We start from the raw sequence: 71052 nt of genomic DNA, 5'->3' as shown, positions 1-71052 counted from the left end.
ATTAGTTTAGAGTCCCTGGGACTGGAAAATATCCGAAAAGCTCCAGGAAATCGAGCCAAAATTGGTCAAAATCACGATGCTCATAAGGCGGTCTCGGCTACTCAATCAGTCCTTAAATGAAGTGACGTGGAGCTATCTTTCGGCCTAGAACCTCGAAACCGAGCGTTCAAATATTTTCCTCTGTCCATTTCACTAAAACCCAGGCCATCACAAGTTAAGTTTAGAGTCCATGTGACTAGAAAATATCCACCAAGTTCCGGCATATCCAGTCAAAGTTGGTCAACATCCCTATGCCTGTAAGGCGGTCTCGGCTACTCAATCAGGATTAAAATAAAGTGACCTGGGGCTAAATTTCAACCTAGAAGCTCGAGATCGAGCGTTCAAATATTTTCCTCTGTCCATTCTACTAAAAACCAAGGCCATCACCAGCTACTTTAGAGTCCCTGGGACTGGAAAATATCCCCGAAGTTCCGCAAAATCGAGCCAAAATTGGTCAAAATCAAGATGCACGCAAGGCAGTCTCGGCTACTCTATCAGTCTTAAAATGAAGTGAGGCTATATCTCGCCCTAGAAGCTCGAAACCGAGCGTTCGAATATTTTTCCTCTGGCCATTTCACTGAAAACCAAGGCCATCACCAGCTCGTTTACAGTCCCTGGGACGGGAAAATATCCCTGACGTTCCGACAAATTTAGCCAAAGTTGGTCCAAATTACCGTCGATGCGCGTAAGGCGGTCTCGGCTACTTTTTTAGTCTTAAAATGAAGTGGGGCTATAGTTCGGCGTAGAAGCTGGAAACCGAGCGTTCAAATACTTCTCCTGTGTCCATTTCACTTAAAACCAAGGCCATCACGAATTAGTTTAGAGTCCCTCCCACTGGAAAATATCCCCTAAGCTCTGCCAAATCGAGCCAACGTTAGCCAAAATTACGATGCGCGTAAGGCGAGCTATATTTCGGCCTAGAAGCTAGAAACCGCGCATTCAAACTTTTTTCCTCTGCCAATTTAACCTAAAACCAAGGTTATCACGAGTTAGTTCAGAGTCCCCGAGACTGGAAAATATCCCCCAAGTTCCTGGAAATCTACACAAAGTTGTTCAAAATTACGCTGCGCGTAAGGTGGTTTCGGCTATATTTCGGGGCTATATTTCGGCCTAGAAGCTCGAAAAAGAGCGTTCAAATATTTTCCTCCGCTTATTTCACACAAAACCAAAGGCCATTATGAGTTAGTTTAGAGTCCCTGGGACTGGAAAATCTCCTCCAAGCTCCTGGAAATCGACCCGCAGTTGTTCAAAATTACGCTGCGCATAACGCGGTCTCGGCTACCCTTTTAGTCTTAAAATAAGTGAAGCTATATTTCGGCCTAAAAGCTCGAAATCGAGCGCTCAAATATTTTTCCTCTGCCCATTTCACTGAAAACCAAGGCCATCAGTATTTAGTTCAGAGTCCCCGAAACTGGAAAATATCCTCCAAATTCCTGGAAATCGGCCCAAAGTTGGTCAAAAGTACGCTGCGAGTAAGGCGGTCTCGGTTACCTTTTTGCTCATGGATGTTAGACATCCATGAGCTTATAAGGCAGTCGGATGGCGTTCACTCACTCACTCAGTCCATTGTGATTAATTTATTCATTAAAACTGGATTAAATAGTTTTCACCTATCCCTCCCCTGCTAAGTATAATTTTTGTCCCAGACACTTCGTACTGTTTGTTTGGCTTGTTTTAGGGGGGACAAGAAAGGCGAAATTTTGTCCTATAACACGGAGTTTATACAGGGGAGTTTATACATGGCGGTTAAGACGGCACGAAGATGGGTTTTGATTCAATCCGTGGAGTTTTAAAATGGAAAGTTGTTACGCTAATCAGCAGTAGCTGCGACAAATACACATGGAAAGACTAGAAGGACATACTATACCATTTTTGTGCGGCATTTTGAGGAGACCTTCGTGGAGTGGTAAAATGGAAAATTATCAAGCTAAGGAACACTAGCTTCGGCAACGGACATTGAAATCCTGAAAGCTACGATGCTCGTTTCGAAATCTTTAAAGCTACGATGTTAAAAAGCGACGATGTCATGTCACGACCGAGGACAAAAAGTCTTTTAAAATGTCACCCGGAGGAGGAAACAATCCTATGGGCCATGAATTCTGTATCATCTGGAACCTAAGGTGAGCCTCCTTGTTGTGTCGGAATTTTTTTACTACGTCTTTTATACGAGGGGGATTATTTCGTTCGGAAAGTAGCTCTGGTGCAGGGTCGACCGCTCTTTGAATGAAAAACAAAGACAGTTTTTTATCGTGTCTTATCAGATTTCTAAATAGTATCACTGGAGAAAATCCAGATGATGTGAAAAATGTCAAGACTGCCCCAACTAGTAAAGCAGCATTCAGCATTAAAGGCAATACACTACATGCTGCTTTTAAGATACCTGCCAATAGAGGTTTTGAGAATTTTGCACTGGACAGTGATAGACTGAATACCATTAGAGCAAAACTAAACAAACAGGGTGATTTTCATTGATAAGATTTCTATGGTTGAAAGTGGCATGTTCAACTTTTTGACTTAAAGATTACAACAAATTATTGGAACTAATGAACCATTTGGTGGAATAAGCTTGGTAACTGCTGGAGATCTTTTCCAGCTTAAGCAAGTTTTTGATAAGTGGATCTTTGAAAATTCCCAATCTGGCTGTAATGAATTTGCAACAAAAATTTGGACAGAGTACTTCACCCTCGTTGAATTGACAGAGGTAATGAGACAAAGAGATGACAAAGAATTTGCTCAGCTACTCGATCGTTTGAGAGAGTGAAAGCACTCTGAAGATGATATAACCATTTTGAAACAAAGACCTCTGAATGTAAGGCCTGGACAAGATAATTACAATATGAACATGGCACATTTATTTACTAAAAATGCATCCGTAGATGCTCACAACAATGCATTGTATGCCCTCTCTAAAGCTGATAAAGCTCAAACTAAGGCTTTGGACATTGTAATCGGGGACATCTCTGATGATCTCAAGAAACAAATGAAAAACAAAATCCCAGATGATCCAACAAAGACAATGGGTTTATATTTGCTCATGTCAGTAGTAACTGCAACAAAATATGACTGACAACTACATTGATGTGACTGACGGACTCACCAATGGTGCAGAGTGTGTCACAGAACACAGAGACTACAGAGTTGAAATTATACCAGACCAATTATTATTTGGGTGTCATTTCCACATCCTGACATAGGCAGAAACCAGCTTAGAGAAAATGCACATTTATACAAGGCAACTATAAATAGAAATTGGACACCAGTATTGGAAGTAACAAGACAATTTTGAGCCAACAAAAAAAGTGAGGTCCAAATTCTCCGGCGCCAATTTCTACTTAGACCTGCTGCTTCCAACACTATTCACCGTTGTCAAGGCGATACATTAAATGAGGTAGTTGTTGATTTTCCAGTATCCAGGAGAGAGCACATACATTATGATGGCTTGAGCCATGTACGAAACAGCTCTGCAATGCATATTTTTAATTTGAATGAAAACAAACTAAAGGTTAGTGAGAAAGTTAAAAGTGAGATGAGCAGACTAAGAACACAAGTAAGCCTTGTGCCTTAAGCAGTGTTACGGACTGACGATTCACCCCAAACAAAAACAGTCTTGTTTCAGAATGTTAGATCTCTCCACCTCCACCTAGATGATGTACAAAGTGATTACAACATTCAAGAAGCTGATGACAACATTTTTGTTGGATCAAAACTTTGCTTGTTAGATAGAGATGATACATATCAGCTTAGTAAATTAACTCTTTACAGAAATGACTTTAATCAGTCTAACATAAGAACTTGCTATGGAACTGCTTTGTACATTAAGAATGATTTGAATTGTACTAAAATTCCATACAGATATAACTTTTAATTAATAATTTGGAAATCACTGTAATGGTGTTGAGCCAACCAATTCCAAATATTAATGTCATTGGTATCTATCGATCGAAAACTAGTTACAATTTCACAGTTGATTGATCCTCTTACTCATCTTCATGACTTAGTATTCACAGAATCTAACACTCCGAATGTACTGCTTGGGGGTTTCAATACTGATCTAATGCAGGCAAATTCAGAACAAATGGCTCTGAAAAATATCTTATAACAGACAAAGGATACACTCAGCTGATTAACCAGTTTACTACTGACTACAGTACACAGATAGATCATGTATATACCAATGTATTACAATGTGTACAATTAGCAGGTACCCTGGAGTCTTACTACAGTGATCATAAACCTATTTACATTTTCATGAAAGCTGTTTGAATATTTCCCTGTATTTATCATATGAGATCATTATTAATATATAATTTAGCTGAATTTGGAAACTTTACATACCAAAGAAATACATGTGTCTAAATGTATCAAGCAACTATTTAAATCACACAGCAAAACAGTCAGAAAATTTATTTGCAGAAACAAAGAATGGTTTGAATTTACTGTGCTATTAATGTCCCTAAATTCCTAGTCTTCATAGAGATTCAAAATTACATGTAACTCTACCAAACTTTACAGATGCTGTACATGACAATACCTTTTTTCTAGGTTAAAAGAATTATTTTAACTCCAGTGTTTCTTTAGAGAGAGCACGGCATTATAGCTAACATTTTCTTTCTTAACCCTTTCCAGAAAAGAAAGAAATATCACTTGGACACCTTAGTTAGGTAGGTAGCTTATTTTTATTGGGGCAGCAGGGGGGGGGAGAGAATAGAAAGGAAAGCAAATTAAAGAAATACAATATTTTTTCTGCATATAATCATTTATACACTTTTAAAATGTGTCACTATTACATTCATTGTGTATTGCAGGTTAGGCAAGTTGTACTATTGTACATGTGCATATAACCCAGATGAACACTGCAATAACAACTACAGTATGATATGCAAGTGACAGTAAGCAGATGTTACTATTAACACAACATTACTGATGCTATACAGGTTTATTAGCCGTCAAAAATAATATCAAAAGACTTAGTAGAAACTGGCCTTAACAACACAAATCACCATTTAAACTTCATGGAATTAATCTGAGAATTACAGATGGATGTGGAATTCTCCTGCTTACAAAAAGAATAAGATGTTTTCAAGACTTAAGTCAGCTGACACTTGAACTTTTGAAACTCACTCTTTGCAAAATACATTGGGTGCAAGCATATAAAATGGCTCTCCAGGCTGCATGTATAATTACAGAGTTGGAAACACTTTAGAAATTTATCCATATATGTTTCTTAAAGTCAAGAATGTTGACAATTGAAATCCATCTGAACTTGCTATGCGTGTCAAAACTTAACTCGAGAAATGAACTTATAGCTTTACACTGAAATACAGAAATTATATAACAGAAGCTTAAAATTAGCAGTTCTATACCATGTTCATATACATGAACATATACGTGTAGAGTATCGCAATCAGTCTTAATATTAGGACTACAATTAAATGAAACTCCTAGAACCCATCATTAAGGAACACAAAAGTTGAATGTTTTAATCTGTCTCTATTCATAAAATACAAATCTTGCAATGTTTATTCGAAGTATAAGCTGTCCTAACTGTTCCAGCTTATACCTTTTGAATTTCCATTCAGTTCTTAAAATGGTGGTTATCATGCTGTACTTCTACTGCGTGTATGTCCTGCTGCTTTAAAGATTGTTATTTATAACTCAGCAAAAATTGTAAAATCTGTATCAGTAGGAGACTGCTGGCTAGAATGTCTCCTCTTACCTTTTATGTGCTACATTATGGTAGTCAGTATTTCAGTGGACTTAATAACAAAGAAAATGCTCCTAATAAAAGCAGTGTTCCTCTTGATTTTTGTTGTTGCACTCTGTTGAAAACCATTTTCAATTATGTAATAAATAATTATTTATAATTTATAAAGTAATTTTAACGGAGAGCAAATTCAGCCACCTAAAGGGTGGGAGGCGTGGTAGCCTCATGGTTAGTGCACTCGTCTCTGGATCAAGTGGTCCAGGTTCAGGTTCTGACCGTGGACATTGCGTTGTGTTCTTGGGCAAGACACTTTATTCTCACAGTGCCTCTCTCTACCCCGTGTATAAATGGGTACCGGCGAACCTAATGCTGGAGAAAACCCTGCAATGGACTGCATTCCATCCAGGGGGGAGTAGAAATACCCCTAGTTGCCTCACACTACAAAAACCGGGATAAGCTCCAGCCTGGTGGGCCACTTGGCCTGTATACAGACTTTATTTATTACAATTTAGTGGCTGATTTACATAACAATGAGAAAAATCTATCTAAAAAATCTATCCATTAAGTGGCTTGACCCTTACCTATCGATCGCCTTGGTTTGCATTGAAATGGACAGAGCAAAACATTTTAAACGCTCACCTTCAAGCTTCTGAGCCGAATATAGCCCCACTTCACTTTAAGACTGAAAGAGTAGCCGAGACCGTCTTACGCGCATCGTGATTTTCACCAACTTTGGCTTGATTTTCCGGAACTTAAGGGATATTTTCCAGTCCCGGGAACTCTAAACTAACTCCTGATGGCCTTGCTTTGCAGTGAAATGGACACAGCAAAACTTTTTGAACGCTCACTTTGGACCTTCTGGGCCGAAATATAACCCCACTTCACTTTAAGACTTAAAGAGTTGCCGAGACCGCTTTACGCGCATTTGACCATCTTCGGCTTGATTTCCCGGGACTTGGGGGATATTTTCTAGTCCCGGGGACTATAAACTAAGTCCTGATGACCTTGTTTTGCAGTGAAATTGAAACAGCAAAAGGTTTTGAAAGCAGAGTTTCGAGCTTCTGGGCCGAAATATAGCCCCACTTCACTTGAGGAGTGAAAGATGAGCCGAGTCCGCCTTACGCGCATCGTGATTTTGACCAACTTCGGCTCGATTGGCCGGAACTTAGGGAATATTTTCCAGTTCTGTGGGCTCTAAACTAATTCCTGATGGCCTTGGTTTGCAATGAAATGGACACAGCAAAACTTTTTGAACGCTCATCTTCGAGCTTCTGCGCCAAAATATAGCCCCACTTCACTTGAAGACTGAACGAATAGCCGAGACCGCCTTACAGACATCGTGATTTTGACCAAGTTCAGCTCGATTTCCCGGAACTTGGGGGATATTTTACAGTCCGCGCGACTTTAAAATACCTCCTGATGGCCTTTTTTTGCAGTTAAATGCACGAAGCGTAACTGTTTAAACGGTCACTTTCGAGCTTCTGGGCTGAAATATAGCCCCACTTCACTTTAAGACTGCAACAATACCCGACCGCGTTTCGCGAATCGTGATTTTGACCAACTTCGGATCGATATCCCGGAACTTGGGGGATATTTTCCAGTCCTGGGGACCCTAAACTAACTATTGATCACCTTGGTTTGAAGTGAACTTGACAAGGGAAACCTTTTTGAACGCTCACTTTCGAGCTTCTGGGGCGAAATATAGCCCCACTTCACTTTAAGACTGAAAGATTAGCCGAGACCGTCTTACGCTCATGGTGATTTTGACAAACTTAGGCTAAATTTCCCGGAATTTGGGGGATATTTTCCACTCCGTGGATCTCTATACTAACTCCCGATGGCCTTGGTTTGCAGTGAAATTGACACAGCAAAACTTTTTAAACACTCAGTTTCGAGCTTCTGGGCCGAAATAGTGCCCCACTTCACTTTAAGACTGAAAGAGTAGCCGAGACCGCGTACGCGCGTCGTGATTTTGACCAACTTGGGCTAAATTTCCCGGAACTTGGGGAATATTTTTTAGTCCCGCGGACTCTAAAGTAACTCCTGATGGCCTTGGTTCGCATTGAAATGGACACAGCAAAACTTTTTGAAGGTTCACTTTCGAGCTTCTTGGCCCAAATGTAGCCCGACTTCACTTACAGACTGAAAGAGTAAGCGAGAGCGCCTTACGCACATCGTGATTTTGACCAACTTTGGCTCGATTTCCCGCAACTTGGGGGATATTTTTTAGTCCCGGGGACTCTAAACTAACTCCTGATGCCCTTGGTTTGTATTGAAATGGACATAGGAAAACATTTTGAACGCACACCTTCGAGCTTCTGGGCCCAAATATAGCCCCACTTCACTTTCAGACTTTAAGAGTAGCAGAGACCGCCTTCCGCGCATTGTGATTTTGACCAGCTTAGGCTCGATTTCCCGGAACTTGGGGGATATTTTCAAATCCGGCGGACTCTAAACTAACACCTGATTACCTTGCTTTGCAGTGAATTGGACACAGCATAACTTTTTCAACGTTCACTTTCGACCTTCTTTGCCGAAATATAGCCACACTTCACTTTAAGACTGAAAGAGTAGCCGAGACCGCCTTACGCGCATCGTGATTTTGACCAACTTCGGATCGATTTCTAGGAACTTGGGGGGTATTTTCCAGTCCCGAAGACTCTAAACTAACCCCTGATCGCCTTGGTTTGTATCGAAATGGACAGAGGAAAACATTTTGAACGCTCACCTTCGAGCTTCTGGGCCGAAATATAGCCCCACTCTACTTTAAGATTGCAAGAGTAGCCGAGTCCGTCTTACGCGCATCGTGAGTTTGACAAACTTTGGCTCGATTTCCCGGACCTTAGGGGATATATTCAAGTCTCGGGGACTCTAAACTATCTCCTGATTGCCTTGGTTTGCAGTGAAATGGACACAGCAATTTTTTTTGAACGCTCACTTTGGACCTTCTGGGCCGAAGTAGAGCCTCACTTCACTTTAAGACTGAACGAATAGCCGAGACGGCCTTACGCGTATCTTCATTTTGACAACCTTTGTCCCCATTTTCCCGCACTTACAGGATATTTTCCAGTCCCTGGGACTCTAACCTAACTTCTGCTCGCCTTTGTTTGCAGTGAAATTGACACAGGAAGACCTTTTGAACGGTCACTTTCGAGCTTCTGGGCAGAAATATAGCCCCACTTCACTTTAAGACTGAAAGATTAGCCGAGACCGCCTTACGCACATGGTGATTTTGACCAACTTCGGCTAAGTTTCCCGGAATTTGGGGGATATTTTCCACTCCCTAGGTCTCTAAACTAATTCGTGATGGTTTTGGTTTGCAGTGAAATTGACACAGCAAAACCTTTTTAAACACTCACTTTAGAGCTTCTGGGCCGAAATATTGCCCCGCTTCACTTTAAGACTGAAAGGGTAGCCGAGACCGCCTTACGGGCATGGTGATTTTAACCAACCTCGGCTCGATTGCCAGGAAGTTGGGGGATATTTTCTACTCCCGGAAACTCTAAATTAACTCCTGATGGCCTTCGTTTGCAGTGAAATAGACAGAGAAAAACTTTTTAAACGCTCACTTTCAAGCTCTTGGGCAGCAATGTAGCCCCACTTCAATTCAAGACTGAAAGAGTAGCCGAGACCGCCTTACGCGCATCGTGATTTTGATCAACTTTGGCTCGATTTTCCGGAAATTGGGGGATATTTTCCAGTGCCAGAAACTCTAAACTAAACGCGGATGTCTTTATTTTTTGCTGAAATGGACACAGGTTAAAGAAGCGCAAGCTAGGTGTCGAGCTTCTAGGCCGAAATATAGCCCCACTTCATTTTAAGACTAAAAGAGTAGCCGAGACCGCCTTACGCGAATGGTGATTTTTGAGCATCTTTGGCTGGATTTGCGGGGACTAGGGGGATATTTTTCAGTCCCGGGGACTCTAAACTAACTCTTGATTGCCGTATTATTAAGTGAAAAGGACAGAGGTAAACGAAGCGGACGCTAGGTGTGGAGCTTCTGTTTGAACGCTTCCTTTCGAGCCTCTGGGCCGAAATATAGCCCGACTTCACTTTAAGACTTAAAGAGTAGCCGAGACCGCCTTACGCGCATCGTGATTTTGACCATCTTCGGCTTGATTTCGCGGGACTTGGGGGATATTTTGTAGTCCCGGGGATTTGAAAATATCCCCCAAGTTCCGGGAAATCGAGCCTAAGCTGGTCAAAATCACGATGCGCGTAAGGCGGTCTCGGCTACTCTTAAAGTCTTAAAGTGAAGTGGGGCTATATTTGGGCCCAGAAGCTCGAAGGTGAGCGTTCAAAATGTTTTCCTATGTCCATTTCAATGCAAACCAAGGCCATCAGGAGTTAGTTTAGAGTCCCGGGGACTAAACAACTATTCCCGAAGTTGCGGGAAATCGAGCCGAAGTTGGTCAAAATGACGATGCGCGTAAGGCGCTCTCGCTTACTCCTTCAGTCTTTAAGTGAAGTGGGGCTATATTTGGGCCAAGAAGCTCGAAAGTGAACGTTCAAAGAGTTTTGCTGTGTCCATTTCAATGCGAACCAAGGCCATCAGGAGTTACTTTAGAGTCCGCGGGACTAAAAAATATTCCCCAAGTTCCGGGAAACCGAGCCGAAGTTGGTCAAAATAACGATGCGCGTAAGGCGGGCTCGGGTATTCTTTTATCCTTAAAGTAAAGTGGGGCTATATCTCGTCCCAGAAGCTCGAAAATGAGCGTTCAAAAACCCTTGCTGTGTCCGGTTTACTGCAGACCAAGGACGTCGGGGGTCAGTTTAGAGTCCCCGGGAATGGAAAATATCCCCCAAGTTCCGGGAAATTTAGCCCAAGTTAGTCAAAATCACGACGCGCGTACGCGGTCTCGGCTACTCTTTCAGTCTTAAAGTGAAGTGGGGCAATATTTCGGCCCAGAAGCTCGAAACTGAGTGTTTAAAAAGTTTTGTGTGTCAATTTCACTGCAAACCAAGGCCATCAGGAGTTAGTATAGAGACCCAGGGAGTGGAAAATATCCCCCAATTTCCGGGAAATTTAGCCTAAGTTTGTAAAAATCACCATGGGCGTAAGACGGTCTTGGCTAATCTTTCAGTCTTAAAGTGAAGTGGGGCTATATTTCAGCCGAGAAGCTCGAAAGTGACCGTTTAAACAGTTACGCTTCGTGCATTTAACTGCAAAAACGGCCATCAGGAGGTATTTTAAAGTCCCTCGCACTGGAAAATATCCCCCAAGTTCCGGGAAATCGAGCTGAACTTGGTCAAAATCACGATGTCTGTAAGGCGGTCTCGGCTACTCTTTCAGTCTTCAAGTGAAGTGGGGCTATATTTTGGCGCAGAAGCTCGAAGATGAGCGTTGAAAGAGTTTTGCTGTGTCCATTTCATTGCAAACCAAGGCCACCAGGAATTAGTTTAGAGTCCACAGAACTGGAAAATATTCCCTAAGTTCCGGCCAATCGAGCCGAAGTTGGTCAAAATCACGATGCGCGTAAGGCGGACTCGGCTCATCTTTCACTCCTCAAGTGAAGTGGGGCTATATTTCGGCCCAGAAGCTCGAAACTCTGCTTTCAAAACCTTTTGCTGTTTCAATTTCACTGCAAAACAAGGTCATCAGGACTTAGTTTATAGTCCCCAGGACTAGAAAATATCCCCCAAGTCCCGGGAAATCAAGCCGAAGATGGTCAAAATCACGATGCGCGTAAAGCGGTCTCGGCAACTCTTTAAGTCTTAAAGTGAAGTGGGGTTATATTTCGGCCCAGAAGGTCCAAAGTGAGCGTTCAAAAAGTTTTGCTGTGTCCATTTCACTGCAAAGCAAGGCCATCAGGAGTTAGTTTAGAGTTCCCGGGACTGGAAAATATCCCTTAAGTTCCGGAAAATCAAGCCAAAGTTGGTCAAAATCACGATGCGCGTAAGACGGTCTCGGCTACTCTTTCAGGCTTAAAGTGAAGTGGGGCTATATTCGGCTCAGAAGCTTGAAGGTGAGCGTTTAAAATGTTTTGCTCTGTCCATTTCAATGCAAACCAAGGCAATCGGGAGTTAGTTTACAGTACCTGGGACTGAAAAATATCCCACAAGTTCCGGCAAATTGAGCCAAAGTTGCTCAAAATCACGATGCGCGTAAGGCCGTTTCGTCTATTTTTTCAGTCTTAAAATGAAGTGGGGCTATATTTCGACCTAGAAGCTCGGCACCGAGCGTGCGCTAATTTAATCTGTGTCGATTTCACTGAAAACTCAGGCAATCAGGAGTTAGTTTAGAGCTCCCAAAGCTGGAAACTATCCCCCAAGTTCCGGGAAATCGAGCCGTAGAGGCCCAAAATCACGATGCGCGTAAGGCGGTCTCGTCTACTCTTTCAGCCTTAAAATGAAATGGGCTATATTTTGGGCCAAAGGCTCGAAAGTGAGCGTTCAAAAAGTTTTCCTGTGTCCATTTCACTGCAAACCAAGGACAAGAGGAAATACGTTAGAGTCCACGGGACTGTAAATTATCCCCCAAGTTGCGCGTAAGGCGGCCTCGGCTACTCTTTCAATCTTAAAATGAAGTGCGGCTAAACTTTTGGGCCCAGAAGCTGGAAAGTCAGCGTTCAAAAAGTTTTGCTGTTTCCATTTCACTCCAAACCAAGACAAGCAGGAGTTAGTTTAGAGTCCCCGCGACTGGAAAATATCCCCCAAGTTCCGGGAAATCAACCCGAAGTTTGTCAAAATCACCATGCGCGTAAGGCGGTCTAGGCTACCCTTTTAGTGTTAAAGTAAAGTGGGGCTATATTTTGGCCCAGAAGCTCGAAATTGAGCATTCAAAAAGTTTTGCTGTGTCCATTTTACTGCAAACCAAGGCCATCAGGAATTAGTTTAGAGTCCTCAGAACTGGAATAGATCCCCTAAGTTCCGGCAAATCGCGCCGAAGTTGCTCAAAATCAGGATGCGCGTAAGTCGGTCTCGGCTACTCTTTCAGCCTTTAAGTGAAGTGGGGCTCAGTTTCGGTCCAGAACCTCGAAAGTGTGCGTTGAAAAACTTGTGCTGTGTAAATTTCACTGCAAACCATGGCCATCAGGAGTTAGTTTAGAGTCCCCGGGACTGGAAAATATTCCCCAAGTTCCGGGAAATCGAGCAGAAGTTAATCAAAATCACGATGCGCGTAACGCGGTCTCGTCTACTGTTTCAGTCTTAAAGTGAAGTATGGCTGTATTTCGGCCGAGAAGCTCTACAGCGAGCGTGCGCTCCTTTTGCCTTTGTACATATCACTGAAAACTAAGTTCATCGTGAGTTAGCACAGAGTCCTCGGGACTGGAAAATATTCCCCGAATTACGGCAAATCGAGCCAAAGATTCTCAAAATCAAGATGCGAGTAAGGCGGTCTCGGCTACTCTTTCACTCTGAAAATGAAGTGGGGCCATATTTCGGTTCTACAAGCTTAACACCGAGCGTGCGGTGCTTTTGCCTGTGTCCTTTTCACTAAGAACTAAGTCCATCAGGAGATAGTTTAGAGTCCTCGACACTGGAAACTATCCTCCAAGTTTCGGCAAATTGAGCCATAGTTTCTTAAAATTACGATAAGCGTACGGCAGTTTCGTTTACTCTTTCAGTCTTAAAATGAACTGGGGCTTTATTTCGACCTAGAAGCTCGACAGGGAGCGTGCGCTCCTGTTACCTGTGACCATTTTACTGAAAACTAAGGTTATCAGGAGTTAGCTTAGAGTCCCCGGGACTGGAAAAGATCCCCCAAGTTTTCGCAGATCGAGCCATAGTGGCTAAAATTTGGACGCGCTTAAGGCGGTTTCGTCTACCCTTTACGTCTTAAAATAAAGTGGGGCTAGATTTCGGCCTACAAGCTGGAAACCTAGCGTGCGCTCCTTTTACCTGTGTCCATTTCACTGAAAACCAAGGCAATCAGGAGTGAGTTTAGAGCTTGCGGGACTGGAAAATATCCCCCAAACCCCGAGAAATCAAGCCGAAGTTGGACAAATTTACCATGCGCGTAAGGCGGTCTCGGCTACTCTTTCAGTCTTAAAGTGAAGTGGGGCTATATTTCGGCCCAGAAGCTCGAAAGTGAAGGTTCAAAAAGTTTGGCTGTGTCCATTTCACTAAAAACCAAGGCCATTAGGAATTAGTTTAGACTGCCCGGGACTGGGAATTATTTCCCAAGTTCCGGGAAATCGAGCCGAAGGAACCCAAAATCACGATGCGCGAAATCGAGACGGAGTTGGTCAAAATCACGATGCGCGTAAGGCGGTCTCGGCTACTCTTTCAGTCTTAAAGTGAAGTAGGGCTATATTTCGGTCTAGAAGCTCGAAAGTGAGCGTTCAAAAAGTTTTGCTCTCTCAATTTAACTGAAAACCAAGGCCATCGTGAGTTAGTTTAGAGTCCCCGGGACTGAAAAATATCCCTTAAGTTCCGGAAACTCGAGCCGGAGTTGGTCAAAATCACGATGCGCCTAAGGCGGTCTCGGCTACTCTTTCAGTTTTAAAGTGGTGGGGCTATATTTCTCCCCAGAATTTCGAAAGTATGCGTTCAAAAAAATTGGCTGTGTCCATTTCACTGCAAACCAAGGCCATCAGGAATTACTTTAGAGTCCTTGGGACTGGAATATGTGCCCGAAGTTTCGGGAAATCTAGCCGAAGTTGCTCAAAACCACGATGCGCGTAAGACGGTCTCGGCTACTCTTTCAGTCTTAAAGTGAAGTGTGGCTATATTTCGGCTCAGAAGCTCGAAAGGGAGCGTTCAAAAAGTTTTGCTCTCTCCATTTCAATGCAAACCAAGGCAATCAGGAGTTACTTTAGAGTCCCCGGTACTGGAAAATATCCCCCATTTCCCGGGAAATCGAGCCAAAGTTGGTCACAATCACGATAAGCGTAAGGCGGTCTCGGCTACTCTTTCATTCTTAAAGTGAACTGGGGCAATATTTCCGCCCAGAAGCTTGAAAGTGAGCGTTCAGAAAGTTTTGCTGTGTCCATTTCACTCCAAAGCAAGGCCATCAGGAGTTACTTTAGAGTCCGCGGTACTGTAAAATATCCCCCAAGCTCCAGGAAATCGAGCCGAAGTTGGTCAAAACTAGGATGCACGTAAGCCGGTCTCGGCTACTCTTTCAATCTTAAAGTAAAGTGGACCTATATTTCGGCCCAGAACCTCGAAAGTGAGCGTTCAAAAAGTTTTGCTCTGTCCATTTTACTGCAGACCAAGGACGTTGGGGGCCAGTTCAGAGTCCCCGGGAATGGAAAATATCCCCCAAGTTCCGGGAAATTTAGCCAAAGCTGGTCAAAATCACGACGCGCGTACGGCGGTCTCGGCTACTCTTTCAGGCTTAAAGTGAAGTGGGACAATATTTCGGCCCAGAAGCTATAAAGTGAGCGTTCAAAAAGTTTTCCTGTGTCAATTTCACTTCGAACCAAAGCCATCAAGAGTTAGTTTAGAGTTTCAGGGACTGAAAAATATCCGGTAAGTGCCGAAAAATCGAGACAAAGTTTGGCAAAATAAATAAGCGCGTAAGGCCGTCTCGGCTACTCTTTTAGTGTTAAAATAAAGTGGGGCTCTATTTCGGCCCAGAAGCTCCAAAGTAAGGGTTCAAAAAAATTTGCTGTGTCCATTTCACTGGAAACCAAGGCCATCAGGAGTTAGCTTAGTGTTCCCGGAACTGGAATATATTTCCCAGATTCCGGCAAATCGAGCCGAAGTTAGTCAAAATCACGATTTGCGTAATACAGACTCGGCTACTCTTACTCTTAAAAAGAAGTGGGGCTATATTTCGGCCCAGAAGCTCGAAGGTGAGTCTTCACAACGTTTTGCTCTGTCAGTTTCAATGCAAAGCAAGGCGATCAGGAGTTAGTTTAGAGTCTCCGGGACTGGAAAATATCCCCCAAGTTCCGGGATATCGATCCGAAGTTGGTCAAAATCACGATGCGCGAAACGCGATCTCGGCTATTGTTTCAGTCTTAAAGTGAAGTGGGGCTATATTTCGGCCCAGAAGCTGCAAAGTGATCGTTAAAAAAGTTATGCTCTGTGCATTTCACTGCAAACCAAGGCCATCAGGAGTTAGCTTAGAGTCCCCCAGACTGGAAAATATCTCCCAAGTTCCGGGAAATCGAGCCGAAGTAGCCCGAAATCACGATGCGCGTAAGGCGGTCTCGGCTAGTCTTTGAGTCTTAAAGTGAAGTAGGGCTATGCTTCGGCCCAGAAGCTCAAAAGTGAGTGTTCAAAAAGTTGTGCTGTGTCCATTCTACTGCAAACCGAGGAAATCAGGAGTTAGTTTAGAGTCCCCGGTATCGGAAAATATCCCCCATTTCCCGAGAAATCGAGCCAGAGTTGGTCAAAATCACGATGCGCGTAAGGCGGTCCCGGTTACTCTTTCATTCTTAAAGTGAACTGGGGCAATATTTCCCCCCAGAAGCTCGAAAGTGAGCGTTCAAAAAGTTGTGCTGTGTCCATTTCACTCCAGAGCAAGGCCATCAGGAGTTACTTTAGAGTCCGCGGGACTGGAAAATATCCCCCAAGTTCCGGGAAATCGAGCCGAAGTTGGTCAAAATTACGATGGGCGTAAGGCCGTCTCGGCTGCTCTTTCACTCTTAAAGTGAAGTGGAGCTATATTTCGGCTCAGAAGTGAAAGTGAGCCTTCAAAAAGTTTTGCTGTGTCCCTTTTACTGCAGACCAAGGACGTCGGGGCTCAGTTTAGAGTCCCTGGGACTGGAAAATATCCCCCAAGTTCCGGGAAATTTAACCGAAGTTGGTCAAATCACGACGTGCATACGGCGGTTTCGGCTACTCTTTCAGTCTTAAAGTGAAGTGGGGCAATATTTCGGCCCAGAAGCTCGAAACTGAGTGTTTAAAAAGTTTTGCTGTGTCCATTTCACTGCAAAACAAGGCCATCACGACTTAGTTTAGCGTCAAAGGAACTGGAAATATCCCCCAAGTTACGGGAAATCCACCCGAAGTTAGTCAAAATCACGATGCGCTTAAGGGGGTCTCGGCTACTCTTTCAGTCTTAAGGTAATGTGGGCTTAGATTTAACTCCAGAAGCTCGAAAGTAAGGCTTCAAAAATTTTTGTGTCTATTTCACTCACATCTTAGACAATCAGGAGTGAGTTTAGAGACTTTGGGACTGGAAAATATCTCCCAAGTTTCGCCAGATCGAGCCGAAGATCCTCAAAATCACAATGCGCGTAAGGCGCTCCCGCCTACTCTTTCAGTCTTAAAAAGAAGTAGGGCTATATTTCGGCCGGCAAGCTTAAAAGTGCGCGTTCAAAAAGTGTTCCTGTGTCCATTTTACTTGAAAGCAAGGCCATCAGCAGTTAGTTTAGAGTCCCCAGGACTGGAAAATATCCCGCTATTTCCGGGAAATCGAGCCGAAGTATCCCAAAATCACGATGCGCGTAAGGCGGTCTCGGCTACTCTTTCAGTCTTAAAGTTAAGTGGGGCTATATTTCGAGCAATAAGCTCGAAAGTGAGCGTTCAGAAAGTTTTGCTGTGTCCATTTAACTGCAAACTAAGGCCATCGGAGGTTAGTTTAGCTTCCCTACGAATTGAAAATATTGGTCAACTTCCGGGAAATGGAGCCGAAGTTGGTCAAAATTACGATGCGCGTAAGGCGGTCTCGGCTACTCTTTCAGTCTTAAAGTGAAGTATGGCTATATTTCGGCCGAGAAGCTTGAAAGTGAGCGTTCAAAAAAATGTGCTGTGTCCATTTCACTGCAAACCAAGGCGATCAGCAGTTAGTTTAGAGTCCCCGGGACTGGAATATATCCCCAAAGTTCCGGGAAACCGTACAGAAGTTGGTCAAAATCACGATGCGCGTAAGACGGTCTCGGCTACTCTTTCAGTCTTAAAGTAAAGTGGGGCTATATTTCGGCCCAGAAGCTCGAAAGTGAACCTTTAAAAAGTTACGCTTTGTGCATTTAACTGCAAACCAAGGCCATCAGGAGTTAGTTTAAAGTCCCCCGGACTGGAAAATATCCCTCAAGTTCCGGGAAATCGAGCTGAACTGGGTCAAAATCACGATGCTCCTAGGGAGGCCTCGGCTACTATTTCAGTCAAAGTGAAGTACGGTTGTATTTCGGCCCAGAAGCTCGAAACTGAGCGTTCAAAAAGTGTTCCTGCGTCCATTTCACATCAAACCAAGGCCATCAGGAGTTAGTTTAGAGTCCCCGGGCCTTGAAAATATCGCCAAAATTCTAGAAAATCGAGCGGAAGTTGCTCAAAATCACGATGCGCGTAAGGCGGTCTTGCCTACTCTTTCAGTCTTAAAGTGAAGTGGGGCTATATTTCATCCCAGAAGCTCGAAAATAAGCGTTCAAAAAGTGTTACCTTTTTCATTTCACTGCAAACCAAGGCCATCAGGAGTTAGTTTAGACTGTTCGGGACTGGAAAATATCGCCCAAGCTCGGGGAAATGGAGCCGAAGTTTGTCAAAATCACGATACCCGTAAAGCAGTCTCGGGTACTATTTTAGTCTTAAAGTGACGTGGCTGTATATTTCGGCCCAGAAGCTCAAAAGTGAGCGTTGAAAAAGTTTTGCTCTCTCAATTTAACTGAAAACCAAGGCCATCATGAGTTAGTTTAGAGTCCGCGGGACGAAAAAATATCCCTTAAGTTCTGGCAACTCAAGCCGAAGTTGGTCAAAATCACGATGCGTCTAAGGCGGTCTCGGCTACTATTTCAGTCTTAAAGTGAATTGGGGCTATATTTCGGCCCAGAATTTCGAAAGTAAGCGTTCAAAAAAATTTGCTGTGTCCATTTCACTGCAGACCAAGGCCATCAGGGGTTAGTTTAGAGTGCCTGGAACTTGAATATATCTCCGAAGTTTCGGGAAATCCAGCCGAAGTTGGTCAAAATCACGATGCGCGTAAGACGCTCTCGGCTACTCTTTCAGTCTTAAACTAAAGTGGGACTATATTTCGGCTCAGAAGCCCGAAGGGGAGCGTTGAAAAAGTTTTGGTCTCTCCATTTCAACGCAAACCAAGACAATCAGGAGTTACTTTAGAGTCCCCGGTACCGGAAAATATTCCCCATTTCCTGGGAAATCGAGCCAAAGTTGGTCAAAATCACGATGCGCGTAACGCGGTCTCGGCTATTCTTTCATTCTTAAAGTGAACTCGGGCTATATTTCGGCCCAGAAGCTCGAAAGTGAAAGTTCAAAAAGTTTTGCTGTGTCCATTTCACCGCGAACCAAACCACATCAGGAGATAGTTTACAGTCTCCGCGAGATCAAAATATCCCCCAAGTTCCGGGAAATCGAGCCGAAGTTTGTGAAAATCACGATGCGCGTAAAGCAGTCTCGGCTACTCTTTTAGTCTTAAAGTGACGTGGCTGTATATTTTGGCCAAGAAGCTCGAAAGTGAGCGTTCAAAAAGTTATGCTGTGCCCATTTCACTGCAAAGCAAGGCCCTCAGGAAGTAGTTTACAGTCCCCGGAAATGGAAAATATCCTCCAAGTTCCGCGAAATCGAGACGAAGTTGGTCAAAATAACGATTCGCGTAAGGCGGTCTCGGCTACTCTTTGAGTCTGAAAGTGAAGTAGGGCTATATTTCGGTCCAGAAGCTCGAAAGTGAGCGTTCAAAAAGTTTTGCTCTCTCAATTTCACTGAAAACCAAGGCCATCATAAGTTAGTTTAGAGTCCCCGGAAGTGGAAAATGTCTTTTAAGTTCTGGCAACTCAAGCCGAAGTTGGTCAAAATCACGATGCGCCTAGGGCGGCCTCGGCTACTCTTTCAGTCTTAAAGTGAAGTGGGGCTCTATTTCGGCCCAGAAGCTCCAAAGTGAGCGCTGCAAAACATTTGCTGTGTCCATTTCACTGCAAACCAAGGCCATCAGGAGTTAGTTTAGAGTCCCCGGGACTGCAATATATTTCCCAAGTTCCGGAAAATCGAGAAGACGTTGCCCAAAGTCACGATGCGCGCAAGACGGTCTTGGCTAGTCTTTCAGTCTTAAAGTGAAGTGGGGCTATATTTCGGCCCAGAAGCTCAAAAGTGAGCGTGCAAAAAGTTTTGCTGTATCCATTTCAATGCAAACGAAGGCCATCAGGGGTTACTTAAGAGTCTTCGGGACTGGAAAATATCCCCCCAAGTTCAGGGAAATTTAGCCGAAGTTGGTCAAAATCACGGTGTGCGTTAGGCTGTCTCGCTTACTGTTTCAGTCTTAAAGTGAAGTGAGGCTTTATTCCTGCCCAGGAGCTTGAAAGTGAGCGTTCAAAAAGTTTCCCTGTGTTTATTTGACTGCAAACCAAAGCCATCAGAAGCTAGTTTAGAGTCCCCGGAACTGGAAAATATCCCCCAACTTCCACGAAATCGAGCCGAAGTTGGTCAAAATCACGATTTGCGTAAGGTAGTCTCGGGTACTCTTTCAGTCTTAGAGTGAAGTGGGGCTATATTTCGGGCCAGAAGCCCGAAAGTGAGCGTTCAAAAAGTTTTCCTGTGTTCATTTCACTGCAAACCAACGCCATCAGGAGTTAGTTTAGCGTCCCCGGGACAAGAAAATATCCCCCAAGGTCCGGGAAATTGAGCCGCAGTTGGTCAAAATCACGATGCGCGAAATCCGGTATCGGCTACTCTTTCAGTCTTAAAGTGAAGTGGGGCTATATTTCGGGCCAGAAGCCCGAAAGTGAGCGTTCAAAAAGTTTTGCTGTGTTCTTTGACTGAAAAACAAGGCCATCACCAGTTAGTTTAGCGTCCCTGGGACTGGAAAATATTCCCCAAGTTCCGGTAAATCGAGCTGAAGTTGGTCAAAATCACGATGCTCCCAAAGCGGTCTCGGGTACCCTTTGAGTCTTAAAGTGAAGTGGGGCTATATTTCTGTCCAGAAGCTCGAAAGTGAGCGTTCAAAATGTTTTGCTGTGTGCATTTCACTGCAAACCAAAGCTATCAAAAGTTAGTTTAGGGTCCCCGGGACTGGAAAATATTCCCCAAGTTCCGGGAAAGCGAGCCCAGGTTGATCAAAATCACGATGAGCGAAATAAGGTCTCGGCTACTGTTTCAGTGTTAAAGTGAAGTGGGGCTATATTTCGGCCCAGAAGCTCAAATGTGAGCGTTCAAAAAGTTTTGCTGTATCCATTTCAATGCAAACCAAGGCCATCAGGGGTTACTTAAGAGTCCTCGGGACTGGAAAATATCCCCCAAGTTCCGGTAAATGCAGCCGAAGTTGGTCAAAATCACGATGTGCGTAAGGTGGTCTCGGCTACTCTTTCAGTCTTAAAGTGAAGTGGGGCTATATTTCGGCCCAGAAGCTCAAAAGTGAGCGTTCAAAAAGTTTTGCTGTGTCCATTTCAATGCAAACCAAGACCATCAGGGGTTACTTAAGAGTCCTAGGGACTGGAAAATATCCCCCAAGTTCCGGTAAATGCAGCCGAAGTTGGTCAAAATCACGATGTGCGTAAGGTGGTCTCGGCTACTCTTTCAGTGTTAAAGTGAAGTGGGGCTATATTTCGGCCCAGAAGCTCGAAAGTGAATGTTTAAATAGTTTTGCTCTGTCACTTTCAGTACAAACCAAGGCAATCAGAAGTAAGTTTAGAGTCCCTGGGACTGGAGAATATCCCCCAAGTCCCGAAAAATCGAGCTGAAGCTGATCAAATTCATGATGGGCGTAACGTGATCTCGGCTCCTGTGTCAGTCCTAAAGTGAAGTGTGGCTATATTTCGGCCCACAAGCTAGAAAGTGAGCGTTCAAAAACTTTTGTTGTGTTTATTTGACTTCAAAACAAGGCCATCAGGACTTAGTTTAGCGTCCAAGGGACTGCAAAATATCCCCCAAGTTCCGGGAAATCCATTCGAAGTTCGTCAAAATGACGATGCGCCTAAGGCGGTGTCATCTACTCTTTCAGTCTTAAAGTAAAGTGGGGCTATATTTCTGCCCAGAAGCTCCTAAGTTGTGCTCTGTCCATTTCACTGAAAATCAAGGCCATCAGGAGTGACTGTAGAGTCCCTTTGACTGGAATATATCCCCCACGTTTCGGGAAATAAACGCGAAATTGCTCAAAATCACGATTCGCTCAAGACGGTCTCGCCTACTCTTTCAGTCTTAAAGTAAAATGGGGCTCTATTTCGGCCCAGAAGCTCGAGAGTGAGCATTCAAAACCTTTCGCTGTGTCCATTTCACTGCAAACCAAGACAAGCAGGAGTTAGTTGAGAGTCCCCGGGACTGGAAAATATCCCCCAAGTTCCGGGAAATCAACCCGAAGTTTGTCAAAATCACGATGCACGTAAGGCGGTCTCGGCTACTCTTTCAGTGTTAAAGTAATTGGGGGGCTATACTTTGGCCCAGAAGCTCGACATATAGCGTTCAAAAACTTTTGCTGGGTCTATTTTACTGCAAACCAAGTCCACCAGGAATTAGTTTAGAGTCCTCAGAACTGGAATATATCCCCTTAGTTCCGGCAAATCGAGCCGAAGTTGCTCAAAATCACGATGCACGTAAGGCGGTCTCGGCTACTCTTTCAGTCTTCAAGTGAAGTGGGGTTCTATTTCGGTCCAGAAGCTCGAAAGTATGCGTTCAAAAACTTTTTCTGTTTCCGTTTCACTGCAAACCAAGACCAGCACGAGTTAGTTTAGAGTCCCCGGGACTGGAAAATATTTCGCAAGTTCCGGGAAATCGAGCCGAAGTTGATCAAAATCACTATGCGCGAAACGTGGTCTCGGCTACTGTTTCAGTCTTAAAGTGAAGTATGGCTAAATTTCAGCCCGCAACCTCGAAAGTGAGCGTTCAAAAAGCTTTGCTGTGTCCATTTCACTGCAAAACAAGTCCATCGGCACCTAGTTTAGCGTCCAAGGGACTGGAAAATATCCCCCAAGTTCCGGGAAATCCATTCGAAGTTCGTCAAAATCACGATGCGCGTAAGGCGGTCTCATCTACTCTTTCAGTATTAAAGTAAAGTGCGGCTATATTTCTGCCCAGAAGCTCTAAAGTTGTGCTCTGTCCATTTCACTGAAAACCAAGGCCATCAAGAGTTAGTTTATAGTCCCTGGGACTGGAAAATATCCCCCAAGTTCCGGAATATCGACCTGAAGTTGGTCAAAATCACGATGTGCGCACGCCGGTCTCCGCTACTCTTTAAGTCGTAAGTGATGTGGGACTATATTTCGGCCTAAAAGCTCGAAAGTGTGGGTTCAAAAACTTGTGCTGTGTGAATTTCACTGCAAACCATGGCCATCAGGAGTTCGTTTAGAGTCCCCGGGACTGGAAAATATTCCCCAAGTTCCAGGAAAGCGAGCAGAAGTTGCTCAAAATCGCGATGCGCGTAACGCGGTCTCGGCTACTGTTTCAGTCTTAAAGTGAAGTGTGGCTATATTTAGGCCCACAAGCTCGAAAGTGAGCGTTGAAAAAGCTTTGCTGTGTCCATTTCACTGCAAACCAAGGCAATCAGGAGTTAGTTTAGAGTCCCCGGAACTGCAAAATATTCTCCAAGCTCCAGGAAATGGCACCGAAGTTGATGAAAATTACGATGCGCGTAACGGGCTCTCGGTTATTCTTTCAGTCTTAAATTTAAGTAGGGCTATATTGCGGCACTGAAGCTCGAAGGTGAGCGTTCAGAATGTTTTGCTGTGTTCATTAAACTGCAAACCAAGGTCATCGGGAGTTAGTTTAGCGTCCCCGGGACTTTAAATTATTCGCCAACTTGCGGGAAATCGAGCAAAAGTGGCCCAAAATCACGATGCGCGTAAGGCGGTCTCGGCTACTCTTTCAGTCTTAAAATGAAGTGGGGCTATATTTCGGCCGACAAGCTCAACACCGAGCGTGCGCTCCTTTTGCCTGTGTACATATCACTGAAAACTAAGTTCATCAGGAGTTAACATAGAGTCCTCGGGACTGGAAAATATTCCCCGAATTCCGGCAAATCGAGCCAAAGATGCTCAAAATCACGATGCGCGTAAGGCGGTCTCGGCTACTCGTTTACTCCGAAAATGAAGTGGGGCTATATTTCGGTTCTACAAGCTCGACACCGAGCGTGCTCTCCTTTTACCTGTGTCCATTTCACTAAGAACTAAGTCCATCACGAGATAGTTTAGAATCCTCGAGACTGGAAGCTATCCTCCAAGTTTCGGCAAATTGAGCCATACTTTCTTAAAATTACGATAGGCGTACGGCAGTTTCGTTTACTCTTTCAGTCTTAAAATGAACTGGGGCTACATTTCGGCCTAGAAGCTCGACACCGAGCGTGCGCTCCTGTTACCTGTGACCATTTTACTGAAAACTAAGGCCATCAAGAGTTAGGGTAGAGTCCCCGGGACTGGAAAATATCCCCCAAGTTTTGGCATATCGAGCCATAGTGGCTAAAAATTTCGATGCGCTTAAGGCGGTTTCGTGTACACTTTCAGTCTTAAAATAAAGTGGGGCTACATTTCGGCCAACAACCTGGAAACCGAGCGTCCGCTCCTTTTACCTGTGTCCATTTCACTAAAAACCAAGGCATTCAGGAGTTAGTTTAGAGCTTCCGGGACTGAAAAATATCCCGCAAGTCCCAGGAAATCAAGCCGAAGTTCGACAAAATTACCATGCGCGTAAGGCGGTCCTGGCTACTCTTTCAGTCTTAAAGTGAAGTGGGGCTATATTTCGGCCCAGAAGCTCGAAAGTGAACGTTCAAAAAGTTTGGCTGTGTCCATTTCACTGAAAACCAAGGCCATCAGCAGTTAGTTTAGAGTCCCCGGGAGTAAAAAATATCCCCCTATTTCCGGGAAATCGAGCCGAAGTATCCCAAAATCACGATGCGCGTAAGGCGGTCTCGGCTACTCTCTCAGTCTTAAAGTTAAGTCGGGCTATATTTCGAGCATTAAGCTCGAAAGTGAGCGTTCAAAAAGTTTTGCTGTGTCCATTTAACTGCAAACTAAGGCCATCGGAAATTAGTTTAGCTTCCCTAGGAATTGAAAATATTCGCCAACTTCCGGGAAATGGAGCCGAAGTTGGTCAAAATTACTATCGCGTAAGCCCGTCTCGGCTGCTCTTTCAGTCTTAAAGTGAAGTGGGGCTATATTTCGGCCCAGAAGCTCCAAAGTGGGCGTTCAAAAATTTATCTTGTGCGCATTTCAGTGAAAACCAAGGCCATCCGGAGTTGGTTTAGAGTCCTCCGGACTGGAAAATATCCCAAAAGTTGCGTGAAATCGAGCTGAACTTGGTCTAACTCACGATTCGCGTGAGGCGGTCTCGGCTACTATTTCAGTCTGAAAGTAAAGTGGGATTCTATTTCGGCCCAGAAGCTACAAAGAGAGTGTTCAAAAAGCTTTCCTTTGTCCATTTCACTGAAAACCAAGGCCATCAGGAGTTAGTTTAGAGCCCGCGGAAATGGAATATATCCCCCAAGTTTCGGGAAACCGACCCGAAGTTGGTCAAAATCACGATTTGCGCAAGACGGTCTCGGCTACTCTTTTAGTTCTTAAAGTAAAGTGGGGCTATATTTCGGTCCAGAAGCTCGAGAGTGAGCGTTCAAAAAGTTTCGCTGTGTCCATTTGACTGAAAACCAAGACATTCAGGAGTTAGTTTAGAGTCCCCGGGACTGGAGAATATCCCCCAAGTTTCCGCAAATCGAGCCGAAGTTGGTCAAAATCACGGTGCGCTTAAGGCGGTCTCGGCTACTCTTTCAGTCTTAAAGTGAAGTGGGGCTCTATTTCGGCCCACAAGCTCAAAGCTCAAAAAAAATTACTGTGTCTATTTCACTGCAAACCAAGGCTATCAGTAGTTAGTTTAGAGTCCCCGCCAGTGGAATGTATTTCCCAAGTTCCGGAAAATCGAGAACACGTTGGTCAAAATCACGATGCGCGTAAGACGGTCTCGGCTACTCTTTCAGTCTTAAAGTGAAGTGGGGCTATATTTCGGCCCAGAAGCTCAAAAGTGAGCGTTCAAAAAGTTTTGCCGTATCCATTTCAATGCAAACCAAGGCCATCAGGGGTTACTTAAGAGTCCTAGGGACTGGAAAATATCCCCCAAGTTCCGGTAAATGCAGCCGAAGTTGGTCAAAATCACGATGTGCGTAAGGTGGTCTCGGCTACTCTTTCAGTCTTAAAGTGAAGTGGGGCTATATTTCGGCCCAGAAGCTCGAAAGTGAATGTTTAAAAAGTTTTGCTCTGTCACTTTCAGAGCAAACCAAGGCCATCAGAAGTTAGTTTAGAGTCCCCGGGACTGGAGAATATCCCCCAAGTCCCCTGAAATCCAGCCAAAGTTGATCAAATTCATGATGCGCGGAACGTGGTCTCGGCTACTGTGTCAGTCCTAAAGTGAAGTGTGGCTATATATCGGCCCACAAGCTCAAAGCTCAAAAAAAATTACTGTGTCCATTTCACTGCAAACCAAGGCTATCAGTAGTTAGTTTAGAGTCCCCGGGAGTGGAATGTATTTCCCAAGTTTCGGAACATCGAGAAGACGCTGGTCAAAATCACGATGCGCGTAAGACGGTCTCGGCTACTCTTTCAGTCTTAAAGTGAAGTGGGGCTATATTTCGGCCCAGAAGCTCAAAAGTGAGCGTTCAAAAAGTTTTGCTGTATCCATTTCACTGCAAACCAAGACAAGCAGGAGTTAGTTGAGAGTCCCCGGGACTGCAAAATATCCCCCAGGTTCCGGGAAATCAACCCGAAGCTTGTCAAAATCACAATGCACGTAAAGGGGTCTCGGCTACTCCTTCAATGTTAAAGTAATGCGGGGCTATAGTTTCGCCCAGAAGCTCGACATTGAGCGTTCAAAAACTTTTGCTGGGTCCATTTTACTGCAAACCAAGGCCATCAGGAATTAGTTTAGAGTCCTCAAAACTGGAATATATCCCCTTAGTTCCGGCAAATCGAGCCGAAGTTGCTCAAAATCACGATGCACGTAAGGCGGTCTCGGCTACTCTTTCAGTCTTCAAGTGAAGTGGGGTTCTATTTCGGTCCAGAAGCTCGAAAGTATGCGTTCAAAAACTTTTTCTGTTTCCGTTTCACTGCAAAACAAGACTAGCACGAGTTAGTTTAGAGTCCCCGGGACTGCAAAATATTTCGCAAGTTCCGGGAAATCGAGCCGAAGTTGATCAAAATCACGATGCGCGAAACGTGGTCTCGGCTACTGTTTCAGTCTTAAAGTGAAGTGTGGCTATATTTAGGCCCACAAGCTCGAAAGTGAGCGTTCAAAAAGCTTTGCTGTGTCCATTTCACTGCAAAACAAGTCCATCGGCACCTAGTTTAGCGTCCAAGGGACTGGAAAATATCCCCCAAGTTCCGGGAAATCCATCCGAAGTTTGTCAAAATCACCATGCGCGCACGCCAGTCTCGGCTACTCTTTAAGTCGTAAGTGATGTGGGACTATATTTTGGCCTAAAAGCTCGAAAGTGTTCGTTCAAAAACTTGTGCTGTGTGATTTTCACTGCAAATCATGGCCATCAGGAGTTCGTTTAGAGTTCCCGGGACTGGAAAATATTCCCCAAGTTTCAGGAAAGCGAGTAGAAGGTGCTCAAAATCACGATGCGCGTAACACGATACCGGCTACTGTTTCAGTCTTAAAGTGAAGTGTGGCTATATTTAGGCCCACAAGCTCGAAAGTGAGCGTTCAAAAAGCTTTGCTGTGTCCATTTCACTGCAAACCAAGGCCATCGGCACCTAGTTTAGCGTCCAAGGGACTGGAAAATATCCTCGAAGTTCCGAGAAATCCATCCGAAGTTTGTCAAAATCACCATGCGCGTAAGGCGGTCTCGGCTACTCTTTCAGTATTAAAGTAAAGTGGAATATATTTCGGCCAAGAAGCTTGAAGGTGAGCGTTCAAAAAGTTTTGCTGTCTCCATTTCACTGCAAACCAAGGCCATCAAGAGTTAGTTTATAGTCCCTGGGACTGGAAAATATCCCCCAAGTTCCGGAATATCGACCCGAAGTTGGTCAAAATCACGATGCGCGCACGCCAGTCTCGGCTACTCTTTAAGTCGTAAGTGATGTGGGACTATATTTCGGCCTAGAAGCTCGAAAGTGTGGGTTCAAAAACTTGTGCTGTGTGAATTTCACTGCAAACCATGGCCATCAGGAGTTAGTTTAGAGTCCCCGGGACTGGAAAATATTCCTCAAGTTCCAGGAAAGCGAGCAGAAGTTGCTCAAAATCACGATGCGCGTAACGCGGTCTCGGCGACTGTTTCAGTCTTAAAGTGAAGTGTGGCTATATTTAAGCCCACAAGCTCGAAAGTGAGCGTTGAAAAAGCTTTGCTGTGTCCATTTCACTGCAAACCAAGGCCATCAGGAGTTAGTTTAGAGTCCCCGGAACTGGAAAATATTCTCCAAGCTCCAGGAAATGGCGCCGAAGTTGATGAAAATTACGATGCGCGTAACGGGCTCTCGGTTATTCTTTCAGTCTTAAATTTAAGTAGGGCTATATTGCGGCACTGAAGCTCGAAGGTGAGCGTTCAGAATGTTTTGCTGTGTTCATTAAACTGCAAACCAAGGTCATCGGGAGTTAGTTAAGCGTCCCCGGGACTTTAAATTATTCGCCAACTTGCGGGAAATCGAGCAAAAGTGGCCCAAAATCACGATGCGCGTAAGGCGGTCTCGGCTACTCTTTCAGTCTTAAAATTAAGGGGGGCTATATTTCGGCCGACAAGCTCAACACCGAGCGTGCGCTCCTTTTGCCTGTGTACATATCACTGAAAACTAAGTTCATCAGGAATTAACATAGAGTCCTCGGGACTGGAAAATATTCCCCGAATTCCGGCAAATCGAGCCAAAGATGCTCAAAATCACGATACGCGTAAGGCGGTCTCGGCTACTCGTTTACTCCGAAAATGAAGTGGGGCTATATTTCGGTTCTACAAGCTCGACACCGAGCGTGCTCTCCTTTTACCTGTGTCCGTTTCACCAAGAACTATGTCCATCAGGAGATAGTTTAGAATCCTCGAGACTGGAAGCTATCCTCCAAGTTTCGGCAAATTGAGCCATACTTTCTTAAAATTACGATAGGCGTACGGCAGTTTCGTTTACTCTTTCAGTCTTAAAATGAACTGGGGCTACATTTCGGCCTAGAAGCTCGACACCGAGCGTACGCTCCTGTTACCTGTGACCATTTTACTGAAAACTAAGGCCATCAAGAGTTAGGGTAGAGTCCCCGGGACTGGAAAATATTCCCAAAGTTTTGGCATATCGAGCCATAGTGGCTAAAAATTTCGATGCGCTTAAGGCGGTTTCGTGTACACTTTCAGTCTTAAAATAAAGTGGGGGGTATATTTCGGGCTACAATCTGGAAACCGAGCGTGCGCTCCTTTTACCTGTGTCCATTTCACTAAAAACCAAGGCATTCAGGAGTTAGTTTAGAGCTTCCGGAGCCGAAGTTCGACAAAATTACCATGCGCGTAAGGCGGTCCCGGCTACTCTTTCCGTCTTAAAGTGAAGTGGGGCTATATTTAGGCCAGCAACCTCGAAAGTGAAGGTTCAAAAAGTTTGGCTGTGTGCATTTCACTGAAAACCAAGGCCATCAGGAATTAGTTTAGAGTGCCCGGGACTGGCAATTATCTCCCAAGTTCCGGGAAATCGAGCCGAAGTAGCCCAAAATCACGATGCGCGTAAGGCGGTCTCGGCTAGTCTTTCAGTCTTAAGGTGAAGTAGGGCTATGCTTCGGCCCAGAAGCTCAAAAGTGAGCGTTCAAAAAGTTGTGCTTTGTCCATTTCACTGCAAACCGAGGAAATCAGGAGTTAGTTTAGAGTTCCTGGTACCAGAAAATATCCCCCATTTCCCGGGAAATCGAGCCAAAGTTGGTCAAAATCACGATGCGCGTAAGGCGGTCCCGGTTACTCTTTCATTCTTAAAGTGAACTGGGGAATTATTTCGCCCCAGAAGCTCGAAAGTGAGCGTTCAAAAAGTTGTGCTGTGTCCATTTCACTCCAGAGCAAGGCCATCAGGAGTTACTTTAGAGTCCGCGGGACTGGAAAATATCCCCCAAGTTCCCGGAAATCGAGCCGAAGTTCGTCAAAATTACGATAGGCGTAAGGCGGTCTCGGCTACTCTTTCAGTCTTAAAGTTAAGTGGGGCTATATTTCGAGCCATAAGCTCGAAAGTGAGCGTTCAAAAAGTTTTGCATTGTCCATTTAACTGCAAACTAAGGGAATCGGAAGTTAGTTTAGCTTCCCTGGGAATTAAAAATATTCGCCAACTTCCGGGAAATTGAGCCGAAGTTGGTCAAAATTACGATGCGCGTAAGGCGGTCTCAGCTACTCTTTCAGAGTTAAAGTTAAGTGGGGCTATATTTCGAGCCATAAGCTCGAAAGTGAGCGTTCAAAAAGTTTTGCTGTGTCCATTTAACTGCAAACTAATGCCATCGGAAGTTAGTTTAGCTTCAATGGGAATTGAAAATATTCGCCAACTTCCGGGAAATCGAGCCGAAGTTGGTCAAAATTACGATGCGCGTAAGGCAGTCTCGGCTACTCTTTCAGTCTTAAAGTGAAGTAGGGCTATATTTCGGCCGAGAAGCTCGAAAGTGAGCGTTCAAAAAAATGTGCTGTGTCCATTTCACTGCAAACCAAGGCCATCAGCAGTTAGTTTAGAGTCCCCGGGACTGGAATATATCCCCGAAGTTCCGGGAAATGCAACGGAAGTTGGTCAAAATCACGATGCGCGTATGACGGTCTCGGCTACTCTTTCAGTCTTAAAGTAAAGTGGGGCTATATTTCGGCCCCGAAGCTCGAAAGTGAACCTTTAAAAAGTTACGCTTTGTGCATTTAACTGCAAACCAAGGCCATCAGGAGTTAGTTTAAAGTCCCCCGGACTGGAAAATATCCCCCAAATTCCGGGAAATCGAGCTGAACTGGGTCAAAATCACGATGCTCGTAAGAAGGTCTCGGCTACTATTTCAGTCTTAAAGTGAAGTACGGTTGTATTTCGGCCCAGAAGCTCGAAACTGAGCGTTCAAAAAGTTTTCCTGCGTCCATTTCACATCAAACCAAGGCTCTCACGAGTTAGTTTAGTGTCCCAGGGACTTGAAAATATCGCCAAAATTCTAGAAAATCCAGCGGAAGTTGCTCAAAATCACGATGCGCGTAAGGCGGTCTCGCCTACTCTTTCAGTCTTAAAGTGAAGTGGGGCTATATTTCATCCCAGAAGCTCGAAAATAAGCGTTCAAAAAGTGTTACCTTGTTCATTTCACTGCAAACCAAGGCCATCAGGAGTTAGTTTAGACTCCTTAGGACTGGAAAATATCGCCGAAGTTCGGGGAAATCGAGCCGAATTTTGTCAAAATCACGATGCGCGTAAGGCGGTCTCGGCTACTCTTTGATTCTTAAAGTGAACTGGGGCTATATTTCGGCCAAGAAGCTCGAAAGTGAAAGTTCAAAAAGTTTTGCTGTGTCCATTTCACCGCAAACCAAGCCACATTAGCAGATTGTTTACAGTGTCCGGGACATCAAAATATCCCCCAAGTCCCTGGAAATCGAGCCGAGGTTTTTCAAAATCACGATGCGCGTAAAGCAGTCTCGGCTACTCTTGTAGTCTTAAAGTGACGTGGCTGTATATTTCGGCCCAGAAGCTCGAAAGTGAGCGTTCAAAAAGTTTTGCTCTCTCAATTTAACTGAAAACCAAGGCCATCATGAGTTAGTTTAGAGTCCGCGGGACTAAAAAATATCCCTTAAGTTCTGGCAACTCAAGCCAAAGTTGGTCAAAATCACGATGCGTCTAAGGCGGTCTCGGCTACTATTTCAGTCTTAAAGTGAAGTGGGGCTATATTTCGGCCCAGAATTTCGAAAGTAAGCGTTCAAAAAAATTTGCTGTGTCCATTTCACTGCAGACCAAGGCCATCAGGGGTTAGTTTAGAGTGCTTGGAACTTGAATATATCCCCGAAGTTTCGGGAAATCCAGCCGAAGTTGGTCAAAATCACGATGCGCGTAAGACGGTCTCGGCTACTCTTTCAGTCTTAAACTGAAGTGGGGCTATATTTCGGCTCAGAAGCCCGAAGGGGAGCGTTGAAAAAGTTTTGCTCTCTCCATTTCAACGCAAACCAAAGCAAGCAGGAGTTACTTTAGAGTCCCCGGTACCGGAAAATATTCCCCATTTCCTGGGAAATCGAGCCAAAGTTGGTCAAAATCACGATGCGCGTAAGGCGGTCTCGGCTATTCTTTCATTCTTAAAGTGAACTCGGGCTATATTTCCGCCCAGAAGCTCGAAAGTGAAAGTTCAAAAAGTTTTGCTGTGTCCATTTCACCGCAAACCAAGCCACATCAGGAGATAGTTTACAGTCTCCGGGACATCAAAATATCCCCCAAGTTCCGGGAAATCGAGCCGAAGTTTGTCAAAATCACGATGCGCGTAAAACAGTCTCGGCTACTCTTTTAGTCTTAAAGTGACGTGGCTGGAGATTTTGGCCCAGAAGCTCGAAAGTGAGCGTTCAAAAAGTTATGCTGTGCCCATTTCACTGCAAAGCAAGGCCCTCAGGAAGTAGTTTACAGTCCCCGGAACTGGAAAATATCCTCCAAAATCCGCGAAATCGAGACGAAGGTGGTCAAAATAACGATTCACGTAAGGCGGTCTCGGCTACTCTTTGAGTCTGGAAGTGAAGTAGGGCTATATTTCGGTCCAGAAGCTCGAAAGTGAGCGTTCAAAAAGTTTTGCTCTCGCAATTTCACTGAAAACCAAAGCCATCATGAGTTAGTTTAGAGTCCCCGGGACTGGAAACTATCTTTTAAGTTCTGGCAACTCAAGCCGAAGTTGGTCAAAATTACGATGCGCCTAGGGCGGCCTCGGCTACTCTTTCAGTCTTAAAGTGAAGTGGGGCTCTATTTCGGCCCAGAAGCTCCAAAGTGAGCGTTGCAGAAAATTTGCTGTGTAGATTTCACTGCAAACCAAGGCCATCAGGAGTTAGTTTAGAGTCCCCGGGACTGCAATATATTTCCCAAGTTCCGGAAAATCGAGAAGACGTTGGTCAAAATCACGATGCGCGCAAGACGGTCTTTTCTAGTCTTTCAGTCTTAAAGTGAAGTGGGGCTATATTTCGGCCCAGAAGCTCAAAAGTGAGCGTGCAAAAAGTTTTGCTGTATCCATTTCAATGCAAACGAAGGCCATCAGGGGTTACTTAAGAGTCTTCGGGACTGGAAAATATCCCCCCAAGTTCAGGGAAATTTAGCCGAAGTTGGTCACAATCACGGTGCGCGTTAGGCGGTCTCGCTTACTGTTTCAGTCTTAAAGTGAAGTGAGGCTTTATTCCTGCCCAGGAGCTTGAAAGTGAGCGTTCAAAAAGTTTCCCTGTGTTTATTTCACTGCAAACCTAAGCCATCAGGAGCTAGTTTAGAGTCCCCGGGACTGGAAAATATCCCCCAACTTCCGGGAAATCGAGCCGAAGTTGGTCAAAATCACGATTTGCGTAAGGTAGTGTCGGCTACTCTTTCAGTCTTAGAGTGAAGTGAGGCTATATTTCGGGCGAGAAGCCCGAAAGTGAGCGTTCAAAAAGTTTTGCTGTGTCCATTTCACTGCAAACCAACGCCATCAGGAGTTAGTTTAGAGTCCCCGGGACTGAAAAATATTGCCCAAGTTCCGGGGAATCGAACCGAAGTTGATCAAAATCAGGATGCGCGAAATGCGGTATCGGCTACTCTTTGAGTCTTAAAGTGAAGTGGGGCTATATTTCGGCCCAGAAGCACGAAAGTGAGCCTTCAAAAGGTTTTGCTGTGTTCTTTGACTGAAACACAAGGCCATCACGAGTTAGTTTAGCGTCCCTGGGACTGGAAAATATTCCCCAAGTTCCGGTAAATCGAGCTGAAGTTGGTCAAAATCACGATGCTCCCAAAGCGGTCTCGGGTACCCTTTGAGTCTTAAAGTGAAGTGGGGCTATATTTCTGTCCAGAAGCTCGAAAGTGAGCGTTCAAAAAGTTTTGCTGTGTGCATTTCACTGGAAATCAAAGCTATCAAAAGTTTGTTTAGGGTCCCCGGGACTGGAAAATATTCCCCAAGTTCCGGGAAAGCGAGCTCAAGTTGATCAAAATCACGATGCGCGAAATTCGGTCTCGGCTACTGTTTCAGTCTTAAAGTAAAGTGGGGCTATATTTCGGCCCACAAGCTCGAAAGTGAGCGTTCAAAAAGTTTTGCTGTGTCCATTTCACTGCAAAACAAGGCCATCAGGACTTAGTTTCGCGTCCAAGGGACTGGAAAATGTTCCCCAAGTTCCGGGAGATCCACCCGAAGTTTGTCAAAATCACAATGCGCGTAATCGAGAAGACGTTGGTCAAAATAACGATGCGCTTAAGACGGTGTCGGCTACTCTTTCAGTCTTAAAGTGAAGTGGGGCTATATTTCGGCCCAGAAGCTCAAAAGTGAGCGTTCAAAAAGTTTTGCTGTGTCCATTTCAATGCAAACCAAGACCATCAGGGGTTACTTAAGAGTCCTAGGGACTGGAAAATATCCCCCAAGTTCCGGTAAATCCAGCCGAAGTTGGTCAAAATCACGATGTGCGTAAGGTGGTCTCGGCTACTCTTTCAGTGTTAAAGTGAAGTGGGGCTATATTTCGGCCCAGAAGCTCGAAAGTGAATGTTTAAAAAGTTTTGCTCTGTCACTTTCAGTGCAAACCAAGGCCATCAGAAGTTAGTTTAGAGCCCCCGGGACTGGAGGATATCCCCCAAGTCCCGGGAAATCGAGCCGAAGTTGATCAAATTCATGATGCGCGTAACGTGGTCTCGGCTACTGTGTCAGTCCTAAAGTGAAGTGTGGCTATATTTCGGCCCACAAGCTAGAAAGTGAGCGTTCAAAAACTTTTGTTGTGTTTATTTGACTTCAAAACAAGGCCATCAGTTCTTAGTTTAGCGTCCAAGGGACTGCAAAATATCCCCCAAGTTCCGGGAAATCCATTGGAAGTTCGTCAAAATTACGATGCGCGTAAGGCGGTCTCATCTACTCTTTCAGTCTTAAAGTATAGTGGGGCTATATTTCTGCCCAAAAGCTCCTAAGTTGTGCTCTGTCCATTTCACTGAAAACCAAGGCCATCAGGAGTAACTGTAGAGTCCCTTTGACTGTAATATATCCCCCAAGTTTCAGGAAATAAACGCGAAATTGCTCAAAATCACGATTCACTCAAGACGGTCTCGCCTACTCTTTCAGTCTTAAAGAAAAATGGGGCTGTATTTCGGCCCAGAAGCTCGAGAGTGAGCGTTCAAAAACTTTCGCTGTGTCCATTTCACTGCAAACCAAGACAAGCAGGAGTTAGTTAAGAGTCCCCGGGACTGGAAAATATCCCCCAAGTTCCGAGAAATCAACCCGAAGTTTGTGAAAATCACGATGCACGTAAGGCGGTCTCGGCTACTCTTTCAGTGTTAAAGTAATGGGGGGCTATATTTTGGCCCAGGAGCTCGACATTGAGCGTTCAAAAAGTTTTGCTGGCTCCTTTTTACTGCAAACCAAGGCCATCAGGAATTAGTTTAGAGTCCTCAGAACTGGAATATATCCCCTTAGTTCCGGCAAATCGAGCCGAAGTTGCTCAAAATCACGATGCACATAAGGCGGTCTCGGCTACTCTTTCAGTCTCAAAGTGAAGTGGGGCTATATTTCATCCCAGAAGCTCGAAAATAAGCGTTCAAAAAGTGTTACCTTGTTCATTTCACTGCAAACCAAGGCCATCAGGAGTTAGTTTAGACTGCTCGGGACTGGAAAATATCGGCCAAGTTCGGGGAAATCGAGCCGAATTTTGTCAAAATCACGATGCGCGTAAGGCGGTCTCGGCTACTCTTTGATTCTTAAAGTGAACTGGGGCTATATTTCGGCCCAGAAGCTCGAAAGTGAGCGTTCAGAAAGTTTTGCTCTCTTAATTTAACTGAAAACCAAGGCCATCATGAGTTAGTTTAGAGTCCGCGGGACGAAAAAATATCCCTTAAGTTCTGGCAACTCAAGCCGAAGTTGGTCAAAATCACGATGCGTCTAAGGCGGTCTCGGCTACTATTTCAGTCTCAAAGTGAATTGGGGCTATAATTCGGCCCAGAATTTCGAAAGTAAGCGTTCAAAAAAATTTGCTGTGTCCATTTCACTGCAGACCAAGGCCATCAGGGCTTAGTTTACAGTCCTTGGAACTTGAATATATCCCCGAAGTTTCGGGAAATCCAGCCGAAGTTGGTCAAAATCACGATGCGCGTAAGACGGTCTCGGCTACTCTTTCAGTCTTAAACTGAAGTGGGGCTATATTTCGGCTCAGAAGCCCGAAGGGGAACCTTGAAAAAGTTTTGCTCTCTCCATTTCAATGCAAAACAAGGCAATCAGGAGTTAATTTAGAGTCCCCGGTACCGGAAAATATTCCCCATTTCCTGGGAAATCGAGCCAAAGTTGGTCAAAATCACGATGCGCGTAAGGCGGTCTCGGCTATTCTTTCATTCTTAAAGTGAACTCGGGCTATATTTCGGCCCAGAAGCTCGAAAGTGAAAGTTCAAAAAGTTTTGGTGTGTCCTTTTCACCGCGAACCAAACCACATCAGGAGATAGTTTACAGTCTCCGGGATATCAAAATATCCCCCAAGTTCCGGGAAATCGAGCCGAAGTTTGTGAAAATCACGATGCGCGTAAAGCAGTCTCGGCTACTCTTTTAGTCTTAAAGTGACGTGGCTGTATATTTTGGCCCAGAAGCTCGAAAGTGAGCGTTCAAAAAGTTATGCTGTGCCCATTTCACTGCAAAGCAAGGCCCTCAGGAAGTAGTTTACAGTCCCCGGAAATGGAAAATATCCTCCAAGTTCCGCGAAATCGAGACGAAGGTGGTCAAAATAACGATTCGCGTAAGCCGGTCTCGGGTACTCTTTCAGTCTGATAGTGAAGTAGGGCTGTATTTCGGTCCAGAAGCTCGAAAGTGAGCGTTCAAAAAGTTTTCCTCTCTCAATTTCACTGAAAGCCAAGGCCATCATAAGTTAGTTTAGAGTCCCCGGGAGTGGAAAATATCTTTTAAGTTCTGGCAACTCAAGCCGAAGTTGGTCAAAATCACGATGCGCCTAAGGCGGCCTCGGCTACTCTTTCAGTCTTAAAGTGAAGTGGGGCTCTATTTCGGCCCAGAAGCTCCAACGTGAGCGATGCAAAACATTTCCTGTGTCCATTTCACTGCAAACCAAGGCCATCAGGAGTTAGTTTAGAGTCCCCGGGACTCCAATATATTTCCCAAGTTCCGGAAAATCGAGAAGACGTTGGTCAAAATCACGATGCGCGCAAGACGGTCTTGGCTAGTCTTTCAGTCTTAAAGTGAAGTTGGACGATATCTCGGCCCAAAAGCTCAAAAGTGAGTTAGTTTAGGGTCCCCGGGAGTGGAAAATATCTTTTAAGTTCTGGCAACTCAAGCCCAAGTTGGTCAAAATCACGATGCGCCTAAGGCGGCCTCGGCTACTCTTTCAGTCTTAAAGTGAAGTGGGGCTCTATTTCGGCCCAGAAGCTCCAAAGTGAGCGCTGCAAACAAATTTGCTGTGTCCATTTCACTGCAAACCAAGGCCATCAGGAGTTAGTTTAGAGTCCCCGGGACTGCAATATATTTCCCAAGTTCCGGAAAATCGAGAAGACGTTGCCCAAAATCACGATGCGCGCAAGACGGTCTTGGCTAGTCTTTCAGTCTTAAAGTGAAGTGGGGCTATATTTCGGCCAAGAAGCTCAAAAGTGAGCGTCAAAAAGTTTTGCCTTATCCATTTCAATGCAAACCAAGGCCATCAGGGGTTACTTAAGAGTCTTCGGGACTGGAAAATATCCCCCAAGTTCAGGGAAGTTTAGCCGAAGTTGGTCAAAATCACGATGTGCGTAAGGTGGTCTCGCTTACTGTTTCAGTCTTAAAGTGAAGTGGGGCTATATTTCGGCCCAGAAGCTCGAAAGTGAATGTTTAAAAAGTTTTGCTCTGTCACTTTCAGTGCAAACCAAGGCAATCAGAAGTTAGTTTAGTGTCCCCGGGACTGGAGAATATCCCCCAAGTCCCGGGAAATCCAGCCGAAGTTGATCAAATTCATTATGCGCGTAACGTGGTCTCGGCTACTGTGTCAGTCCTAAAGTCAAGTGTGGCTATATTTCGGCCCACAAGCTAGAAAGTGAGCGTTCAAAAAGTTTTGTTGTCTCCATTTGACTTCAAAACGAGGCCATCAGGACTTAGTTTAGCGTCCAAGGGACTGCAAAATATCCCCCAAGTTCCGGGAAATCAATTGGAAGTTCGTCAAAATTACGATGCGCGGAAGGCGGTCTCATCTACTCTTTCAGTCTTAAAGGAAAGTGGGGCTATATTTCTGCCCAGAAGCTCCTAAGTTGTGCTCTGTCCATTTCACTGAAAACCAAGGCCATCAGGAGTTACTTTAGAGTCCCTTTGACTGGAATATATGCCCCAAGTTTCGGGAAATAAACGCGAAATTGCTCAAAATCACGATTAGCTCAAGACGGTCTCGCCTACTCTTTCAGTCTTAAGGTAAAATGGGGCTCTATTTCGGCCCAGAAGCTCGAGAGTGAGCGTTCAAAAACTTTCGCTGTGTCCATTTCACTGCAAACCAAGACAAGCAGGAGTTAGTTGAGAGTCCCCGGGACTGCAAAATATCCCCCAAGTTCCGGCAAATCAACCCGAAGTTTGTCAAAATCACGATGCACGTAAGGCGGTCTCGGCTACTCTTTCAGTGTTAAAGTAATGGGGGGCTATATTTTGGCCCAGAAGCTCGACATTGAGCGTTCAAAAAGTTTTGCTGGGTCTATTTTACTGCAAACCAAGGCCATCAGGAATTAGTTTAGAGTCCTCAGAACTGGAATATATCCCCTTAGTTCCGGCAAATCGAGCCGAAGTTGCTCAAAATCACGATGCACGTAAGGCGGTCTCGGCTACTCTTTCAGTCTTCAAGTGAAGTGAGGTTCTATTTCGGTACAGAAGCTCGAAAGTATGCGTTCAAAAACTCTTTCTGTTTCCGTTTCACTGCAAACCAAGACTAGCACGAGTTAGTTTAGAGTCCCCGGGACTGGAAAATATTTCGCAAGTTCCGGGAAATCGAGCCGAAGTTGATCAAAATCACGATGCGCGAAACGTGGTCTCGGCTACTGTTTGAGTCTTAAAGTGAAGTATGGCTATATTTCGGCCCACAACCTCGAAAGTAAACGTTCAAAAAGCTTTGCTGTGTCCATTTCACTGCAAAACAAGGCCATCGGCACCTAGTTTTGTGTCCAAGGGACTGGAAAATATCCGCCAAGTTCCGGGAAATCCACCCGAAGTTTGTGAAAATCACGATGCGCGTAAGGCGGTCTCGGCTACTTTTTCAGTATTAAAGTAAAGTGGGCCATATTTCGGCCCAGAAGCTTGAAGGTGAGCGTTCAAAAAGTTTTGCTGTCTCCATTTCACTGCAAACCAAGGCCATCAAGAGTTAGTTTAGAGTCCCTGGGACTGGAAAATATCCCCCAAGTTCCAGAATATCGACCGGAAGTTGGTCAAAATCACAATGCGCGCACGCCGGTCTCGGCTACTCTTTAAGTCGTAAGTGATGTGGGACTATATTTCGGCCTAAAAGCTCGAAAGTGTTCGTTCAAAAACTTGTGCTGTGTGAATTTCACTGCAAACCATGGCCATCAGGAGTTAGTTTAGAGTCCCTGGGACTGGAAGATATTCCCCAAGTTCCAGGAAAGCGAGCAGAAGTTGCTCAAAATCACGAAGCGCCGAACGCGGTCTCGGCGACTGTTTCAGTCTTAAAGTGAAGTGTGGCTATATTTAAGCCCACAAGCTCGAAAGTGAGCGTTGAAAAAGCTTTGCTGTGTCCATTTCACTGCAATCCAAGGTAATCAGGAGTTTGTTTAGAGTCCCCGGAACTGCAAAATATTCTGCAAGTTCCAGGAAAGGGCGCCGAAGTTGATGAAAATTACGATGCGCGTAACGGGCTCTCGGTTATTCTTTCAGTCTTAAATTTAAGTAGGGCTATATTGCGGCACTGAAGCTCGAAGGTGAGCGTTCAGAATGTTTTGCTGTGTTAATTAATCTGCAAACCAAGGTCATCGGGAGTTAGTTTAGCGTCCCCGGGACTTTAAATTATTCGCCAACTTGCGGGAAATCGAGCAAAAGTGGCCCAAAATCACGATGCGCGTAAGGCGGTCTCGGCTACTCTTTCAGTCTTAAAATTAAGGGGGGCTATATTTCGACCTAGAAGCTCGAGACCGGGCGTGCGCTAATTTTACCTGTGTCAATTTCACTGACATCTTCGGCCATCAGGAGTTAGTTTAGAGTCCTTTGGACTGGAATATATTTCCCAAATTCTGGCATATCGAGCCAAAGTTGCTCAAAATCACGATGCGCGTAAGGCGGTGTCGGCTACTCTTTCAGTCTTAAAATGAAGTGGGGCTATATTTCGGCCGACAAGCTCAACACCGAGCGTGCGCTCCTTTTGCCTGTGTACATATCACTGAAAACTAAGTTCATCAGGAGTTAACATAGAGTCCTCGGGACTGGAAAATATTGCCCGAATTCCGGCAAATCGAGCCAAAGATGCTCAAAATCACGATGCGCCTAAGGCGGTCTCGGCTACTCGTTTACTCCGAAAATGAAGTGGGGCTATATTTCGGTTCTACAAGCTCGACACCGAGCGTGCTCTCCTTTTACCTGTGTCCGTTTCACTAAGAACTAAGTCCATCAGGAGATAGTTTAGAATCCTCGAGACTGGAAGCTATCCTCCAAGTTTCGGCAAATTGAGCCATACTTTCTTAAAATTACGATAGGCGTACGGCAGTTTCGTTTACTCTTTCAGTCTTAAAATGAACTGGGGCTACATTTCGGCCTAGAAGCTCGACACCGAGCGTGCGCTCCTGTTACCTGTGACCATTTTACTGAAAACTAAGGCCATCAAGAGTTAGGGCAGAGTCCCCGGGACTGGAAAATATCCCCCAAGATTTGGCATATCGAGCCATAGTGGCTAAAAATTTCGATGCGCTTAAGGCGGTTTCGTGTACACTTTCAGTCTTAAAATAAAGTGGGGCTACATTTCGCCCTACAACCTGGAAACCGAGCGTGCGCTCATTTTACCTGTGTCCATTTCACTAAAAACCAAGGCATTCAGGAGTTAGTTTAGAGCTTCCGGGACTGAAAAATATCCCCCAAGTCCCAGGAAATCAAGGCGAAGTTGGACAAAATTACCATGCGCGTAAGGCGGTCCTGGCTACTCTTTCAGTCTTAAAGTGAAGTGGGGCTATATTTCGGCCCAGAAGCTCGAAAGTGAACGTTCAAAAAGTTTGGCTGTGTCCATTTCACTGAAAACCAAGGCCATCAGGAATTAGTTTACAGTGCCAGGGAGTGGCAATTATCTCCCAAGTTCCGGGAAATCGGGCCGAAGTAGGCCAAAATCACGATGCGCGTAAGGCGGTCTCGGCTAGTCTTTCAGTCTTAAACTGAAGTAGGGCTATGCTTCGGCCCAGAAGCTCAAAAGTGAGCGTTCAAAAAGTTGTGCTGTGTCCATTTCACTGCAAACCGAGGATATCAGGAGTTAGTTTAGAGTTCCCGGTACCGGAAAATATCCCCCATTTCCCGGGAAATGGAGCCAAAGTTTGTCAAAACCACGATGCGCGTAAGGCGGTCCCGGTTACTCTTTCATTCTTAAAGTGAACTGGGGCAATATTTCGCCCCAGAAGCTCGAAAGTGAGCCTTCAAAAAGTTGTGCTGTGTCCATTTCACTCCAGAGCAAGGCCATCAGGAGTTACTTTAGAGTCCGCGGGACTGGAAAATATCCCCCAAGTTCCGGGAAATCGAGCCGAAGTTGGTCAAAATTACGATGGGCGTAAGGCGGTCTCGGCTACTCTTTCACTCTTAAAGTGAAGTGGAGCTCTATTTCGGCTCAGAAGCTCAAAGTGAGCGTTCAAAAAGTTTTGCTGTGTCCATTTTACTGCAGACGAAGGACGTCGGGCCTCAGTTTAGAGTCCCCGGGACTGGAAAATATCCCCCAAGTTCCGGGAAATTTAACCAAAATTGGTCAAAATCACGACGCGCGTAGGGCGGTCTCGGCTACTCTTTCAGTCTTAAAGTGAATTGGGGCAATATTTCGGCCCAGAAGGTTGAAACCGAGTGTTTAAAAAGTTTTGCTGTGTCCATTTCACTGCAAAACAAGGCCATCACGACTTAGTTTAGCGTCAAAGGAACTGGAAATATCCCCCAGGTTACGGGAAATCCACCCGAAGTTAGTCAAAATCACGATGCGCTTAAGGGGGTCTCGGCTACTCTTTCAGTCTTAAGGTAAAGTGGGCTTAGATTTAACTCCAGAAGTTTGAAAGTAAGGCTTCAAAAATTTTTGTGTCTATTTCACTCACATCTTAGACAATCAGGAGTGAGTTTAGAGACTTTGGGACTGGAAAATATCTCCCAAGTTTTGCCAGATCGAGCCGGAGATCCTCAAAATCACAATGCGCGTAAGGCGCTCCCGCCTACTCTTTCAGTCTTAAAAAGAAGTAGGGCTATATTTCGGCCGAGAAGCTCGAAAGTGTGCGTTCAAAAAGTGTTCCTGTCTCCATTTCACTGGAAACCAAGGCCATGAGGAGTTAGTTTAGAGTCCCCAGGACTGGAAAATATTTTCCTATTTCCGGAAAATCGAGCCGAAGTATCCCAAAATCACGATGCGCGTAAGGCGGTCTCGGCTACTCTCTCAGTCTTAAAGTTAAGTGGGGCTATATTTCGAGCCATAAGCTCGAAAGTGAGCGTTCAAAAAGTTGTCCTGTGTCCATTTAACTGCAAACTAATGCCATCGGAAGTTAGTTTAGCTTCCCCGGGAATTGAAAATATTCGCCAACTTCCGGGAAATCGAGCCGAAGTATCCCAAAATCACGATGCGCGTAAGGCGGTCTCGGCTACTCTTTCAGTCTTAAAGTGAAGTAGGGCTATATTTCGGCCGAGAAGCTCGAAAGTGAGCGTTCAAAAAAATGTGCTGTGTCCATTTCACTGCAAACCAAGGCCATCAGCAGTTAGTTTAGAGTCCCCGGGACTGGAATATATTCCCGAAGTTCCGGGAAATCCAACGGAAGTTGGTCAAAATCACGATGCGCGTAAGACGGTCTCGGCTACTCTTTCAGTCTTAAAGTAAAGTGGGGCTATATTTCGGCCCCGAAGCTCGAAAGTGAACCTTTAAAAAGTTACGCTTTGTGCATTTAACTGCAAACCAAGGCCATCAGGAGTTAGTTTAAAGTCCCCCGGACTGGAAAATATCCCCCAAGTTCCGGGAAATCGAGCTGAACTGAGTCAAAATCAGGATGCTCCTAGGAAGGACTCGGCTACTATTTCAGTCTTAAAGTGAAGTACGGTTGTATTTCGGCCCAGAAGCTCGAAACTGAGCGTTCAAAAAGTTTTCCTGCGTCCATTTTACATCAAACCAAGGCCATCAGGAGTTACTTTAGAGTCCCCGGGACTTAAAAATATCGCCAAAATTCTAGAAAATCGAGCGGAAGTTCCTCAAAATCATGATGCGCGTAAGGCGGTCTCGCGTACTCTTTCAGTCTTAAAGTGAAGTGGGGCTATATTTCATCCCAGAAGCTCGAAAATAAGCGTTCAAAAAGTGTTACCTTGTTCATTTCACTGCAAACCAAGGCCATCAGGAGTTAGTTTAGACTGCTCGGGACTGGAAAATATCGGCCAAGTTCGGGGAAATCGAGCCGAATTTTGTCAAAATCACAATGCGCGTAAGACGGTCTCGGCCACTCTTTGATTCTTAAAGTGAACTGGGGCTATATTTCGGCCAAGAAGCTAGAAAGTGAAAGTTCAAAAAGTTTTGCTGTGTTCATTTCAGCGCAAACCAAGGCCATCAGGAGCTAGTTTAGCGACCCCGGGACAAGAAAATATGCCCCAAGGTCCGGGAAAGCAAGCCCAAGTTGATCAAAATCACGATGCGCGAAATGCGTTATCGGCTGCTCCTTCAGTCTTAAAGTGAAGTGGGGCTATATTTCGGCCCAGAAGCCCGAAAGTGAGCCTTCAAAAAGTTTTGCTGTGTTCTTTGACTGAAAAACAAGGCCATCACGAGTTAGTTTAGCGTCCCTGGGACTGGAAAATATTGCCCAAGTTCCGGTAAATCGAGCTGAAGTTGGTCAAAATCAGATGCTCCCAAAGCGGTCTCGGCTACCCTTTCAGTCTTAAAGTGAAGTGGGGCTATATTTCTGTCCAGAAGCTCGAAAGTGAGCGTTCAAAAAGTTTTGCTGTGTACATTTCACTGCAAACCAAAGCTATCAAAATTTAGTTTAGGGTCCCCGGGACTGGAAAATATTCCCCAAGTTCCGGGAAAGCGAGCCCAAGTTGATCAAAATCACGATGCGCGAAATGCGGTCTCGGCTACTATTTCAGTCTTAAAGTAAAGTGTGGCTATATTTCGGCCCACAAGCTCGAATGTGAGCGTTCAAAAAGTTGTGCTGTGTCCATTTCACTGCAAAACAAGGCCATCAGGACTTAGTTTCGCGTCCAAGGGACTGGAAAATGTTCCCCAAGTTCCCGGAGATCCACCCGAAGTTCGTCAAAATCACAATGCACGTAAGGTGGTCTCGGTCACTCTTTAAGTCTTAAAGTAAAGTGGGGCTTTATTTCGGCCAGGAAGCTCGAAGGTGAGCGTTCAAAAAGTTTTGCTCTGTCCATTTCACTGCAAACCAAGGCCATGCGGAGTTAGTTTAGAGTTCCTGGGACTGGAAAATATCCCCCAAGTTGCGGAATATCGACCCGAAGTTTGTCAAACTCACAATGCGAGCAAGGCGGTCTCGGCTACTCTTTCAGTCTTAAGTGAAGTGGGGCTATATTTCGGCCCAGAATCTCGAAAGTGTGCGTTCAAAAAATTGTGCTGTGTCCATTTCAATGCAAACCAAGCCCATCAGGAGTTAGTTTAGAGTCCCCGGGACTGGAACATATCCCCCAAGTCCCGGCAATTGGAGCCGAAGTTGATCAAATTCATGATGCGCGTAACGTGGTCTCGGCTACTGTTTCAGTCTTAAAGTCAAGTGTGCCTATATTTCGGCCCACAAGCTAGAAACTGAGCTTCAAAAAGTTTTGCTGTGTCCATTTCACTTCAAGACAAGGCCATAAGGACTTAGTTTAGGGTCCCCGGGACTGGAAAACATTCCCCAAGTTCCGGGAAAGCGAGCCGAAGTTTATCAAAATCACGATTTGCGCAAGACGGTCTCGGCTACTCTTTCAGTCTTAAAGTTAAGTGGGGTTATATTTCGGTCCAGAAGCTCGAGAGTGAGCATTCAAAAAGTTTCGCTGTGTCCATTTCACTGAAAACCAAGACAATCAGGAGTTAGTTTCGAGTCCCCGGGACTGGAAAATATCCCCCAAGTTCCGGCAAATCGAGCCGAAGTTGGTCAAAATCACGGTGCGCTTAAGGCCGTGTCGGCTACTCCTTCAGTCTTGAAGTGAAGTGGGGCTCTATTTCGGCCCACAAGCTCAAAGCTCAAACAAAATTACTGTGTCTATTTCACTGCAAACCAAGGCTATGAGTAGTTAGTTTAGAGTCCCCGGGAGTGGAATGTATTTCCCAAGTTCCGGAAAATCGAGAAGACGTTGGTCAAAATCACGATGCGCGTAAGACGGTCTCGGCTACTCTTTCAGTCTTAAAGTGAGGTGGGGCTTTATTTCGGCCCAGAAGCTCAAAAGTGAGCATTCAAAAAGTTTTGCCGTATCCATTTCAATGCAAACCAAGGCCATCAGGAGTTAGTTTAGAGTCCCCGGGACTGGAAAATATCCCCCAAGTCCCGGGAAATCCAGCCGAAGTTGATCAAATTGATTATGCGCGTAACGTGGTCTCGGCTACTGTGTCAGTCCTAAAGTCAAGTGTGGCTATATTTCGGCCCACAAGCTAGAAAGTGAGCATTAAAAAAGTTTGCTTGTGTCCATTTGACTTCTAAACAAGGCCATCAGGACTTAGTTTAGCGTCCAAGGGACTGCAAAATATCCCCCAAGTTCCGGGAAATCCATTCGAAGTTCGTCAAAATTACGATGCGCGTAAGGCGGTCTCATCTACTCTTTCAGTCTTAAAGGAAAGTGGGGCTATATTTCTGCCCAGAAGCTCCAAAGTTGTGCTCTGTCCATTTCACTGAAAACCAAGGCCATCAGGAGTGACTGTAGAGTCCCTTGGACTGGAATATATGCCCCAAGTTTCGGGAAATAAACGCGAAATTGCTCAAAATCACGATTCGCTCAAGACGGTCTCGCCTACTCTTTCAGTCTTAAAGTAAAATGGGGCTGTATTTCGGCCCAGAAGCTCGAGAGTGAGCGTTCAAAAACTTTCGCTGTGTCCATTTCACTGCAAACCAAGACAAGCAGGAGTTAGTTGAGAGTCCCCGTAACTGCAAAATATCCCCCAAGTTCCGGCAAATCAACCCGAAGCTTGTCAAAATCACAATGCACGTAAGGCGGTCTCGGCTACTCTTTCAGTGTTAAAGTAATGGGGGGCTATATTTTGGCCCAGGAGCTCGACATTGAGCGTTCAAAAAGTTTTGCTGGGTCTATTTTACTGCAAACCAAGGCCATCAGGAATTAGTTTAGAGTCCTCAGAACTGGAATATATCCCCTTAGTTCCGGCAAATCGAGCCGAAGTTGCTCAAAATCACGATGCACGTAAGGCGGTCTCGGCTACTCTTTCAGTCTTCAAGTGAAGTGGGGTTCTATTTCGGTCCAGAAGCTGGAAAGTATGCGTTCAAAAACTTTTTCTGTTTCCGTTTCACTGCAAACCAAGACCAGCACGAGTTAGTTTAGAGTCCCCGGGACTGGAAAATATTTCGCAAGTTCCGGGAAATCGAGCCGAAGTTGATCAAAATCACTATGCGCGAAACGTGGTCTCGGCTACTGTTTGAGTTTTAAAGTGAAGTATGGCTATATTTCGGCCCACAACCTCGAAAGTTAACGTTCAAAAAGCTTTGCTGTGTCCATTTCACTGCAAAACAAGGCCATCGGCACCTACTTTACCGTCCAAGGGACTGGAAAATATCCCCCAAGTTCCGTGAAATCCACCCGAAGTTTGTCAAAATCACCATGCGCGTAAGGCGGTCTCGGCTACTTTTTCAGTATTAAGGTAAAGTGGGCTATATTTCGGCCCAGAAGCTTGAAGGTGAGCGTTCAAAAAGTTTTGCTGTCTCCATTTCACTGCAAACCAAGGCCATCAAGAGTTAGTTTAGAGTCCCTGGGACTGGAAAATATCCCCCAAGTTCCGGAATATCGACCCGAAGTTGGTCAAAATCACGATGCGCGCACGCCGGTCTCGGCTACTCTTTAAGTCGTAAGTGATGTGGGACTATATTTCGGCCTAAAAGCTGGAAAGTGTTCGTTCAAAAACTTGTGCTGTGTGAATTTCACTGCAAACCATGGCCATCAGGAGTTAGTTTAGAGTCCCCGGGACTGGAAAATATTCCCCAAGTTCCAGGAAAGCGAGCAGAAGTTGCTCAAAATCACGATGCGCGTAACGCGGTCTCGGCTACTGTTTCAGTCTTAAAGTGAAGTGTGGCTATATTTAGGCCCACAAGCTCGAAAGTGAGCGTTGAAAAAGCTTTGCTGTGTCCATTTCACTGCAAACCGAGGCAATCAGGAGTTAGTTTAGAGTCCCCGGAACTGGAAAATATTCTCCAAGCTCCAGGAAAGGGCGCCGAAGTTGATGAAAATTACGATGCGCGTAACGGGCTCTCGGTTATTCTTTCAGTCTTAAATTTAAGGAGGGCTATATTGCGGCACTGAAGCTCGAAGGTGAGCGTTCAGAACGTTTTGCTGTGTTCATTAAACTGCAAACCAAGGTCATCGGGAGTTAGTTTAGCGTTCCCGGGACTTTAAATTATTCGCCAACTTACGGGAAATCGAGCAAAAGTGGCCCAAAATCACGATGCGCGTAAGGCGGTCTCGGCTACTCTTTCAGTCTTAAAATTAAGGGGGGCTATATTTCGACCTAGAAGCTCGAGACCGGGCGTGCGCTAATTTTACCTGTGTCCATTTTACTGACATCTTAGGCCATCAGGAGTTAGTTTAGAGTCCTTGGGACTGGAAAATATTTCCCAAATTCTGGCAGATCGAGCCAAAGTTGCTCAAAATCACGATGCGCGTAAGGCGGTCTCGGCTACTCTTTCAGTCTTAAAATGAAGTGGGGCTATATTTCGGCCGACAAGCTCAACAGCGAGCGTGCGCTCCTTTTGCCTGTGTACATATCACTGAAAACTAAGTTCATCAGGAGTTAACATAGAGTCCTCGGGACGGGAAAATATTCCCCGAATTCCGGCAAATCGAGCCAAAGATGCTAAAAATCACGATGTGCCTAAGGCGGTCTCGGCTACTCGTTTACTCCGAAAATGAAGTGGGGCTATATTTCGGTTCTACAAGCTCGACACCGAGCGTGCTCTCCTTTTACCTGTGTCCATTTCACTAAGAACTAAGTCCATCACGAGATAGTTTAGAATCCTCGAGACTGGAAGCTATCCTCCAAGTTTCGGCAAATTGAGCCATACTTTCTTAAAATTACGATAGGCGTACGGCAGTTTCGTTTACACTTTCAGTCTTAAAATGAACTGGGGCTACATTTCGGCCTAGAAGCTCGACACCGAGCGTGCGCTCCTGTTACCTGTGACCATTTTACTGAAAACTAAGGCCATCAAGAGTTAGGGTAGAGTCCCCGGGACTGGAAAATATCCCCCAAGTTTTGGCATATCGAGCCATAGTGGCTAAAAATTTCGATGCGCTTAAGGCGGTTTCGTGTACACTTTCAGTCTTAAAATAAAGTGGGGCTATATTTCGGCCTAAAACATGGAAACCGAGGGTGCGCTCCTTTTACCTGTGTCCATTTCACTAAAAACCAAGGCATTCAGGAGTTAGTTTAGAGCTTCCGGGACTGGAAAATATCCCCCAAGTCCCAGGAAATCGAGCCGAAGTTGGACAAAATTACCATGCGCGTAAGGCGGTCCCGGCTACTCTTTCAGTCTTAAAGTGAAGTGGGGCTATATTTCGGCCCAGAAGCTCGAAAGTGAACGTTCAAAAAGTTTGGCTGTGTCCATTTCACTGAAAACCAAGGCCATCAGGAATTAGTTTACAGTGCCCGGGACTGGCAATTATCTCCCAAGTTCCGGGAAATCGAGCCGAAGTAGCCCAAAGTTACGATGCGCGTAAGGCGGTCTCGGCTAGTCTTTCAGTCTTAAACTGAAGTAGGGCTATTCTTCGGCCCAGAAGCTCAAAAGTGAGTGTTGAAAAAGTTGTGCTGTGTCCATTTCACTCCAAACTGAGGAAATCAGGAGTTAGTTTAGAGTCCCCGGTACCGGAAAATATCCCCCATTTCCCGGGAAATCGAGCCAAAGTTGGGCAAAATCACGATGCGCGTAAGGCGGTCCCGGTTACTCTTTCATTCTTAAAGTGAACTGGGGCAATATTTCGCCCCAGAAGCTCGAAAGTGAGCCTTCAAAAAGTTGTGCTGTGTCCATTTCACTCCAGAGCAAGGCCATCAGGAGTTACTTTAGAGTCCGCGGGACTGGAAAATATCCCCCAAGTTCCGGGAAATCGAGCCGAAGTTGGTCAAAATTACGATGGGCGTAATGCGGGCTCGGCTACTCTTTCAGTCTTAAAGTCAAGTGGGGCTATATTTCGGCCCAGAAGCTCAAAAGTGAGCGTTCAAAAAGTTTTGCTGTGTCCATTTTACTGCAGACCAAGGACGTCGGGGCTGAGTATAGAGTTCCCGGGACTGGAAATATCCCCCAAGTTCCGGGAAATTTAACCGAAGTTGGTCAAAATCACGACGCGCGTACGGCGGTCTCGGCTACTCTTTCATTCTTAAAGTGAATTGGGGCAATATTTCGGCTCAGAAGGTCGAAACCGAGTGTTTAAAACGTTTTGCTTTGTCCATTTCACTGCAAAACAAGGCCATGACGACTTAGTTTAGCGTCAAAGGAACTGGAAATATCCCTCAAGTTACGGGAAATCCACCAGAAGTTAGTCAAAATCACCATGCGCTTAAGGGGGTCTCGGCTACTCTTTCAGTCTTAAGGTAAAGTGAGCCTAGATTTAACTCCAGAAGCTCGAAAGTAAGGGTTCAAAAATTTTTGTCTGTATTTCACTCACATCTTAGACAATCAGGAGTGAGTTTAGAGACTTTGGGACTGGAAAATATCTCCCAAGTTTCGCCAGATCGAGCCGAAGATCCTCAAAATCACAATGCGGGTAAGGGGCTCCCGCCTACTCTTTCAGTCTTAAAAAGAAGTAGGGCTATATTTCGGCCAGCAAGCTCGAAAGTGCGCGTTCCAAAAGTGTTCCTGTGTCCATTTCACTGCAAACCAAGGCCATCAGCAGTTAGTTTAGAGTCCCCCGTAGTAGAATATATCCCCCTATTTCCGGGAAATCGAGGTGAAGTATCGCAAAATCACGATGCGCGTAAGGCGGTCTCGGCTACTCTTTCAGTCTTAAAGTTAAGTGGGGCTATATTTCGAGCCATAAGCTCGAAAGTGAGCGTTCAAAAAATTTTGCTGTGTCCATTTAACTGCAAACTAAGGCCATCGGAAGTTAGTTTATCTTCCCCGAGAATTGAAAATATTCGCTAACTTCCGGGAAATCGAGCCGAAGTATCCCAAAATCACGATGCGCGTAAGGCGGTCTCGGCTACTCTTTCAGTCTTAAAGTGAAGTAGGGCTATATTTCGGCCGAGAAGCTCGAAAGTGAGCGTTCAAAAAAATGTGCTGTGTCCATTTCACTACAAACCAAGGCCATCAGCAGTTAGTTTAGAGTCCCCGGGACTGGAATATATCCCCTAAGTTCCGGGAAATCCAACGGAAGTTGGTCAAAATCACGATGCGCGTAAGACGGTCTCGGCTACTCTTTCAGTCTTAAAGTAAAGTGGGGCTATATTTCGGCCCCGAAGCTCGAAAGTGAACCTTTAAAAAGTTACGCTTTGTGCATTTAACTGCAAACCAAGGCCATCAGGAGTTAGTTTAAAGTCCCCCGGACTGGAAAATATCACCCAAGTTCCGGGAAATCGAGCTGAACTGAGTCAAAATCACGATGCTCGTAAGGAGGTCTCGGCTTCTATTTCAGTCTTAAAGTGAAGTACGGTTGTATTTCGGCCCAGAAGCTCGAAACTGAGCGTTCAAAAAGTTTTCCTGCGTCCATTTCACATCAAACCAAGGCCATCAGGGGTTAGTTTAGAGTCCCAGGGACTTGAAACTATCGCCAAAGTTCTAGAAAATCGAGCGGAAGTTGCTCAAAATCACGATTCGCGTGAGGCGGTCTCGCCTGCTCTTTTAGTCTTAAAGTGAAGTGGGGCTATATTTCATCCCAGAAGCTCGAATATAAGCGTTCAAAAAGTGTTACCTTGTTCATTTCACTGCAAACCAAGGCCATCAGGAGTTAGTTTAGACTGCTCGGGCCTGGAAAATATCGCCCAAGTGCGTGGAAATCGAGCCGAATTTTGTCAAAATCACGATTCGCGTAAGGCGGTCTCGGCTGCTCTTTTAGTCTTAAAGTGACGTGGCTGTATATTTGAGCCCAGAAGCTCGAAAGTGAGCGTTCAAAAAGTTTTGCTCTCTCAATTTAACTGAAAACCAAGGCCATCATGAGTTAGTTTAGAGTACGCGGGACTAAAAAATATCCCTTAAGTTGTGGCAACTCAAGCTGAAGTTGGTCAAAATCACGATGCGTCTAAGGCGGTCTCGGCTACTATTTCAGTCTTAAAGTGAAGTGGGGCTATATTTCGGCCAAGAATTTCCAAAGTAAGCGTTCAAAAAAATTTGCTGTGTCCATTTCACTGCAGACCAAGGCCATCAGGGCTTAGTTTAGAGTCCTTGGAACTTGAATATATCCCCGAAGTTTCGGGAAATCCAGCCGAAGTTGGTCAAAATCACGATGCGCGTAAGACGGTGTCGGCTACTCTTTCAGTCTTAAACTGAAGTGGGGCTATATTTCGGCTCAGAAGCCCGAAGGGGAGCGTTGAAAAAGTTTTGCTCTCTCCATTTCAACGCAAACCAAGGCAATCAGGAGTTACTTTAGAGTCCCCGGTACCGGAAAATATTCCCCATTTCCTGGGAAATCGAGCCAAAGTTGGTCAAAATCACGATGCGCGTAAGGCGGTCTCGGCTATTCTTTCATTCTTAAAGTGAACTCGGGCTATATTTCGGCCCAGAAGCTCGAAAGTGAAAGTTCAAAAAGTTTTGCTGTGTCCATTTCACCGCGAACCAAGCCACATCGGGAGATAGTTTACAGTCTCCGGGACTTCAAAATATCCCCCAAGTTCCGGGAAATCGAGCCGAAGTTTGTGAAAATCACGATGCGCGTAAAGCAGTCTCGGCTACCCTTTGAGTCTTAAAGTGACGTGGCTGTATATTTTGGCCCAGAAGCTCGAAAGTGAGCGTTCAAAAAGTTATGCTGTGCCCATTTCACTGCAAAGCAAGGCCCTCAGGAAGTAGTTTACAGTCCCCGGAACTGGAAAATATCCTCCAAGTTCCGCGAAATCGAGACGAAGTTGGTCAAAATAACGATTCGCGTAAGGCGGTCTCGACTACTCTTTCAGTCTGATAGTGAAGTAGGGCTGTATTTCGGTCCAGAAGCTCGAAAGTGAGCGTTCAAAAGGCTTTGCTCTCTCAATTTCACTGAAAACCAAGGCCATCATAAGGTAGTTTAGAGTCCCCGGGAGTGGAAAATATCTTTTAAGTTCTGGCAACTCAAGCCGAAGTTGGTCAAAATCACGATGCGCCTAAGGCGGCCTCGGCTACTCTTTCAGTCTTAAAGTGAAGTGGGGCTCTATTTCGGCCCAGAAGTTCCAAAGTGAGCCCTGCAGAAAATTTGCTGTGTCCATTTCACTGCAAACCAAGGCCATCAGGAGCTAGTTTCGAGTCCCCGAGACTGCAATATATTTCCCAAGTTCCGGAAAATCCAGAAGACGTTGGTCAAAATCACGATGCGGGCAAGACGGTCTTGGCTAGTCTTTCAGTCTTAAAGTGAAGTGGGGCTATATTTCGGCCCAGAAGCTCCAAAGTGAGCGCTGCAGAAAATTTGCTGTGTCCATTTAACTGCAAACCAAGGCCATCAGGAGTTAGTTTAGAGTCCCCGGGACTGCAATATATTTCCCAAGTTCCGGAAACTCCAGAAGACGTTGGTCAAAATCACGATGCGCGGAAGACGGTCTTGGCTAGTCTCTCAGTCTTAAAGTGAAGTGGGGCTATATTTCGGCCCAGAAGCTCAAAAGTGAGCTTCAAAAAGTTTTGCTGTATCCATTTCAATGCAAACGAAGGCCATCACGGGTTACTCAAGAGTCTTCGGGACTGGAAAATATCCCCCCAAGTTCAGGGAAATTTAGCCGAAGTTTGTCAAAATAACGGTGCGCGTTAGGCGGTCTCGCTTACTGTTTCAGTCTTAAAGTGAAGTGAGGCTTTATTCCTGCCCAGGAGCTTGAAAGTGAGCGTTCAAAAAGTTTTGCTCTCTCAATTCAACTGAAAACCAAGGCCATGATGAGTTAGTTTAGAGTCCGCGGCACTAAAAAATATCCCTTAAGTTCTGGCAACTCAACCCGAAGTTGGTCAAAATCACGATTTGCGTAAGGTAGTGTCGGCTACTCTTTCAGTCTTAGAGTGAAGTGGGGCTATATTTCAGGCGAGAAGCCCGAAAGTGAGCGTTCAAAAAGTTTTCCTGTCTTCATTTCACTGCAAACCAAGGCCATCAGGAGTTAGTTTAGCGTCCCCGGGACAAGAAAATATGCCCCAAGGTCCGGGAAATTGAGCCGAGGTTGGTCAAGATCACGATGCCCCTAAAGTGGTCTCGGCTACTCTTTCTGTCTTAAAGTGAAGTGGGGCTATATTTCGGGCCAGAAGCCCGAAAGTGAGCGTTCAAAAAGTTTTGCTGTGTCCAATTCACTGCAAACCAAGGCCATCAGGGGTTAGTTTAGAGTCCCCGGGACTCAAAAATATTGCCCAAGTTCCGGGAAAGCGAGCCCAAGTTGATCAATATCACGATGCGCGAAATGCGGTATCGGCTACTCTTTCAGTCTTAAAGTGAAGTGGGGCTATATTTCGGCCCACAAGCTCGAAAGTGAGCGTTCAAAAAGCTTTGCTGTGTCCATTTCACTGCAAAACAAGGCCTTGAAGACTTAGTTTAGCGTCCAAGGGACTGGAAAATGTTCCCCAGGTTTCGGGAGATCCACCCGAAGTTTGTCAAAATCACAATGCGCGTAAGGTGGTCTCGGTTACTCTTTAAGTCTTAAAGTAAAGTGGGGCTTTATTTCGGCCAGGAAGCTCGAAGGTGAGCGTTCAAAAAGTTTTGCTCTGTCCATTTCACTGCAAACCAAGGCCATGAGGAGTTAGTTTAGAGTTCCTAGGACTAGAAGATATCCCCCAAGTTCCGGAATATCGACCGGAAGTTTGTCAAACTCACGATGCGAGCAAGGCGGTCTCGGCTACTCTTTCAGTCTTAAGCGAAGTGGGGCTATATTTCGGCCCAGAAGCTCAAAAGTGAGCGTTCAAAAAATTGTGCTGTGTCCATTTCAATGCAAAACAAGGCCATGAGGAGTTAGTCTAAAGTCCCTGGGACTGGAAGATATCCCCAAGTACCGAGAAATTGATCCGAAAATGGTCAAAATCACGATGCGCGTAAGGCCATCTCGGCTACTCTTTCAGTCTTAAAGTGAAGTGTGGCTATATTTCGGCCCAGAAGCTCCAAAGTGGGCGTTCAGAAATTTATGCTGTGCGCATTTCAGTGCAAACCAAGGCCATCCGGAGTTAGTTTAGAGTCACCCGGACTGGAAAATATCCCAAAAGTTGCGTGAAATCGAGCTGAACTTGGTCTAACTCACGGTGCGCGTGAGGCGGTCTCGGCTACTCTTTCAGTCTGAAAGTGAAGTGGGATTCTATTTCGGCCCAGAAGCTACAAAGCGAGTGCTGAAAAAGCTTTCCTTTGTCCATTTCACTGAAAAGCAAGGCCATCAGGAGTTAGTGTAGAGCCCTCGGAAATGGAATATATCCCCCAAGCTCCGGGAAACCGATTCGAAGTCGGTTAAAGTCACGATTTGCGCAAGACGGTCTCGGCTACTCTTTCAGTCTTAAAGTAAAGTGGGGCTATATTTCGGTCCAGAAGCTCGAGAGTGAGCGTTCAAAAAGTTTCGCTGTGACCATTTCACTGAAAGCCAAGACAATCAGGAGTTAGTTTAGAGTCCCCGAGACTGGAAAATATCCCCCAAGTGCCGGCAAATCGAGCCGAAGTTGGTCAAAATCACTGTGCGCTTAAGGCCGTGTCGGCTACTCCTTCAGTCTTAAAGTGAAGTGGGGCTCTCTTTCGGCCCACAAGCTCAAAGCTCAAACAAAATTACTGTGTCTATTTCACTGCTAACCAAGGCTATCAGTAGTTAGTTTAGAGTCCCCGGGAGTGGAATGTATTTCCCAAGTTCCGGCAAATCGAGCCGAAGTTGCTCAAAATCACGATGCACGTAAGGCGGTCTCGGCTACTCTTTCAGTCTTCAAGTGAAGTGGGGTTCTATTTCGGTCCAGAAGCTCGAAAGTATGCGTTCAAAAACTTTTTCTGTTTCCGTTTCACTGCAAACCAAGACCAGCACGAGTTAGTTCAGAGTCCCCGGGACTGGAAAATATTTCGGAAGTTCCTGGAAATCGAGCCAAAGTTGATCAAAATCACGATGCGCGAAACGTGGTCTCGGCTACTGTTTGAGTCTTAAAGTGAAGTATGGCTATATTTCGGCCCAAAAGCTTGAAAGTGAGCGTTCAAAAAGTTTTGCTGTCTCCCTTTCACTGCAAACCAAGGCCATCAAGAGTTAGTTTAGAGTCCCTGGCACTGGAAAATATCCCCTAAGTCCGGAATATCGACCCGAAGTTGGTCAAAATCACGATGCGCGCACGCCGGTCTCGGCTACTCTTTAAGTCGTAAGTGATGTGGGACTATATTTTGTCCTAAAAGCTCGAAAGTGTTCGTTCAAAAACTTGTGCTGTGTGAATTTCACTGCAAACCATGGCCATGAGCAGTTAGTTTAGAGTCCCTGGGACTGGAAAATATTCCCCAAGTTCCAGGAAAGCGAGCAGAAGTTGCTCAAAATCAGGATATGCGTAACGCGGTCTCGGCTACTGTTTCAGTCTTAAGGTGAAGTGTGGCTATATTTAGGCCCACAAGCTCGAAAGTGAGCGTTCAAAAAGTTTTGCTGTGTCCATTTCACTGCAAACCGAGGCAATCAGGAGTTAGTTTAGAGTCCCCGGAACTGGAAAATATTCTCCAAGCTCCAGGAAATGGCGCCGAAGTTGATGAAAATTACGATGCGCGTAACGGGCTCTCGGTTATTCTTTCAGTCTTAAATTTAAGTAGGGCTATATTGCGGCACTGAAGCTCGAAGGTGAGCGTTCAGAATGTTTTGCTGTGTTAATTAATCTGCAAACCAAGGTCATCGGGAGTTAGTTTAGCGTCCCCGGGACTTTAAATTATTCGCCAACTTGCGGGAAATCGAGCAAAAGTGGCCCAAAATCACGATGCGCGTAAGGCGGTCTCGGCTACTCTTTCAGTCTTAAAATTAAGGGGGCCTATATTTCGACCTAGAAGCTCGAGACCGGGCGTGCGCTAATTTTACCTGTGTCCATTTTACTGACATCTTAGGCCATCAGGAGTTAGTTTAGAGTCCTTGGGACTGGAAAATATTTCCCAAATTCTGGCAGATCGAGCCAAAGTTGCTCAAAATCACGATGCGCGTAAGGCGGTCTCGGCTACTCTTTCAGTCTTAAAATGAAGTGGGGCTATATTTCGGCCGACAAGCTCCACACCGAGCGTGCGCTCCTTTTGCCTGTGTACATATCACTGAAAACTAAGTTCATCAGGAGTTAACATAGAGGCCTCGGGACTGGAAAATATTGCCCGAATTCCGGCAAATCGAGCCAAAGATGCTCAAAATCACGATGCGCCTAAGGCGGTCTCGGCTACTCGTTTACTCCGAAAATGAAGTGGGGCTATATTTCGGTTCTACAAGCTCGACACCGAGCGTGCTCTCCTTTTACCTGTGTCCGTTTCACTAAGAACTAAGTTCATCAGGAGATAGTTTAGAATCCTCGAGACTGGAAGCTATCCTCCAAGTTTCGGCAAATTGAGCCATACTTTCTTAAAATTACGATAGGCGTACGGCAGTTTCGTTTACTCTTTCAGTCTTAAAATGAACTGGGGCTACATTTCGGTCTAGAAGCTCGACACCGAGCGTGCGCTCCTGTTACCTGTGACCATTTGACTGAAAACTAAGGCCATCAAGAGTTAGGGCAGAGTCCCCGGGACTGGAAAATATCCCCCAAGTTTTGGCATATCGAGCCATAGTGGCTAAAAATTTCGATGCGCTTAAGGCGGTTTCGTGTACACTTTCAGTCTTAAAATAAAGTGGGGCTATATTTCGGCCTACAACATGGAAACCGAGCGTCCGCTCCTTTTACCTGTGTCCATTTCACTAAAAACCAAGGCATTCAGGAGTTAGTTTAGAGCTTCCGGGGCTAAAAAATATCCCCCAAGTCCCAGGAAATCAAGCCGAAGTTCGACAAAATTACCATGCGCGTAAGGCGGTGCCGGCTACTCTTTCAGTCTTAAAGTGAAGTGGGGCTATATTTCGGCCCAGAAGCTCGAAAGTGAACGTTCAAAAAGTTTGGCTGTGTCCATTTCACTGAAAACCAAGGCCATCAGGAATTAGCTTAGAGTGCCCGGGACTGGCAATTATCTCCCAAGTTCCGAGAAAGTGGGCCAAAGTAGCCCGAAATCACGATGCGCGTAAGGCGGTCCCGGTTACTCTCTCATTCTTAAAGTGAACTGGGGCAATATTTCGCCCCAGAAGCTCGAAAGTGAGCCTTCAAAAAGTTGTGCTGTGTCCATTTCACTCCAGAGCAAGGCCATCAGGAGTTACTTTAGAGTCCGCGGGACTGGAAAATATCCCCCAAGTTCCGGGAAATCGAGCCGAAGTTGGTCAAAATTACGATGGGCGTAAGGCGGTCTCGGCTACTCTTTCACTCTTAAAGCTAAGTGGAGCTATATTTCGGCTCAGAAGCTCAAAGTGAGCGTTCAAAAAGTCTTGCTGTGTCCATTTTACTGCAGGCCAAGGACGTCGGGGGTCAGTTTAGAGTCCCCGGGACTGGAAAATATCCCCCCAAGTTCCGGAAAATTTAACCGAAGTTGGTCAAATCACGACGCGCGTACGGCGGTCTCGGCTACTCTTTCAGTCTTAAAGTGAATTGGGGCAATATTTCGGCCCAGAAGCTCGAAACTGAGTGTTTCAAAAGTTTTGCTGTGTCCATTTCACTGCAAAACAAGGCCATCACGACTTAGTTTAGCGTCAAAGGAACTGGAAATATCCCCCAAGTTACGGGAAATCCACCCGAAGATAGTCAAAATCACGATGCGCTTAAGGGGGTCTCGGCTACTCTTTCAGTCTTAAGGTAAAGTGGGCTTAGATTTAACTCCAGAAGCTCGAAAGTAAGGCTTCAAAAATTTTTGTCTCTATTTCACTCACATCTTAGACAATCAGGAGTGAGTTTAGAGACTTTGGGACTGGAAAATATCTCCCAAGTTTCGCCAGATCGAGCCAAAGATCCTCAAAATCACAATGCGGGTAAGGCGCTCCCGCCTACTCTTTCAGTCTTAAAAAGAAGTAGGGCTATATTTCGGCTAGCAAGCTCAAAAGTGTGCGTTCAAAAAGTGTTCCTGTGTCCATTTCACTGGAAACCAAGGCCATCAGCAGTTAGTTTAGAGTCCCCAGGACTGGAAAATATCCCCCTATTTCCGGGAAATCGAGCCGAAGTATCCCAAAATCACGATGCGCGTAAGGCGGTCTCGGCTACTCTCTCAGTCTTAAAGTTAAGTCGGGCTATATTTCGAGCAATAAGCTCATAAGTGAGCGTTCAAAAAGTTTTCCTGTGTCCATTTAACTGCAAACTAAGGCCATCGGAAGTTAGTTTAGCTTCCCTGGGAATTGAAAATATTCGCCAACTTCCGGGAAATCGAGCCGAAGTTGGTCAAAATTACGATGCGCCTAAGGCAGTCTCGGCTACTCTTTCAGTCTTAAAGTGAAGTAGGGCTATATTTCGGCCGAGAAGCTGGAAAATGAGCGTTCAAAAAAATGTGCTGTGTCCATTTCACTGCAAACCAAGGCCATCAGGAGTTAGTTTAGAGTCCCCACGACTTGAAAATAACGCCAAAATTCTAGAAAATCGAGCGGAAGTTGCTCAAAATCACGATGCGTAAGGCGGTCTCGCCTACTCTTTCAGTCTTAAAGTGAAGTGGGGCTATATTTCATCCCAGAAGCTCGAAAATAAGCGTTCAAAAAGTGTTACCTTCATTTCACTGCAAACCAAGGCCATCAGGAGTTAGTTTAGACTGCTCGGGACTGGAAAATATCGGCCAAGCTCGGGGAAATCGAGCCGAATTTTGTCAAAATCGCGATGCGCGTAAGGCGGTCTCGGCTACTCTTTGATTCTTAGAGTGAACTGGGGCTATATTTCGGCCGAGAAGCTCGAAAGTGAGCGTTCAAAAAATTTTGCCCTCTCAATTTAACTGAAAACCAAGGCCATAATGAGTTAGTTTAGAGTCCGCGGGACGAAAAAATATCCCTTAAGTTCTGGCAACTCAAGCCGAAGTTGGTCAAAATCACGATGCGTCTAAGGCGGTCTCGGCTACTATTTCAGTCTTAAAGAGAAGTGGGGCTATATTTCGGCCCAGAATTTCGAAAGTAAGCGTTCAAAAAAATTTGCTGTGTCCATTTCACTGCAGACCAAGGCCATCAGGAGTTAATTTAGAGTCCTTGGAACTTGAATATATCCCCGAAGTTTCGGGAAATCCAGCCGAAGTTGGTCAAAATCACGATGCGCGTAAGACGGTCTCGGCTACTCTTTCAGTCTTAAACTGAAGTGGGGCTATATTTCGGCTCAGAAGCCCGAAGGGGAGCGTTGAAAAAGTTTTGCTCTCTCCATTTCAATGCAAACCAAGGCAATCAGGAGTTACTTTAGAGTCCCCGGTACCGGAAAATATTCCCCATTTCCTGAGAAATCGAGCCAAAGTTGGTCAAAATCACGATGCGCGTAAAGCAGTCTCGGCTACTCTTTTAGTCTTAAAGTGACGTGGCTGTATATTTTGGCCCAGAAGCTCGAAAGTGAGCGTTCAAAAAATTGTGCTGTGTCCGTTTCAATGCAAACCAAGGCCATCAGGAGTTAGTTAAAGTCCCCGGGACTGGAAAATATTCCCAAAGTTCCGGGAAAGCGAGCCGAAGTTGATCAAAATCACGATGCGCGAAATGCGGTCTCGGCTACTGTTTCAGTCTTAAAGTAGAGTGTGGCTATATTTCGGCCCACAAGCTCGAAAGTGAGCGTTCAAAAAGTTTTGCTCTGTCCATGTCAATGCCAAGCAAGGCGATCAGGAGTAAGTTTAGAGTCCCCGGGACTGGAAAATATCCCCCAAGTTCCGAGAAATCGATCCGAAAATTGTCAAAATCACGATGCGCGTAAGGCCATCTCGGCTACTCTTTCAGTCTTAAAGTGAAGTGGGGCTATATTTTGGCCCAGAAGCTCCAAAGTGGGCGTTCAAAAATTTATGCTGTGCGCATTTCAGTGCAAACCAAGGCCATCCGGAGTTAGTTTAGAGTCACCCGGACTGGAAAATATCCCAAAAGTTGCGTGAAATCGAGCTGAACTTGGTCTAACTCACGATGCGCGTGAGGCGGTCTCGGCTACTATTTCAGTCTGAAAGTGAAGTGGGATTCTATTTCGGCCCAGAAGCTACAAAGAGAGTGTTCAAAAAGCTTTCCTTCGTGCATTTCACTGAAAAGCAAGGCCATCAGGAGTTAGTTTAGAGCGGGCGGAAATGGAATATATCCCCCAAGTTCCGGGAAACCGACCCGAAGTTGGTCAAAATCACGATTTGCGCAAGACGGTCTCGGCTACTCTTTTAGTTCTTAAAGTAAAGTGGGGCTATATTTCGGTCCAGAAGCTCGAGAGTGAGCGTTCAAAAAGTTTCGCTGTGTCCATTTCACTGAAAACCAAGACAATCAGGAGTTAGTTTAGAGTCTCCGAGACGGGAAAATATCCCCCAAGTGCCGGAAAATCGAGCCGAAGTTGGTCAAAATCACGGTGCGCTTAAGGCGGTGTCGGCTACTCCTTCAGTCTTAAAGTGAAGTGGGGCTCTATTTCGGCCCACAAGCTCAAAGCTCAAACAAAATTACTGTGTCTATTTCACTGCTAACCAAGGCTATCAGTAGTTAGTTTAGAGTCCCCGGGAGTGGAATGTATTTCCCAAGTTCCGGAAAATCGAGAACACGTTGGTCAAAATCACGATGCTAGTAAGACGGTCTCGGCCACTCTTTCAGTCTTAAAGTGAGGTGGGGCTATATTTTGGCCCAGAAGCTCAAAAGTGAACGTTCAAAAAGTTTTGCTGTATCTATTTCAATGCAAACCAAGGCCATCAGGGGTTACTTAACAGTCCTAGGGACTGGAAAATATCCCCCAAGTTCCGGTAAATCCAGCCGAAGTTGGTCAAAATCACGATGTGCGTAAGGTGGTCTCGACTACTCTTTCAGTCTTAAAGTGAAGTGGGGCTATATTTCGGCCCAGAAGCTCGAAAGTGAGTGTTTAAAAAGTTTTCCTCTGTCACTTTCAGTGCAAACCAAGGCCATCAGAAGTTAGTTTAGAGTCCCTGGGACTGGAGAATATCCCCCACGTCCCAGGAAATCCAGCCGAAGTTGATCAAATTCATTATGCGCGTAACCTGGTCTCGGCTACTGTGTCAGTCCTAAAGTGAAGTGTGGCTATATTTCGGCCCACAAGCTAGAAAGTGAGCGTTCAAAAAGTTTTGTTGTGTCCATTTGACTTCAAAACAAGGCCATCAGGACTTAGTTTAGCGTCCAAGGGACTGCAAAATATCCCCCAAGTTGCGGGAAATCCATTGGAAGTTCGTCAAAATTACGATGCGCGTAGGGCGGTCTCATCTACTCTTTCAGTCTTAAAGTAAAGTGGGGCTATATTTCTGCCCAGAAGCTCCAAAGTTGTGCTCTGTCCATTTCACTGAAAACCAAGGCCATCAGGAGTGACTGTAGAGTCCCTTTGACTGGAATATATCCCCCACGTTTCGGGAAATAAACGCGAAATTGCTCAAAATCACGATTCGCTCAAGACGGTCTCGCCTACTCTTTCAGTCTTAAAGTAAAATGGGGCTCTATTTCGTCCTAGAAGCTCGAGAGTGAGCGTTCAAAAACTTTCGCTGTGTCCATTTCACTGCAAACCAAGACAAGCAGGACTTAGTTGAGAGTCCCCGGGACTGGAAAATATCCCCCAAGTTCCGGCAAATCAACCCGAAGTTTGTCAAAATCACGATGCACGTAAGGCGGTCTCGGCTACTCTTTCAGTGTTAAAGTAATGGGGGGCTATATTTTGGCCCAGAAGCTCGACATTGAGCGTTCCAAAAAGTTTTGCTGGGTCTATTTTACTGCAAACCAAGGCCATCAGGAATTAGTTTAGAGTCCTCAGAACTGGAATATATCCCCTTAATTCCGGCAAATCGAGCCGAAGTTGCTCAAAATCACGATGCACGTAAGGCGGTCTCGGCTACTCTTTCAGTCTTCAAGTGAAGTGGGGTTCTATTTCGGTCCAGAAGCTCGTAAGTATGCGTCAAAAACTTTTTCTGTTTCCGTTTCACTGCAAACCAAGACCAGCACGAGTTAGTTCAGAGTCCCCGGGACTGGAAAATATTTCGGAAGTTCCTGGAAATCGAGTCCAAGTTGATCAAAATCACGATGCGCGAAACGTGGTCTCGGCTACTGTTTGAGTCTTAAAGTGAAGTATGGCTATATTTCGGCCCACAAGCTCGAAAGTGAGCGTTCAAAAAGCTTTGCTGTGTCCATTTCACTGCAAACCAAGGCCATCGGCACCTACTTTACCGTCCAAGGGACTGGAAAATATCCCCCAAGTTCCGTGAAATCCACCCGAAGTTTGTCAAAATCACCATGCGCGTAAGGCGGTCTCGGCTACTTTTTCAGTATTAAAGTAAAGTGGATTATATTTCGGCCCAGAAGCTTGAAGGTGAGCGTTCAAAAAGTTTTGCTGTCTCCATTTCACTGCAAACCAAGGCCATCAAGAGTTAGTTTAGAGTCCCTGGGACTGGAAAATATCCCCCAAGTTCCGGAATATCGACCCGAAGTTGGTCAAAATCACGATGCGCGCACGCCGGTCTCGGCTACTCTTTAAGTCGTAAGTGATGTGGGACTATATTTCGGCCTAAGAGCTCGAAAGTGTTCGTTCAAAAACTTGTGCTGTGTGAATTTCACTGCAAACCATGGCCATCAGGAGTTACTTTAGAGTCCCCGGGACTGGAAAATATTCCCCAAGTTCTAGGAAAGCGAGCAGAAGTTGCTCAAAATCACGATGCGCGTAACGCGGTCTCGGCTACTGTTTCAGTCTTAAAGTGAAGTGTGGCTATATTTAGGCCCACAAGCTCTAAAGTGTCCATTTCACTGCAAACCAAGGCAATCAGGAGTTAGTTTAGAGTCCTTGGGACTGGAAAATATTTCCCAAATTCTGGCAGATCGAGCCAAAGTTGCTCAAAACCACGATGCGCGTAAGGCGGTCTCGGCTACTCTTTCAGTCTTAAAATGAAGTGGGGCTATATTTCGGCCGAGGAGCTCAACCCCGAGCGTGCGCTCCTTTTGCCTGTGTACATATCACTGAAAACTAAGTTCATCAGGAGTTAACATAGAGTCCTCGGGACTGGAAAATATTGCCCGAATTCCGGCAAATCGAGCCAAAGATGCTCAAAATCACGATGCGCCTAAGGCGGTCTCGGCTACTCGTTTACTCCGAAAATGAAGTGGGGCTATATTTCGGTTCTACAAGCTCGACACCGAGCGTGCTCTCCTTTTACCTGTGTCCATTTCACTAAGAACTAAGTCCATCAGGAGATAGTTTAGAATCCTCGAGACTGGAAGCTATCCTCCAAGTTTCGGCAAATTGAGCCATACTTTCTTAAAATTACGATAGGCGTACGGCAGTTTCGTTTACTCTTTCAGTCTTAAAATGAACTGGGGCTACATTTCGGTCTAGAAGCTCGACACCGAGCGTGCGCTCCTGTTACCTGTGACCAGTTTACTGAAAACTAAGGCCATCAAGAGTAAGGGTAGAGTCCCCGGGACTGGAAAATATCCCCCAAGTTTTGGCATATCGAGCCATAGTGGCTAAAAATTTCGATGCGCTTAAGGCGGTTTCGTGTACACTTTTAGTCTTAAAATAAAGTGGGGCTATATTTCGGGCTACAACCTGGAAACCGAGCGTGCGCTCCTTTTACCTGTGTCCATTTCACTAAAAACCAAGGCATTCAGGAGTTAGTTTAGAGCTTCCGGGACTGGAAAATATCCCCCAAGTCCCAGGAAATCAAGCCGAAGTTCGACAAAATTACCATGCGCGTAAGGCGGTGCCGGCTACTCTTTTAGTCTTAAAGTGAAGTGGGGCTATATTTCGGCCCAGAAGCTCGAAAGTGAACGTTCAAAAAGTTTGGCTGTGTCCATTTCACTGAAAACCAAGGCCATCAGGAATTAGTTTAGAGTGCCCGGGACTGGCAATTATCTCCCAAGTTCCGGGAAATCGAGCCCAAGTAGCCCAAAATCACGATGCGCGTAAGGCGGTCTCGGCTAGTCTTTCAGTCTTAAACTGAAGTAGGGCTATGCTTCGGCCCAGAACCTCAAACGTGAGCGTTCAAAAAGTTGTGCTGTGTCCATTTCACTGCAAACCTAGGAAATCAGGAGTTAGTTTAGAGTCCCCGGTACCGGAAAATATCCCCCATTTCCCGGGAAATCGAGCCAAAGTTTGTCAAAATCACGATGCGCGTAAGGCGGTCCCGGTTACTCTTTCATTCTTAAAGTGAACTGGGGCAATATTTCGCCCCAGAAGCTCGAAAGTGAGCGTTCAAAAAGTTGTGCTGTGTCCATTTCACTCCAGAGCAAGGCCATCAGGAGTTACTTTAGAGTCCGCGGGACTGGAAAATATCCCCCAAGTTCCGGGAAATCGAGCCGAAGCTGGTCAAAATTACGATGGGCGTAAGGCGGTCTCGGCTACTCTTTCACTCTTAAAGTGAAGTGGAGCTATATTTCGGCCCAGAAGCTCAAAAGTGAGCGTTCAAAAAGTTTTGCTGTGTCCATTTTACTGCAGACCAAGGACGTCGGGGCTGAGTTTAGAGTCCCCGGGACTGGAAAATATCCCCCAAGTTCCGGGAAATTTAACCAAAATTGGTCAAAATCACGACGCGCGTAGGGCGGTCTCGGCTACTCTTTCAGTCTTAAAGTGAATTGGGGCAATATTTCGGCCCAGAAGGTTGAAACCGAGTGTTTAAAAAGTTTTGCTGTGTCCATTTCACTGCAAAACAAGGCCATCACGACTTAGTTTAGCGTCAAAGGAACTGGAAATATTCCCCAAGTTACGGGAAATCCACCCGAGGTTAGTCAAAATCACGATGCGCTTAAGGGGGTCTCGGCTACTCTTGCAGTCCTAAGGTAAAGTGCGCTTAGATTTAACTCCAGAAGCTCGAAAGTAAGACAATCAGGAGTGAGTTTAGAGACTTTGGGACTGGAAAATATCTCCCAAGTTTCGCCAGATCGAGCCAAAGATCCTCAAAATCACAATGCGGGTAAGGGGCTCCCGCCTACTCTTTCAGTCTTAAAAAGAAGTAGGGCTATATTTCGGCCAGCAAGCTCGAAAGTGCGCGTTCAAAAAGTGTTCCTGTGTCCATTTCACTGGAAACCAAGGCCATCAGCAGTTAGTTTAGAGTCCCCGGGACTGGAATATATTCCCGAAGTTCCGGAAAATCCAACGGAAGTTGGTCAAAATCACGATGCGCGTAAGGCGGTCTCGGCTACTCTTTCAGTCTTAAAGTAAAGTGGGGCTATATTTCGGCCCAGAAGCTCGAAAGTGAACCTTTAAAAAGTTACGCTTTCTGCATTTAACTGCAAACCAAGGCCATCAGGAGTTAGTTTAAAGTCCCCCGGACTGGAAAATATCCCCCAAGTCCTGGGAAATCCAGCCGAAGTTTGTCAAAATCACGATGCGCGTAAAGCAGTCTCGGCTACTCTTTTAGTCTTAAAGTGACGTGGCTGTATATTTCGGCCCAGAAGCTCGAAAGTGAGCGTTCAAAAAGTTTTGGTCTCTCAATTTAACTGAAAACCAAGGCCATCATGAGTTAGTTTAGAGTCCGCGAGACGAAAAAATATCCCTTAAGTTCTGGCAACTCAAGCCGAAGTTGGTCAAAATCACGATGCGTCTAAGGCGGTCTCGGCTACTATTTCAGTCTTAAAGAGAAGTGGGGCTATATTTCGGCCCAGAATTTCGAAAGTAAGCCTTCAAAAAAATTTGCTGTGGCCATTTCACTGCAGACCAAGGCCATCAGGGATTAGTTTAGAGTCCTTGGAACTTGAATATATCCCCGAAGTTTCGGGAAATCCAACCGAAGTTGGTCAAAATCACGATGCGCGTAAGACGGTCTCGGCTACTCTTTCAGTCTTAAACTGAAGTGGGGCTATATTTCGGCTCAGAAGCCCGAAGGGGAGCGTTGAAAAAGTTTTGCTCTCTTTATTTCAATGCAAACCAAGGCAATCAGGAGTTACTTTAGAGTCCCCGGTACCGGAAAATATTCCCCATTTCCTGGGAAATCGAGCCAAAGTTGGTCAAAATCACGATGCGCGTAAAGCAGTCTCGGCTACTCTTTTAGTCTTAAAGTGACGTGGCTGTATATTTTGGCCCAGAAGCTCGAAAGTGAGCGTTCAAAAAGTTATGCTGTGCCCATTTCACTGCAAAGCAAGGCCCTCAGGAAGTAGTTTACTGTCCCCGGAACTGGATAATATCCTCCAAGTTCCGCGAAATCGAGACGAAGTTGGTCAAAATAACGATTCGCGTAAGGCCGTCTCGGCTACTCTTTCAGTCTGAAAGTGAAGTAGGGCTATATTTCGGTCCAGAAGCTCGAAAGTGAGCGTTCAAAAAGTTTTGCTCTCTCAATTTTACTGAAAACCAAGGCCATCATGAGTTAGTTTAGAGTCCCCGGGAGTGGAAAATATCTTTTAAGTTCTGGCAACTCAAGCCGAAGTTGGTCAAAATCACGATGCGCCTAAGGCGGCCTCGGCTACTCTTTCAGTCTTAAAGTGAAGTGGGGCTCTATTTCGGCCCAGAAGCTCCAAAGTGAGCGCAGCAAAAAATTTGCTGTGTCCATTTCACTGCAAACCAAGGCCATCGGGAGTTAGTTTAGAGTCCCCAAGACTGCAATATATTTCCCAAGTTCCGGAAAATCGAGAAGACGTTGCTCAAAATCACGATGCGCGAGAGACGGTCTCGGCTACTCTTTCAGTCTTAAAGTGAAGTGGGGCTATATTTCGGTCCAGAAGCTCAAAAGTGAGCGTTCAAAAAGTTTTGCTGTATCCATTTCAATGCAAACCAAGGCTATCAGGGCTTAGTTAAGAGTCATAGGGACTGGAAAATATCCCCCAAGTCCCGGGAAATCCAGCCGAAGTTGATCAAATTCATTATGCGCGTAACGTGGTCTCGGCTACTGTGTCAGTCCTAAAGTGAAGTGTGGCTATATTTCGGCCCACAAGCTAGAAAGTGAGCGTTCAAAACCTTTTGTTGTGTCCATTTGACTTCAAAACAAGGCCATCAGGACTTAGTTTAGCGTCCAAGGGACTGCAAAATATCCCCCAAGTTCCGGGAAATCCATTCGAAGTTCGTCAAAATTACGATGCGCGTAAGGCGGTCTCATCTACTCTTTCAGTCTTAAAGTAAAGTGGGGCTATATTTCTGCCCAGAAGCTCCAAAGTTGTGCTCTGTCCATTTCACTGAAAACCAAGGCCATCAGGAGTTACTGTAGAGTCCCTTTGACTGGAATATATCCCCCAAGTTTCGGGAAATAAACGCGAAATTGCTCAAAATCACGATTCGCTCAAGACGGTCTCGCCTACTCTTTCAGTCTTAAAGTAAAATGGGGCTCTATTTCGTCCTAGAAGCTCGAGAGCGAGCGTTCAAAAACTTTCGCTGTGTTCATTTCACTGCAAATCAAGACAAGCAGGAGTTAGTTGAGAGTCCCCGGGACTGGAAAATATCCCCCAAGTTCCGCCAAATCAACCCGAAGTTTGTCAAAATCACGATGCCCGTAAGGCGGTCTCGGCTACTCTTTCAGTGTTAAAGTAATGGGGGGCTATATTTTGGCCCAGAAGCTCGACAGTGAGTGTTCAAAAAGTCTTGCTGGCTCCATTTCACTGCAAACCAAGACAAGCAGGAGTTAGTTGAGAGTCCCCGGGACTGGAAAATATCCCCCAAGTTCCGCCAAATCAACCCGAAGTTTGTCAAAATCACGATGCCCGTAAGGCGGTCTCGGCTACTCTTTCAGTGTTAAAGTAATGGGGGGCTATATTTTGGCCCAGAAGCTCGACATTGAGTGTTCAAAAAGTCTTGCTGGCTCCATTTTACTGCAAACCAAGGCCATCAGGAATTAGTTTAGAGTCCTCAGAACTGGAATATATCCCCTTAGTTTCGGCAAATCGAGCCGAAGCTGCTCAAAATCACGATGCACGTAAGGCGGTCTCGGCTACTCTTTCAGTCTTCAAGTGAAGTGGGGTTCTATTTCGGTCCAGAAGCTCGAAAGTATGCGTTCAAAAACTTTTTCTGTTTCCGTTTCAGTGCAAACCAAGACCAGCACGAGTTAGTTCAGAGTCCCCGGGACTGGAAAATATTTCGCAAGTTCCGGGAAATCGAGCCCAAGTTGATCAAAATCACGATGCGTGAAACATGGTCTCGGCTACTGTTTGAGTCTTAAAGTGAAGTATGGCTATATTTCGGCCCACAAGCTCGAAAGTGAGCGTTCAAAAAGCTTTGCTGTGTCCATTTCACTGCAAAACAAGGCCATCGGCACCTACCTTAGCGTCCAAGGGACTGGAAAATATCCCCCAAGCTCCGTGAAATCCACCCGAACTTTGTCAAAATCACGACGCGCGTAAGGCGGTCTCGGCTGCTTTTTCAAAACTAAAGTAAAGTGGGCTATATTTCGGCCCAGAAGCTTGAAGGTGAGCGTTCAAAAAGTTTTTCTGTCTCCATTTCACTGCAAACCATGGCCATCAAGAGTTAGTTTAGAGTCCCTGGGACTGGAAAATATCCCCCAAGTTCCGGAATATCGACCCGAAGTTGGTCAAAATCACGATGCGCGCACGCCGGTCTTGGCTACTTTGTGAGTCGTAAGTGATGTGGGACTATATTTTGTCCTAAAAGCTGGAAAGTGTTCGTTCAAAAACTTGTGCTGTGTGAATTTCACCTCAAACCATGGCCATCACGAGTTAGTTTAGAGTCCCCGGGACTGGAAAATATTCCTCAACTTCCGGGAAAGCGAGCACAAGTTCCTCAAAATCACGATGCGCGTAACGCGGTCTCGGCTACTGTTTCAGTCTTAAAGTGAAGTGTGGCTATATTTAGGCCCACAAGCTCGAAAGTGAGCGTTCAAAAAGTTTTGCTGTGTCCATTTCACTGCAAACCAAGGCAATAGTTTAGAGTCCCCGGAACTGGAAAATATTCTCCAAGCTCCAGGAAATGGCGCCGAAGTTGATGAAAATTACGATGCGCGTAACGGGCTCTCGGTTATTCTTTCAGTCTTACATTTAAGTAGGGCTATATTGCGGCACTGAAGCTCGAAGGTGAGCGTTCAGAATGTTTTGCTGTGTTCATTAAACTGCAAACCAAGGTCATCGGGAGTTAGTTTAGCGTCCCCGGGACTTTAAATTATTCGCAACTTCCGGCAAATCGAGCAAAAGTGGCCCAAAATCACGATGCGCGTAAGGCGGTCTCGGCTACTCTTTCAGTCTTAAAATTAAGGGGGGCTATATTTCGACCTAAAAGCTCGAAACCGGTTGTGCGCTAATTTTACCTGTGTCCATTTCACTGACATCTTAGGCCATCAGGAGTTAGTTTAGAGTCCTTGGGACTGGAAAATATTTCCCAAATTCTGGCAGATCGAGCCAAAGTTGCTCAAAACCACGATGCGCGTAAGGCGGTCTCGGCTACTCTTTCAGTCTTAAAATGAAGTGGGGCTATATTTCGGCCGAGGAGCTCAACACCGAGCGTGCGCTCCTTTTGCCTGTGTACATATCACTGAAAACTAAGTTCATCAGGAGTTAGCATAGAGTCCTCGGGACTGGAAAATATTGCCCGAATTCCGGCAAATCGAGCCAAAGATGCTAAAAATCACGATGCGCCTAAGGCGGTCTCGGCTACTCGTTTACTCCGAAAATGAAGTGGGGCTATATTTCGGTTCTACAAGCTCGACACCGAGCGTGCTCTCCTTTTACCTGTGTCCGTTTCACTAAGAACTAAGTCCATCAGGAGATAGTTTAGAATCCTCGAGACTGGAAGCTATCCTCCAAGTTTCGGGAAATTGAACCATACTTTCTTAAAATCACGATAGGCGTACGGCAGTTTCGTTTACTCTTTCAGTCTTAAAATGAACTGGGGCTACATTTCGGTCTAGAAGCTCGACACCGAGCGTGCGCTCCTGTTACCTGTGACCATTTGACTGAAAACTAAGGCCATCAAGAGTTAGGGTAGAGTCCCCGGGACTGGAAAATATCCCCCAAGTTTTGGCATATCGAGCCATAGTGGCTAAAAATTTCGATGCGCTTAAGGCGGTTTCGTGTACACTTTCAGTCTTAAAATAAAGTGGGGCTATATTTCGGCCTACAACCTGGAAACCGAGCGTGCGCTCCTTTTACCTGTGTCCATTTCACTAAAAACCAAGGCATTCAGGAGTTAGTTTAGAGCTTCCGGGACTGAAAAATATCTCCCAAGTCCCAGGAAATCAAGCCGAAGTTCGACAAAATTACCATGCGCGTAAGGCGGTCCCGGCTACTCTTTTAGTCTTAAAGTGAAGTGGGGCTATATTTCGGCCCAGAAGCTCGAAAGTGAACGTTCAAAAAGTTTGGCTGTGTCCATTTCACTGAAAACCAAGGCCATCAGGAATTAGTTTAGAGTGCCCAGGACTGGCAATTTTCTCCGAAGTTCCGGGAAATCGAGCCCAAGTAGCCCAAAATCACGATGCCCGTAAGGCGGTCTCGGCTAGTCTTTCAGTCTTAAAGTGAAGTAGGGCTATGCTTCGGCCCAGAAGCTCAAAAGTGAGCGTTCAAAAAGTTGTGCTGCGTCCATTTCACTGCAAACCGAGGAAATCAGGAGTTAGTTTAGAGTCCCCGGTACCGGAAAATATCCCCCATTTCCCGGGAAATCGAGCCAAAGTTGGTCAAAATCACAATGCGCGTAAGGCGGTCCCGGTGACTCTTTCATTCTTAAAGTGAACTGGGGCAATATTTCGCCCCAGAAGCTCGAAAGTGAGCGTTCAAAAAGTTGTGCTGTGTCCATTTGACTCCAGAGCAAGGCCATCAGGAGTTACTTTAGAGTCCGCGGGACTGGAAAATTTTCCCAAGTTCCGGGAAATCGAGCCGAAGCTGGTCAAAATTACGATGGGCGTAAGGCAGTCTCGGCTACTCTTTCACTCTTAAAGTGAAGTGGAGCTATATTTCGGCCCAGAAGCTTAAAAGTGAGCGT

The sequence above is a fragment of the Orbicella franksi genome, chromosome 1, assembly GCF_964199315.1.
Source record: "Orbicella franksi chromosome 1, jaOrbFran1.1, whole genome shotgun sequence".
Lineage (NCBI taxonomy): Eukaryota > Metazoa > Cnidaria > Anthozoa > Scleractinia > Merulinidae > Orbicella > Orbicella franksi.
The sequence above is the reverse complement of the archived record's forward strand: the minus strand, read 5'-3'. Positions refer to the sequence as shown.